The following is a 61,887-nucleotide window of genomic DNA, read 5'->3' on the forward strand; positions in this document are numbered from 1 at the left end:
TACTACCATGAACACTACCGGCCAGTAGATGGCAGTAGAGACAAAACAAATTCCAGATAATCCTTTTAAGATGCGTGGAATTTAATAAACGCAAGCTGAATTTTAGACATCTTATATATATTACTCTAGAAGAAAGACGACAGACAGTGTTTGACGGGACTCTAAAGAGCAAACAGGAATCGATTGCAATGATTCCAACTGAAAATAATGGAGAAGCAACTTGGGCTTCTTCTAGCATTTTTACATTAAACAAACACAATAACAATGTCTATAAACCCACAGAATATATTCACAAGAGTTTTAGGCACAATATACAAAGAGTTTAATGCTGTCCGTGTAGAGCCTGATCAGAGTGTCTCAAATGCATTTCTTCTGTCGTGAATGTACTGAGATTACTCATAATGCACCTGGACACAGCATATCCACACTAAAACCTTCAAAATTAATGCATTACATTAAAACATATACAGTAGTGTTCAGAATAATAGTAGGGCTATGTGACTAAAAAGATTAATCCAGGTTTTGAGTATATTTCTTATTGTTACATGGGAAACAAGGTACCAGTAGATTCAGTAGATTCTCCCAAATCCAACAAGACCAAGCATTCATGATATGCACACTCTTAAGGCTATGAAAATGGGCTATTAGTAAAAAAAAAAAAAGTAGAAAAGGGGGTGTTCACAATAATAGTAGTGTGGCATTCAGTCAGTGAGTTTGTCAATTTTGTGGAACAAACAGGTGTGAAATCAGGTGTCCCCTATTTAAGGATTAAGCCAGCACCTGTTGAACATGCTTTTCTCTTTGAAAGCCTGAGGACATTGTTCAGAAGAACAGCGTAGTTTGATTAAAAAGTTGGAGAGGGGAAAACTTATATGCAGGTGCAAAAAATTACAGGCTGTTCATCTATAATGATCTCCAATGCTTTAAAATGGACAAAAAAACCAGAGACGCATGGAAGAAAATGGAAAACAACCATCAAAATGGATAGAAGAATAACCAGAATGGCAAAGGCTCACCCACTGATCAGCTCCGGGATGATCAAAGACGGTCTGGAGTTACCTGTAAGTGCTGTGACAGTTAGAAGACACCTGTGTGACGCTAATATATTTGCAAGAATCCCCCGCAAAGTCCCTCGGTTAAATAAAAGACGTGCAGAAGAGGTTACAATTTGCCAAAGAACAAATCAACTGGCCTAAAGAGAAATGGAGGAATATTTTGTGGACTAATGAGAGTAAAATTGTTCTTTTTGGGTCCACGGGCCACAGACAGTTTGTGAGACGACCCCCAAAATCTGAATTCAAGCCACAGTTCACAGTGAAGACAGTGAAGCATGATGGTCCAAGCATCATGATATGGGCATGTTTCTCCTACTATGGTGTTGGGCCTATACGAGTATATCGCATATCAGGAATCATGGATCAGTTTGGATATGTCAAAATACTTGAAGAGGTCATGTTGCCTTATGCTGAAGAGGACATGCCCTTGAAATGGGTGTTTCAACAAGACAATAACCCCAAGCACACTAGTAAACGAGCAAAACCTTGGTTCCAAACCAACAAAATTAATGCCTCGCAGATGTGAAGAAATCATGAAAAACTGTGGTTATACAACTAAATACTAGTTTAGTGATTCACAGGATTGCTAAAAAAGCAGTTTGAACATAATAGTTTTGAGTTTGTAGCATCAACAGCAGATACTATTATTGTGAACACCCCATTTTCTACTTTTTTTTTACTAATAGCCCAATTTCATAGCCTTTCATAGAGTGTGCATATCATGAATGCTTGGTCTTGTTGGATTTGTGAGAATCTACTGAATCTACTGGTACCTTGTTTCCCATGTAACAATAAGAAATATACTCAAAACCTGGATTAACCTTTTTAGTCACATAGCACTACTATTATTCTGAACACTACTGTATCTTATATTTTCACTTTATAAAACTTCAGACGTGATGTTAATTTAAATAACTTGTCCGAAATTAGTTTGGTTAAAATTTTAACCATAAGTTAAAACTGTATGCCTCTGGATGCCTTGGGTGATATTGCCAGCGTATCAGTATGGGGTCAAATGAAATGAGCATTTTCTTTTCTGTGATCAGCTCTCCTTTGCCTGCAGAGGATAGAGCGGTTTCATCTGGAATGAGCTCTCCTCTCTTTGCACAGGACAGAACTGCACATCTATTACAAAACATTTAACAGGCAGGTACTCAACTGATTTTAGACTTCATAAATGTTTGTAATTGTTAAGCTTTGTTCACTACGCCTGCAAAAATATGTTAGCGGTCTAAAATTTATCGGCCCAAAATTTATCAGAAGATAATTATTCCGCTGATGGTTTTCAAAGTTATCTGAAAAGCTAATCCGATAATGAAAACATTAGCTTCAATAATTAGCGGAACTGTGCCAACCACTGGCTGTTTATTACAAATTAAATTTTACCTACTACTCTGTCAATAATATTTTCTGGCCATTTTTGGACCCTGCACAAACACTGCACCACTAATGAACTGATAATAAGTAGCAGCTCTGCCCTCAGGCTGGTATATGGATTTAGGGATCAGTGCTTCACACAATGCCTGAGGGAATACAGAAGAAATTCCCCTTTGCTAATCCACATGTCCCAGCTCAGCTCACTGACTGCATAAAGCATCATTAGACAGCATTACACTCCTCTCTGCTGCACAGCTCAGAGTGAAATCAGTACCTTAGCCAGTTTCAAAGTCAAGACTGGTCCCAAATCCACGCAAGCTTAGGCCCAACGAAAGCTTAGCCAACCTAAATTGTGACAAACTTAAAAGTAACTCTGTCACAGTCAGTTTAAAAAAACAAAAAAACATAAACAAGACTTTAGACCAAAACTTAGACTGCAAAGTTTTGGATGTGCATATAGTATATATTATTTTATAGTATACACTAGTGTGTGTGTTGTTAGCCTAAGCAAACTCTAAGAACAATTCTGAAGTTGATTCAATTCAATTTATCTGCATAACATGAAATTACAAGATAAATCACTCTCAATGTGCTTCACAATGGTTGATTTTCATCCACATATCAAGTTGGGTGGAAATCAGCCTAAGGACCCAGGAGGAGTAGGGAAACAGACTGGGGAACCAATGATGATCCCATATAACCTTCACCTTTGCCGAAAACAAACCCCTTCAGGGCAACTCTGGGATGAACCTACAGGCACACAGCAAGTTTAGTGGAGATTGGCTCTAGCACTTCGTCGGAGTAGAGGAACAACCAAATAAAACAAACATTTCTCAAATTATAGTTCAATTAATATTGATGTTCATACACAGCAAGTAAAGAATGACCCAAACCATTGTCATTTCAGAACTTCAAAGTACTGCAGAGACTTGTATGACTAACAACTGTCAATACTGCTCAAAAAATAGCAGCAGATCCCTGAAAAGTTGTCACAATCCAGGAAAATAGACAACAATGAGAATACACAAACACTAACAAAGGCGAGCTGTCGGAAATGGGCACTTGACTACTACAGTAGTTTGATTACAGGTCAAAGATTCCCCTCCCCCAAATTAATTATGGTCAATGCTTGTTTGTTGAGCAACATCCAACTGCAGTGTGATGACCAAGTAGTTTGTGCACTTGCCTCCAAAACAGAAGGATTCCACTTCAAGACCACCTGAGCCCATTCTCCTTGCAATGTGGTCTTATGTGAGGAAGGGCATCCAGTGTAAAACCTGTGCCAAAACAACATGTGGATCCAAATCAGATATGTTGTTGTGGCCCACAACAAAAAAAGAAAAGAGAAGCCAAAAGAAATGCCATGTAGCTTAAGTTCTACCAGAAGAATCCGATTTTTAAATATTCACTCACAACCAGTTCATTAACAACAGCTATATGTCCCCCATTAGTCATCAGCTCCTAAACAATAGCAAATGCACACATTCATTAAAATGTCAAAGTTCTCATTCATCTCTCCCCGTTTACAAATCGCTGACAAGACTTTCCTTCCTCCACCCCACCACTACCAGTTGGTCCCTACCCACTGCTTGGGTGTAGTGTCTGCCCCTGCCTTTCCAACAGCAGCATTTATCATCATCATCTCTTCTCTTTTCCATGATAGGCACCTATGACAAAGACTACTACACAAAAGACAATTCTAACATTCTGTACATTATCTTAATGTGTTAAAATTATCAACTTTAACTTGCCTCTAGTCTTTCTGATAGAACTTACTTCACTGAGCAATATCCATGATCCTGCCTATCTCTTATGGTATAGTCTTCGGTCCTGGAACAATCTCTTTTGTAGTTTCTTTAAGGTTAATAGTGCAGCAGATATCAGGATATTTACAAAGGATTCCTGCAAATGGTGATAGAAGCACCAAATTCGTCACAAATGCACCTTAGACATTACTCTTTATCATTATTTATTTATTATCAAACGTTCTTGCCGCTATTGTTTCTATATGACAACGTCCACACATGGACGAGTCACATTCAGCTCGTTGGACCTTTAGTTATTGATCCGTTCAGATATTGTCAATGTTCGTGCAAGACTTTGGACTTGGGAGGTTGGGCGAAGTTGGACAAACCCCTTTAGCCCCCACCCTCAAATGAGACTACGGTACCCAATTCTTCATAAAATTTAATCTGCGTTTGTTGATTTTTATCTGATCATTAGCAGGCAATGGCAAAAGGGCAGATCTCACTGGAAACAGCTTTGGGTCAAAGGAGTGTAGTTTTTGTGGCAAATGTGGTTCCAGGACCATTTTTTATTCATGTTTTCCTGTATTTCACTGATTTACATTTTACCTGTACTGTGCTGACTGTTAAATATGTGGATGCTGAAAGAAATTAAACTGACTACATGAAAAAATTATCCCTGACGCTTGTCCTGCTGTGTCACATCTGTCAAAGCAATCAGCACAGGGAACCCTTCCTTCTTCCAAACTCAACCAATGTCAGAAACAGTAGTCCTCGAAGCTGCAAATCTGATTTGTTGGAGAAACATAACAACAAAGCTAACCCCAAAACAGCTACAGAGAAGAAAATCCCAACTATTTGGTGAATAAGCAACAGCTACCACCGTGCTTTATGATCTATACCCTTCTACAACCACTTTGCTTTTCCACTAAGGTCAGGTCAAACCACATGTTGGACTACACAGTGCTGCTTTTTACATCACATCCATCACCCTACAGAACTGCCTGAGTCCTAATTGGTACACACCCGTGAATTCCAGTGGTCTGTTCCATTCTTCTAAAAATAGCCAAATAGCTATTTCAATTTATTTTCATTTATATAGCGCCAATCACAACAAAGTCGCCTCAAGATTCAAAGATTCAAGATTCAAAGAAATTTATTGTCATATGCACAATATAGAACATGAACATGTTCCCTGCACAATGAAATGTGTCTACTGCATTTAACCCAATCCTAATTGCCAGTAGGAGCAGAAGTCGCCATTAGGCGCCCGGGGACCAGCTCCAGATGTACATCCCTGCCTTGGTCAACAGCAGGGCTGAGCAAACCAACACCGACCCATAACAAACAACACACACACAACACACAACACATGGGCCGGCCCGGTACATAAAACATATATATGAAAGCAAAACACGAGGGAAAAGGAGAAAAAAAAAAAAAACCCTCATAGCTGCTGCATTACACAGCAGCAATGAGGAAAAAAAATCCCCATCAGCACAGAAAAACAATAATCACAGAGACAAAAAACAAAGACACAGGACGACAACCGAGATTTGAAAGGACCAGTTTATCAGAACACTCCGGAGGCAGCCTGTTTGGCGCCGTCAACGGCCTTGTCCGACAATCCTGGGGGGGGAGGGAGCAGCCCTGCGCAGTCTAAGCAGCCCTGAACAGTTCTAACAGAGCTGGAGAAGCTGAGGGGAGGGGGGAAGACCAGGGAGCGAGGCTTAAGTGTTGATCTTCTGAGGAGGTTTTTATCACAGCGACCTTGAAGTGCAGCTGTATTTGGGGAAGCCAAATGAACAGCCAGATTAGCAGACGCCTGAAAGATTCCACAGTTCTGAGAACAGAGTGGCTCTCAATGCATCTGAATGTAGAATGTGGTCTTCACAGACGGTCATAGCGGGTTTCCAGGGCCGCAATCCTGCTCGAGATGTTTTCCAACGCGCGGTTAACCCCCGCCGACTGCGCAGCCACTGCCTTCCCAATCGAATCAATCATGTAGGGCAGCCTGGAAGGACCAATCAAAGCTGCTTCCACTTTCTTGATTTTCCAGTAAACCAGCAAAGTGCCCGCTCCACACATCAGAAAGCCGGTCACCACCAAGCCGAATATGTACACATCTTCGACGTCCTCCACAGAAAGCATGTAAAGGCACATGACCTGCCGTCTCCTCCACGAGTCCATCACGTAACCCATCACATGCGTCCCGGCAGGACAGGTCGGGTCCTCCGCCCCCGAATGTCTTGTAGAGAAAATAGTGTCAATTGCGTTCAGAGACCACTTTAACAGATCCATTTTTGTCGTTTTCCAGAAGAGCAAAGCTGCAGCCTCACAGACAACACGCCACAGAAGCAGGAGAGATAAGGAGGGAGGGAGAAGAGAAAAGTGCGTCCGTCTCGGTCGAGTGCAAGCTGGCAAAAAAAAAAAAAAAAAGGCGCTTCACACAAGTAAGGTCAGTAACTAAGTAAGTTGTCCCCTTCACCTCATCCATTTATTGGTCAGGTGTGTGAGCATGTGCTGGTCCCAAACATCGCCACATCCACACCATGGCCAGGATGGCAACTACCCAGGCTGAAAACTGATACATTCCCACCTCTTGAAAATAACCATTTATCTAGATAAGCTAGGGTCCCCAAGACTGATGCACCCGAGTGTGGGATCATGCTTCGAAAACCAAAATGAGGACATTTATTGTTCCCTTACAATGCAAGTAGAATGGCCATCTGGGCTTCCCAGAGTAACAACTTGTTTAACACAAAGCATTACAAAGGGTACCAAAGACATCATTTGGTTTTGAATGTGAAGCACACACATGAATAACATTACAAAATTTAAAGAATTTTACGACTTGTAGAGGGCAACCATGAAAACTAAACACACACAAATCTTACCATCCACACACTTTAGGAGAGTTCATTTGGACTTGTAGGTCACCTGTACAAAAAGCTCTTCCGTGTAAAACAGACATTGACATGTACGTACATAACACTGTCAGAATATCAGCAAGGCAACGTGAGCTTTCCAACAAGTCACTATCACTAATACAGAAAAACATACCCCGGTTCTAATGTTTCTGTGTAGGCTCTCAGTTGTCCAGGTGGTTTCCATAGTAGAGAAGCTTGAATCTTCGACTGGACTAGGTTGCTTGACGCGATGATGTTTCGCTTCAAATCGCAGAAGCTTCCTCAGCTAAAATTCTTCCTCTGGTAGTCTGACTTCTGTCTTGACTCTTGTAGAGAAGAATGAAACAGAAGCCACAAAAGCTGCAGTTTTAAACCTAACCAGTCCCCTCCTACCGAGAGGCCGACTGCTATAGGCTGGTGACTAAACAATAGCTCTAATTAGCGCCTATTGTGCTCTAGTAAGCACCCTCCTAATGACAGGGCAGCTGTCCCTCCTAATGATGGTACGGAAGCCTCTCCTGATGGCTCCCTTGACGACTCTCCTGATGATGTGAATGACTCATTACCATGAGCAAAAGACTGAAACTGCTTTGACCTGAGTACCCCATTGTAAACTTGGGACAAAGCGTGTCTCAGATCCCCTCCCCGGTTAAGGCTGGGTTTCAACCGTTTCACATAGAATGCCTCTTTGACCCCTCTCTCAAACCATTTCTTCTCTCTGGCTAAGATTTTAACTTCCTTGTCCTCAAACGTGTGGTTAGTGTCTTTAAGGTGGAGATGAACTGCAGACTGAGGTCCATTTGCACCCTCTCTGCGGTGCTGGTATAGCCTTTTGTGTAAAGGTTGCTTAGTCTCACCTATGTAGTGTTCATTACAGTTTTCCTGACATCTGATAGAATACACTACATTGCTCTGTTTGTAACTAGGGATCCTGTCCTTAGGGTGAACTAATTTCTGTCTCAAGGTGTTAACATGTTTAAAGTAAACTGGGATTTTGTGCTGTCTGAAGATCCTCTCGTAGTTTTTCCCCTACTCCTGCTAAATAAGGGAGAGACACTCTTCTTCTTGTCTCCGTCTCCTGTCTATCGGGTCTCTTTGTTTTCTGGGACTTCTGCGCTTCGTCCAGGGACCATCGTGAGTACCCACATACTGTGAGGGCTTTCCGTACAAGTTGTTGTTCTTTAGCCCTTCCCTCTGCAGTTGTGGGCACCTGTAGGGCTCTGTGTTGAAGAGTCCTGATCACCCCGAGCTTGTGTTCAAGGGGGTGGTTTGAGCCAAAGCGCAGATATTGGTCAGTGTGAGTGGGTTTTCTGTAAACCCCTGTCTGGAGCTGCCTGTTCTCTCCAATTGTAACATCACAGTCCAAGAAGGCTAAATGGTTGTTTCTGGCATCCTCAAGTGTGAACTTGATATTGGAATCCACCGAGTTGATGTGTTCTGTAAAGTCCTCAACCTCCTGTTGCTTGATTTTAACCCATGTGTCATCGACATATCTGAAACAGTGACTGGGAGAGATGCCCGTGAAAGACGTCAAGGCTGTCTTCTCCACTCGCTTCATGTACAGATTGGCCACAATGGGGGATACCGGAGACCCCATCGCACAACCATGGATCTGCCTGTAGTAATTCACCCTAAACAGGAAAAACGTGGTGTTAAGACAGATCTCCAAGAGCTGGCAGATGTGGTCTGGTGTGAGTTTGGTCCTTTCAAGTAGAGACACATCCTCCAGCAGTCTCTGCCTCACAGCTGAGATGGCCGCAGCGGTGGGGATGCAGGTGAACAACGATGTCACATCAAATGACACCATAGTTTCATCTGCCTCCAGCTGCAGGTCCTTGATCTTGTTCACAAAATCTTGTGTGTTCTCCACATGGTGGTCTGAGTTACCCACTAGAGGAGCCAAAATCCACTTGAGGTGCTTGGCCAAATTGTATGTGATGGAATCTGTGCTACATATAATAGGCCTCACTGGTTCAGATATGTCGATGACACATGGGTTAAAATCAAGCAACAGGAGGTTGAGGACTTTACAGAACACATCAACTCGGTGGATTCCAATATCAAGTTCACACGTGAGGATGCCAGAAACAACCATTTAGCCTTCTTGGACTGAGATGTTACGATTGGAGAGAATAGGGAGCTCCAGACAGGGGTTTACAGAAAACCCACTCACACTGACCAATATCTGCTCTTTGACTCAAACCAGCCCCTTGAACACAAGCTCGGGGTGATCAGGACTCTTCAACACAGAGCCCTACTGGTGCCCACAACTGCAGAGGGAAGGGCTAAAGAACAACAACTTGTACGGAAAGCCCTCACAGTATGTGGGTACCCACGATGGTACATGGACAAAGTGCAGAAGTCCCAGAAAACAAAGAGATCAGATAGACAGGAGACGGAGACAAGAAGAAGAGGAGTGTCTCTCCCTTATTTAGCAGGAGTAGTGGAAAAACTACAGAGGATCTTCAGACAGCACAAAATCCCAGTTTACTTTAAACCTGTTAACACCTTGAGACAGAAATTAGTTCACCCTAAGGACAGGATCACTAGTTACAAACAGAGCAATGTAGTGTATTCTATCAGATGTCAGGAAAACTGTAATGAACACTACATAGGTGAGACTAAGCAACCTTTACACAAAAGGCTATACCAGCACCGCAGAGAGGGCACAAATGGACCACAGTCTGCAGTTCATCTCCACCTTAAAGACACTAACCACACATTTGAGGACAAGGAAGTTAAAATCTTAGCCAGAGAGAAGAAATGGTTTGAGAGAGGGGTCAAAGAGGCATTCTATGTGAAACGGTTGAAACCCAGCCTTAACCGGGGAGGGGGTCTGAGACACGCTTTGTCCCCTGTTTACAATGGGGTACTCAGGTCAAAGCAGTTTCAGTCTTTTGTTCATGGTAATGAGTCATTCACATCATCAGGAGAGTCGTCAAGGGAGCCATCAGGAGAGGCTTCCGTAACATCATTAGGAGGGACAGCTGCCCTGTCATTAGGAGGGTGCTTACTAGAGCACAATAGGTGCTAATTAAAGCTATTGTTTAGTAACCAGCCTATAGCAGTCGGCCTCTTGGTAGGAGGGGACTGGTTAGGTTTAAAACTCCAGCTTTTGTGGCTTCTGATTTATTCTTCTCTACAAGAGTCAAGACAGAAGTCAGACTACCAGAGCAAGAATTTTAGCTTCTGCGATTGGAATCGAAACGTCCTCGCGTCAAGCAACCCAGTCCAGTCGAAGATTCAAGCTTCTCTACCCCGGTTCTAATGTTATTAAACTTCCTTTGCTGTTTCACAAAAGGTACTGCAGAATCCATTAATCCCCTCCAAATGGATCAGGCAGAACCTACCAAGGCCTGCAGGAAATGAAGTCCAAAGCCCTTTGTGTTATTTTCACACCACAGCTATGGATGAGGCTGTAATCTGATGTGTTATCAGGCAACAACACGCATCACTTTTACAACACAAAGAAATGTGTGCAAATACTGCAATTTCTAATACAAATAAGAAGAAGAACAAAGGCTGAACAAATGCAGCAGCTTTTTTATTTCCAGCTGCAGGCGTTATAAAAATGTCATGTGCAACAATACATTTTCAGTGAAGGGAAACATAGGAGACAGACACACACACACAAGTTCTTCAAGCGCAATATGGAGTTTACCTTCTCAGCCAGCTACCCAAAACATGCCTTTAAACCATCTCAACATTCATTATGTCAGTCATCATGAGTATACGGTCAGTTCCACAAGTAATTGACCAGTGACCATTTCTGTCATTTTGCCTCTGTATGCTACCGTAATAGAGTTGAAAGAAAATAATTAAGATGTGCTTGCAGACTACTGCCTTAGCCATTTAACAATTGCGGCCATTTTTTTTAAACACAATCTGTAAGTAACTGGAGAAACTAAATAAGGATTACTGTTGGAACTGCAGAAGCCAATCACAGAGTTTTCGTGGGTGTCTTGTTGCCTTCCCTCACTAGTCTCTTACTTTACAAATTGAAACACTAGTGCTTAAAGTTGTATGGCTTTTGTTTTTTAAAAGATTTAACTCACTAAAAGAATTTTCTTTGGCACCACTAATTTTATTCCTTAGCATTTAAATACGAGATTCATAATACGATATTGCTAATATGATCAAAATTTAAGCTGTCTGGAAGCAATTTTGAATTTACACCCCTGATGGGTCAGATGCCATGACATACATTTGGTAGCGACATCATAGTTCATGTGAGGGCTTCCCCACGATCTGCATAAGTGATGCTGGGAATGCCAAAGTGACTGTCAATCAGAGTAAAGAAAGGCAGTGTGATTTTATTCGCTCGAACAGAATAAAACCAAGATGGTGGAAAACGCTTTATTTCTCTATAAATCTAATGTCCCTCATATATTTTGGAAATGTTAATGAGAGATAAACGCTTGTAAATATAAAAATGCTGTTTTTGTAACCAGATAACACCTTCTGTAGTCATTTACAAGACATAGTCTTCAGAATAATAGTAGTGCTATGTGACTAAAAAGATTAATCCAGGTTTGAGTATATTTCTTATTGTTACATGGGAAAAAGGTACCAGTAGATTCAGGAGATTCTCACAAATCCAACAAGACAAGCATTCATGATATGCACACTCTTAAGGCTACGAAATTGGGCTACTAGTAAAAAAAACAAAAAAGTAGATAAGGGGGTGTTCACAATAATAGTAATGTGGCATTCGGTCAGTGAGTTCGTCAATTTTGTGGAACAAACAGGTGTGACTCAGGTGTCCCCTATGTAAGGATGAAGCCAGCACCTGTTGAACATGCTTTTCCTGCCACTCAAAAAACTTGCTTCTGCCCCTTTGGTGCCTCTTTTGAATTGTTTGAGTGACGTCAAGGCTTGGTTGGCCAACAACTTTTTAAGTCTTAGGATAAAACAGAGGTCATTTTACTTGGAAAGATTGACCCCCTCTTGGACCTGGGCCCTCTTAAACAGTACATGAAACAGTCTGTCACCAACCTCAGCATCATTATTGACAAAGATTTTAAATTTGACAAGCAGGTAAACGCCGTTGTCAAATCTGGATTTTATCATTTGCGTCTTTTATCCAAAGTTAAACCTTTTTTATCTTTCAATACCTTTGAACAAGTCGTGCATTTTTTTATTGTTTGTTTTTAACAATTGTTTTTTTTTTAAAGCTTTGAATGGACTGGCCCCAACGTACATTTCGGGCCTCATCCGAATTTATCAGCCTCCCCGTGTTTTGCGGTCTGAGGGCCAGTTCCAGCTTGTGGTGCCTGTGATGAGACTTAAAACCAGGGGAGACAGGGCTTTTTCTGTGGTGGGCCCTCAGCTGTAGAATGATTTGCCCCTTAATATTCGAACAGCACCCACTGTAGAGTGTTTTAAGTCTCGTCTAAAGACCCATTTTTATGCTTTGGCTTTTAGCACCGCGTGAGTGTGTGGTCCTCTGTGTGTTTTTTTTGTTGTTGTTGTTCTACAGCACTTTGGAAACTGTGTTTGTGAAATGTGCTATATAAATAAAGGGTATGGTATGGTATGCTTTTCTCTTTGAAAGCCAGAGGAAAATGGGACATTCAAGACATTGTTCAGAAGAACAGCGTAGTTTGATTAAAAAGTTGATTGGAGAGGGGAAAACTTATACGCAGGTGATTTAAAATGGACAAAAAACAGAGACGCGTGGAAGAAAATGGAAAACAGCCATCAAAATGGATAGAAGAATAACCAGAATGGCAAAGGCTCACCCACTGATCAGCTCCAGGATGATCAAAGACAGTCTGGAGTTACCTGTAAATGCTGTGACAGTTAGAAGACGCGTGTGTGAAGCTAATTTATTCGCAAGAATCCCCCGCAAAGTCCCTCTGTTAAATAAAAGACATGTGCAGAAGAGGTTACAATTTGCCAAAGAACACATCAACTGGCCTAAGGAGAAATGGAGGAATATTTTGTGGACTGATGAGAGTAAAATTGTTCTTTTTGGGTCCAAGGGCCGACAGTTTGTGAGACGACCCCCAAACTCTGAATTCAAGCCACAGTTCACAGTGAAGACAGTGAAGCATGGTGGTGCAAGCATCATGATATGGGCATGTTTCTCCTACTATGGTGCTGTGCCTATATATCGCATACCAGGTATCATGGATCAGTTTGGATATGTCAAAATACTTGAAGAGGTCATGTTGCCTTATGCTGAAGAGGACATGCCCTTGAAATGGGTGTTTCAACAAGACAATGACCCCAAGCACACTAGTAAACGAGCAACATCTTGGTTCCAAACCAACAAAATTAATGCCTCGCAGATGTGAAGAAATCATGAAAAACTGTGGTTATACAACTAAATACTAGTTTAGTGGTTCACAGGATTGCTAAAAAAGCAGTTTGAACATAATAGTTTTGAGTTTGTAGCGTCAACAGTAGATGCTACTATTATTAAGAAAAACCCCCTTTTCTAGTTTTTTTTTTTTTACTAATAGCCCAATTTCATAGCCTTAAGAGTGTGCATATCATGAATGCTTGGTCTTGTTGGATTTGTGAGAATCTACTGGTACCTTGTTTCCCATATAACAATAAGAAATATACTAAACTATAATATACAACTATAATAATATACAAAACCTGGATTAATCTTTTTAGTCACATAGCACTACTATTATTCTGAACACTACTGTATTATAGATATTAGCATGCACATCCCAGGAAATTTGAAAGGCCGTACAGCTTGAGTTGAGTTATACCCACTGGTCTCACAAAACGCAGTTCTTCCAATGGGAAAGATATAATTACTTGTAACAAACTGTTATGATTTGCTTGTCCCATTTAAGTAAAGTTTTGCAGGTCTGGTTGACAGAACTAGATTAAGTTTAGCATTTCGGTTGTTAGAGTGTTCTTGCAGTCATTTTTTTTGAGAACTGCCTACTTCAGATAGATTTACTATACAATTTGTATTTCTTAATGACTGATATCAGTGAAGTCCAACTCATATTCTGTAACTTGGAAACGCTAGTGTAGTCATCATCTAACTTGTCAAAAGAAAACTAGCTGTAAAAGTGGTGAAATGTATTAACAATAGTCCTAAGATTCAGTTGTCCAATTACTTACTAAACAAACAGCTGTAATTCCTAAATGGTTAATAGGATTTTTAAAGTTAAAGCTGCAAGTCTACACTACAAGCATATCCTGACCGTTTCATTTCATCAACAGTGTTGTTGTACAGAGACTAAGCTGTATAAAATTAACTTTTTAAACAGCACCAACCTCGTCAAAATGTTGAATGCAAAGTTGTTAGTTAAAAAACAAATTAAAACAGCATATATACCATATACTGACTGTAAATTATGAAATTAGATAAAAATAAAAATTCTGAAAAGAAACAGTATTTCATGCCCCCCGCCCTATTTAAACATCTCTCATTGACAGAGACATTTCTCAACAATGATGTGTTGAGAGGTTTGAAAACATGCTTGAGCAAAGACACTAAAAGTTGAGTGTCTAAATTTCACTGTATGTTTTTTCTATGTATGGTTTAGTAAAATTACAGAGTTTAACATTCAAGACATTTATATATGCAAAAAAAGGAAAAAAAGCCCTGCAAACATTCTTCGGCAGTTTTTCATCACATTAAAAATGACGATACATGTAGAACAATACAGAAAATACAAAATACAGACAGTAAAGGTTTATGATTTTCTAACTAAAAATAAGAAATAATGAAAAAAACTGAAAAAGCATATCCATAACTCAGTTGGCTCAGAAACACATTAAAAATATACAGGCACTTCTTTTTCTGCAAAAGGTAAGTCATTTTTAAAGCTGCCAAAAAAAAAAAAAAAAAAATTACAAAAATTAACACTATGACTGCTTCACCTTTTAACGTGTTAACTCGGCTCTTATGATTATTCTTCTGCACACTTGCAGCCTCTGTGTATCTGTGACAAAGCATGATCAATTGCCATATGGAAATACAATTCAGTGTCTTCACAAACTGTTAAACATGTTTTTTGCATATTGGGTGAAAATGCAGGTCACAATTTTGATTATTCACATGCAACTGATAAATCAGACTTTCTGTGCAAGTACATTAAAATTAAAAGTTGTAATATGAGCCTCTTCCACTGTATTTAAAAAGTGGTTGGCTTAATTTTGGGGTCGATTACAATATGAAACAAAGGTCAATCACACAATTGATTTGATTGACTGATTTTTTTTTGGTACAACTATAGGCATTCCACATATCGTACATTAGCTGCGGCCTTAGTAGCCAGAAGACCTAGGCTTTGGGTATCAGTAACATGCTTTCTTTAAAAGACCGAATGATTATGTTGTGGAGACGCTGAAGTGGACATACGTATTTTTAATATATTTAATATATTTTTAATATATTTTTAATAGACCTCGTATTTTTAATAGAACGTATTTTCCAGAGTATAAGTGGCACATGACCCCCCGGTCCCAAAAAAACCCCCCCCAAAAAAAAGCTTCTTGAAGAGGAAACAAAACATGTTCTGCCAGAGTAAAAGTTGCACTGGAGTATCCCACCTTTTTTCTGTATTATTAGCGCTTTGAGATTTTTGTGCACTGTTATAGTGTACCTTTCAATATTGGCACTTCTTTACTACTGGAATTTATTTTGTTTAGTTTGTTGATTCTTGGGAAAAACCTACAAAAACAGTTGTGATTATTATTAATAATGAAGAATGTATGTTTTTTTGGTGTATGTGTGTGTGTGTATATATATATATATATATATATATATATGAAAATAAAAGATGCACCCAAGTATAAGTCGCAGAACCTCCCAAACTGGAGAGACAGAGTGAGAGAGACATTCATATTCGTATACACGATATAAAAAAAAAAAACATTAACAAATCAGCAAGAAATATTAAAATTTTGGCTATTTCACTGGCTGCACATTTATTATTTTAAACTGTTAATCTGAAATGGTATGTGTTCTTGAAAAAGTATGAAAATGAAAACGCACTATAGCGTGACAATTTATTTGTTGAGGGGCTGGTCTACCAAAGTTATAACCTTAAAAACAAGAAAAAAAAAGCTAATTAAAAAACATACATACATACATACATACGATAGATACATACATATATATATATATATATAAAGGCAGGGGTGGTGGTCAAGTGGTTAATGCGCTTGGTTTCAGTTCAGAAGGTTCTGGGTTCAAATCCCACCCCTGCCACATTTCTCCATGTAATGTGGAGTTGCATCAGGAAGGGCATCCGGCGTAAAACCTGTGTCAATTCAACATGCAGATCTACTTGGATTTGCTATATATATATACACAACAAATATAAACGCAACACTTTTGGTTTTGCTCCCATTTTGTATGAGATGAACTCTAAGATCTAAAACTTTTTGCACATACACAATATCACCATTTCCCTCAAATATTGTTCACAAACCAATCTAAATCTGCGATAGTGAGCACTTCTCCTTTGCTGAGATAATCCATCCCACCTCACAGGTGTGCCATATCAAGATGCTGATTAGACACCATGATTAGTGCACAGGTGTGCCTTAGACTGCCCACAATAAAAGGCCACTCTGAAAGGTGCAGTTTTATCACACAGCCCAATGCCACAGATGTCGCAAGATTTGAGGGAGTGTGCAATTGGCATGCTGACAGCAGGAATGTCAACCAGAGCTGTTGCTCGTGTATTGAATGTTCATTTCCCCACCATAAGCCGTCTCCAAAGGCGTTTCAGAGAATTTGGCAGTACATCCAACCAGCCTCACAACCGCAGAACACGTGTAACCACACCAGCCCAGGACCTCCACATCCAGCATGTTCACCTCCAAGATCGTCTGAGACCAGCCACTCGGACAGCTGCTGAAACAATCGGTTTGCATAACCAAAGAATTTCTGCACAAACTGTCAGAAACCGTCTCAGGAAAGCTCATCTGCATGCTTGTCGTCCTCATTGGGGTCTCGACCTGACTCCAGTTCGTCATCGTAACCGACTTGAGTGGGCAAATGCTCACATTCGCTGGCGTTTGGCACGTTGGAGAGGTGTTCTCTTCACGGATGAATCCCGGTTCACACTGTCCAGGGCAGATGGCAGACAGCGTGTGTGGCTTCGTGTGGGTGAGCGGTTTTCTGATGTCAATGTTGTGGATCGAGTGGCCCATGGTGGCGGTGGAGTTATGGTATGGGCAGGCGTCTGTTATGGACGAAGAACACAGGTGTATTTTATTGATGGCATTTTGAATGCACAGAGATACCGTGACGAGATCCTGAGGCCCATTGTTGTGCCATACATCCAAGAACATCACCTCACGTTGCAGCAGGATAATGCACGTCCCCATGTTGCAAGGATCTGTACACAATTCTTGGAAGCTGAAAATGTCCCAGTTCTTGCATGGCCGGCATACTCACCGGACATGTCACCCATTGAGCATGTTTGGGATGCTCTGGACTGGCATATATGACAGCGTGTACCAGTTCCTGCCAATATCCAGCAACTTCGCACAGCCATTGAAGAGGAGTGGACCAACATTCCACAGGCCACAATTGACAACCTGATCAACTCTATGCGAAGGAGATGTGCTGCACTGCATGAGGCAAATGGTGGTCACACCAGATACTGACTGGTATCCCCCCCCCCCAATAAAACAAAACCGCACCTTTCAGAGTGGCCTTTTATTGTGGACAGTCTAAGGCACACCTGTGCACTAATCATGGTGTCTAATCAGCATCTTGATATGGCACACCGGTGAGGTGGGATGGATTATCTCAGCAAAGGAGAAGTGCTCACTATCACAGATTTAGACTGGTTTGTGAACAATATTTGAGGGAAAGTGTTGCGTTTATATTTTTGTGGAGTGTATATATATATATATATATATATATGTTTACTAAAATTTAATTTTTGACTAAAATTGCCTTCTCAAGGTATGGTACAGGACATACATATGATCCAGGTCAGAATTATTATTAAGTACATAATTTCCAGGTTAAAGGAAAAAAAAAAAAAAAACCTAAATTAACCAATTTTGTTTGAATGTTTATAAAAATGTCCAAAGTTACTGAAAAACAAAATTCTTATGTACATACAGCAAGACAGAAAATGCTAATTTAGTCTTACAACAAATGATCAAGAAGGAATTCAACCTACTAGTCAAACCTGAGAAAGCAGTGGGGCTTCCCTGATCTAAAGAAGGATGTCAGAGGCTACTCACAGTCACATCTAATAGCCTGGCCGACAAGAATTTTCTTTCATCAGCACATCAAATCTAGGGTTGCATCTCAGATGTACCTTCTGGCAAATTGTAGCTCACCTTTCTTTTTAAGAAAATCCTCCTCTGTACCACTTCATCATGAAGCTGTATAACTGTGAATACAAAACGCAAAACATGCGCTTTGCACAATTTCTCCAATCAGACAGAGAAGCCTGTAACAACTTCTGGGTTGTCTTGGTGGCTTTCCTCACTCTTCTCCTTGCACAGGTAACTTTTGAGAACTGTCTACTCCATACAGATTTAGCATAGAGTGCCATACGATTTGTATTTCTTCGTAATTGATGTAAATAAAGTCCAAGACATGTTCAGTGACTTGAAAACGTTCATGTATCCATCCCCTGACTTGACTGAAGAAAACTGGCTATAAAACTGATTTAACTGTATTATACCAAAGCATTCGATTACTTATGCAACCCATCATCTTGGCTTTTATATTTTTTTTAATGAATTTATATCAAGTTTGTAGAGATTTGCTTTCAGTTTGAGTTTAAAAAAGATATTTTTAGAAATTTATTTTTTTTGTATTTGAAATGGTATAAACAGATTAAAATGTGTGAAATACCAAGTCTTCCAATACTTTTGGAGGGCACTGCAGTGGCAAATGTTCATACGGACATACTGAGCTCGACTGCATCTTCCTTATTTAGGTGGGCAGAGGATAATAAACAGAGCCATGATAAAGAATGTTATCTTTAAAATTAGATCCACATGATGTATGACATGGACAGGATTACTTGTAAACCCTGAGGAAAATGTGAGTTATATATTTATTTGAAACACTGGTGAATCAAATAAATACTTATCTGTGAAGTTTACCGTACTTTACAGAGTATAAGTCATATATATATATATATATCTCCAGAGTATAAATCGCACCTTTTTAGTTGTAGTTGTAATTTAGTTGTAGTTGTAGTTGGAAATCCCTTTTCAACACAGCGTTTCGATGTGTGGACACTATAGCCTGTGCTGGCACTTAAAACAAGGACTTTTAAATTCCACAAATAACAAAGATGGACACATAAACGTGTGTTGACAACATTAAGTCATTCATTCATTTTCAAAACTCACTACTCCAATTAAGGGTATATGGGGTGGTGTGGGATGTCATCCCAGTGATTACTGGGTGAAAGGCAGGGTACACCTTCGACACCCCGCCAGTCTATCATATAGCCAACATATATGTAGACACAAAAACGCATTCATACGCGCACTCAAAGCTATGGTCATTTTAGAGTCTTCAATTCACTCAACCAGCATGTCTTCGAAAGTGGGAGGGAGCCAGGTTACTAGGAGGGAACCCATGCAAACATGGAGAGAACATGCAAACTCCAGATGGAATGAACCAGGTCGGAAGCAAACCTGGGAGCTTCTCCCTGTGAGGTATGAACAGTATGAACCACGAAGCCACTGTCCTGCCAAGGGGACAATATACTGGATGTTACTTGCTGTGGTTTGAACAGAATAAATTATGAGATGGACAGTAGACTGAAAAGTAGACTGAAAGCTCTGTGAACAGCATAGCTTGTGGCACATAGCATAAGGACTGTTAAATTCCAAACATAAGCAACATGGAGAAATAAACATGCATTGGACAACATACTGGATGTTATTTAACACAGATTGGACAAAATAAATAGTCAGATTGACACAGATTGCTGCCCCACAACATTGGAAATGCAATTAAAACATAAATCCAGTTAATTTAATCAGTGCTTTAATTTGGGATTTTTGTGCATTGGTGTAATGCACTTTTAACACTGGCATTTATTCTTTGATTACCGAATTTATGATGATTACTGTTTTGACTAATGGAAAAGTCCTATAGTTATTATCATCATCATCATCATTATTATGGAATGCGTGATTTTTTGGTATGAAAGTCACACTGATGTACAAGCCACAGGACCTCCCAAACTAGTTTTAAAAAAAGCAGCAACTTATACTTCAGAAAATACAGTACCTTTGTTTTAAAATCAACATTCAAGAACAGCCAATACTGAAAGACATTTACTGAATATAGCAGAACATATGCAAATATCTGCTTTATTTATAACAAAATGTCATATTTCCACATGGGCATATCAGGTTGAATATTGCCACTGTTACTTTTCTCGATAAACTACCTAGAATCTGTTGCAAACTACAGTGCATCTTCCACAGATTCAACATGCAATCTAACACTTCAAATAACAGCAAAAAAAAGAAAAAGAAATGTAAACATACATTCATAAATGCTCGCGCGCGCACACACAGACACACGTATGTAGGGGAAAAAAATAACATTCCCAACAGAAATAATGCACTCAGAATTCATGGAATTCAAGCAATAATGTCCACTGCCACAAAAGACTACTAATAAACACAAGACTGGTGATTTGAAGGCATAGACGTTAAACAACTTCGTAATTCCAACTGCACTACAAACTGTGTGCAAAGCTGAGCGATATTCTGAAGGCTACATGGGTATAACACTGTTATTGGAACTCCACATTCGTAAGTGTAAAAAAAAGAAGCAAGTTTAATAATGGATAACAGAACATCTGGCAGTATGAGCCAACAGTAGGTAGAACCACTCTGATCTGCTTAATCTGTTGGACTATAAAATCTACATAGCTGCAGTTGGTGTTATAAGGTTCATTATTCTCATTTTCAAGAAAAAAAGCACATAAATCCATTAGTATGTAGGGTTTTTTTGTTGGTTTGCTTGTTTTTACAAAAGATGAATTTGAAATTGGGAAAATCAATCATACAAAAATTTGAATAAATGGTCTATTAGAAAAATACCCTTGGCAACACAAACTCTGTATTGTAATGGATTTTTGATTGCTTTTTAATTCTTATTATTATTAATAATATTTTGAGTAACTGTGGTCCTCAGTAATGGGCACATTTGGAATTTCTCTCATTTTCTCCACACCTATTAGCAGGACTTTGTTTTTAGATGTATGCATCACAAGGCAGCTCTGTAACTACAGCAAACAGTGTCTATATGTGAAATTTAGATAAAATAGGACATGGAATGTCAGTGGGGAGAACCCTTCAAACACAGTATTTTCCCATGGAAAATGTGTTGTTTTTTTTTATCAAAATGGTTATCTATAAGAATCCACTGGATTATCACTGAAGATTTAAGACATCTTATTTGCTTACATATCCTCTCACAGGCGTGATATTCCAACTCTCGTAATGCTTATATCATTTCAAATGCTCTACACAGTTCTATGCAGGATGTGAAATTAACACCTGGTGTTTACTGTCCTGTTTATTTCAACCACTTTGGTACTTGAAACTTCTGGTTGATCGATAAAAATGCTACACTAGCCAGAGAAGATTAGAAAACCCAAAGCCAGTGTGGCAAGCAGCCAAAAAAGTTCTACCGTGATTGTGTAAATCGCCAACAACAACCCATAGTACAACCAAAAGAACATAAACCCCAAAGAGTTATTGGTGACACAAAAGCCTGTTGATTTCAAACAGGCTGGTGTCAATGGGCCTAGAGCCCACTGAGGTCTACAATGGCTTTGATGAAGATGGTATCGTCACGTATGTAGGAGTTTTTAGAGTCCAGCTTGGAGAGCGGACAGAAGAGCGGGCAGCCACTGGCAATGTTCATGTCACTGACAGGCCTCTGGAAAGACGAGGAGGAGATGTCGGGCCGGAAGGCATCGATTATGTGCTCCCTGTTGTTCTGGTCAAGCAGCATTAGGGTGACCTGGGCACAGATGTTAAGATTCTAGCCTTTACCTCTGCTGGCGGGCCAAAAGTGAAGCGCAACCACTGATGCAACAGGGCAAGTGGCGTGTGACGTGATGAAATAAAAACACAAAATGACGTGATAGTGTTTTGATGCACCATTTTCCAAATGGATCACAAAAAACAAACTCAAATAAAAATGGTTCAAGCCATCACAAAAACAAATAAAACTACAATGATGTGCTTCTTATGGATTTCAAGGTGATCTGTGATTTATGATCAAACTAGGAAATAGCCTGCAGGGGAGATGCCATAGTGGACAAAAAAAATAGTAATTTTGAACATCCACAGTAAACATAAATACATCAAACAAAATAAAAAAAATTTTGCATGTCTCCAATTCTGATGCCAACTTATGCTGTTGTTACACACCAGAAGATGTATTTTCGGTAAGGTTTTATTAAAGGTACAGTGTGGGATTTAGTGTCATCTAGTGGTGAGGTTTTAGACTGCATTATGCCATCACCAGTCACTATTTCATTTCCCTTCACTTTTTTTGCTTCTTTGGCAATGGTTATTCATACTGTTGCCTTCTCTTGTAGTAAGCAATATGCATCGTCCTTGTTATCCTGCACTAGCAAATGGTAGACAATGTAAAGGGGAGCAACCACCGATTCCTCTCCCCGATTCTTCAGTCATCTGGCCGTGCTGTAAATTGTGCAAGGCACAATATGTCTCTTTTAGGGTACTCTACCAAATGGCTGGTGGAACATGGCGGCCTCCATGAGGCAGTATACAGTAAACTTATGAAAACACATCAATTTGTTGTTGCAAGTACTGCAATTACACTCAAATGAACACAAGGTTGTGAATGTGATATTCCATTTCTATTAACATTGATTTTCACAGGTGGACATGCACCTAAGATGAAAATTTCAGACCCCTCCATGATTTCTAAGTGGGAGAACTTGCAAAACCGCAGGGTGTTCAAATACTTATTTTCCTCACTGTAACTCTTTCAAAAAGGATTGGATTTCTTTCATATTTGAGAGCATTATGTAGGAAGCTATCCTTTATCTGACAAAGTTTGATCCAGATCTGAGACGGGCTTTGTGGCCATTTAAATTTAACATTGAAAAGCCCATTTAATGTATATTTTATATTATATCAATCAAACGTGCCCCTTACACTCAAATTTGAAAGTGAGGTGCAGACTGTCACTCACTATCGCCTGACAGTTTGATCAGCATCTGATCCGGAGTGTGGATTTTGTGGACATTTGAATTTAATATTGAAAACCCCATTTGATGTACATTTTGCATTATATCTCAATAAAAGGTGCCTCATTCACTCATTTGTGACAATGAGGTAAAACTGGCACTCTCAGTGAAAAGACTAAGTTTGATTCCTATCTGATCTGTATTGCGGATTTAGCAGATATTTGATTTTAACATTGAAAAGCCCTTTTGATCTATATTTTGTATTATATTTTAGCTTATGAAAAGCCACTTCTAACAGGACTTTGACCTTGAAGATTTTTTTTCTAAGGTATAAATTTGTGGAATTGGAAGCTAGTGTTGGCGGAGGTTTGCACTCTACAAGCACGGTGCTCTAGTCTTCATACACATTTCTAAAGAATATTCTTTCCCAACCATCTGCCAAAAAGAGGATGCACTCTCAAGGTCTTGAGAGACTGTCTGTCTTGCCCCTTTGTTTTTTTCTTAATTATTCAAAAATAAGGTTTTCCCTGAAACCTGGTGCAGAATGGATAAAGATTTTAAGCTTGATAAACAAATCAGTGCTGTTGTGAAGGCAAGTTTCTTTCATCTGAGGCAGCTAGCTAAGATTAAGTCCTCACTTTCAAGGCATCACTTGGAGATTTTAATCCATGCTTTTGTTATGACTCGGCTGGATTATTGTAATGCACTGTATGCTGGTATTAGCCAGGCCTCACTTGCACGGCTGCAGCTGGTCCAGAATGCCGCAGCCCGTCTTTTGACTGGATCCCAGAGGTATGACCATGTTTCGCCCATTCTTTTTTCCCTTCACTGGCTGCCTGTTCGCTATCGTATTGATTTTAAAATTTTGTTTGTTTGTTTTTAAATGTCTTAATGATCTTGCTCCACGGTATCTGTCTGACCTGCTCGTGTCTTATTCCTCATCACGTTCTCTTAGGTCACGAGATCAAGCTTTGCTTGTCGTTCCTCAGACAAAGCTCAAACGTAAAGGTGATAGAGCTTTTTCTGTTGTTGGTCAAAATTGTGGAATGACCTACCTCTCTGTATCAGGCAGGCGGAGTCACCTCTAGTTTTTAAACCTCGTCTTAAAACATACTTGTTTTCTATGGCTTTTGACTAGAGAGTTGATGATTTTATTGTTTTTAAAAACTTTTATTGTTGCCAATCCATTTATTTATTTACTGATTGATTTATTTTATGTCATTGTACAGCGCTTTGGTCAACTTTGTTGTTTTTAAATGTGCTCTATAAATAAACTGGATTGGACTGGATTGAAACCTGGTCAAAATGTTGATCCCAGTCTGGAATAGAAAGAGTCAAATTTTGGAGTGGACCTGCTAAATTTTAAAAGAATTATTAAAAACTGCAGCATAAGAACGGTTACTAGAATAGATTTGAACAAAATGTTTGTGCCTGGCCTTGCGTATGTGTTTATATAGTTAAAACAATACCACTGCAATCACACTTCACATGTAAAATGTATTTATTAATTTTGGCCCCATCTTGATAAGAGTGTAGAAAAACAAGAAGTAGGCCTATACCAACCCTGAGACCTGGTGCCAGTGCGTATCGCTGGATACTGTTGGGTGAAGCAGATGAAAGTCCACAACTACCCCTGAATGGGCTACCAGTCAGGTACAGGCTATTCCCCAGCCAAGGCCGGTACCCATTTACAGCTGGGTGAACTGAGACAATGCAGATGAAGTGTGTTGTCCAAGAGACAGCATGACCAGGAATGGAACCCAGGTCAACATACTGGTAGTCCTAGTTGCCCAACCTACCTGCTTTGAAATAAGGGAGGGGGCTCCACCTTAACTGTAAATAACATTTCAAGCTATTCCTGGCCTTTCTTGTTTTCCTCTTGCGGTTCAAATACTACTAACTAATGAGTGTTACCTTCTGATTAAATGGCCACTTGAGAAGTGCGTCGCTGTGCCCTCTCATCACCACAAAGAACAGAGACAAGTGGGTGCCACGGCCTGTCCCATCACCATTCAGGTAGATCCTCAAGCACATCTTGTAGCCGTATTTACTGGTATAAAAGGCTAGAAAACATAATACACCGACAGAGTTATGTGTGAGGGCGGGCGTTGTTTTTGAGGATGCACAAGCAAATTTCGTTGTGCTGGTTGACTGTGCAATGACAACAAAGGTGATTCTGAACTCTGATTCAGAGTGCCATCATGTCTATGTTCACTGCAAGGATTGGGTTACCCACAATCACATAGAGGTCTTTTCATCATCTTCAGTATTACACAGATATTAATCGTGTGAAGCTGTTACCAGGAGAAAACATAGCAGGGGCACGGCCAGCCACAGCATCCTGCCTCTTCTTGGTGAAATCAGAAATCTTCCAAACAAAGACACCATCGTACGTGGCTGCAGACATCTCCCGCATTTTCCCCTCCATCTCCACGATGGACAGGTCCCTCAAGCTCACAGTCCTTTCCAGCTGACGAACCTGTAGCAAATATGGTGATAAAAAGAGAGTTGAACTGTCCCGCCATCACATCACAGGTTTAAAGTAGTACACCCTTCGACTGAGGTCATCACAACTGCATGTGGCAAAGTACAGCACATAGTCTTCTTCTTCGTCTTTCGGCTGTTCCCGTTAGGGGTCGCCACAGCAGATCAATCGTTTCCATCTCACCCTGTCCTCTGTATCTTCCTCTGTCACACCAACCACCTGCATGTCCTCTCTCAGCACATCCATGAACCTCCTCTTTGGTCTCCCTCTTCTCCTCCTGCCTGGTGGCTCCATCCTCAGCATCCTTCTCCCTATATACTCTGGGTCCCTCCTCTGCACATGTCCAAACAATCTCAATCTCACCTCTCTGACTTTGTCTCCAAACCGTCCCACCTGAGTTGTCCCTCTGATATGTTCATTCCTAATCTTGTCCATTCTTGTCACTCCCAAAGAGAATCTCAACATCTTCAGCTCTGCCACCTCCAGCTCTGCCTCCTGTTTTTTTGTTAGTGCCACTGTCTCTAAACCATACAACATAGCTGGTCTCACTACTGTTTTGTACACTTTCCCCTTCACTCTTGCGGATATTCTTCGGTCACAAATCACTCCTGCCACCTTTCTCCACCCACTCCACCCTGCCTGCACTCTCTTCTTCACCTCTCTACCACACTCTCCATTACTTTGAACAGTTGACCCCAAATATTTAAACTCATCTACTTTCACCACTTCTACTCCTTGTAACAGCACTATTCCACTGGGCTCCCTCTCATTCACACACATGTACTCAGTCTTGCTTCTACTGACTTTCATTCCCCTTCTCTCCAAAGCATATCTCCACTTCTCCAGACTAGACTCAACTTGCTCTCTACTCTCACTACAGATCACAATGTCATCTGCAAACATCATAGTCCATAGGGACTCCTGTCTGATCTCATCTGTCAACCTGTCCATCACCACTGCAAACAAGAAAGGACTCAGAGCTGATCCTTGGTGTAATCCCACCTCCACCTTGAATGAGTCTGTCATTCCGACGGCACATCTCACCGCTGTCACACTATTCTTGTACATGTCCTGTACTACCCTAACATACTTCTCTGCCACTCCAGACTTCCTCATACAATGCCACAACTCTTCTCTTGGCACCCTATCGTAAGCTTTTTCTACGTCCACAAATACACAATGTAACTCTTTCTGTCCTTCTCTTTCTCTTTCTCCCTCCTTTGCTTTTGCCACTTCTCGCCTTATGCCGCATCTCCTTGTACTCCTGTCTACTTTCTTCATCTCTCCGACTATCCCAAAATGTTTTCGCCAACCTCTTTCTCCTTATGCTTTCCTGGACCTCTTCATTCCACCACCAAGTCTCCTTGTCTTCCTTCCACTGTCCAGATGTCATACCCAGTACTGCCCTAGCTGTCTCCCTCACCACATCTGCAGTACTCTTCCAATTGTCCAAAATTGCTTCCCCTCCAAATAGTGCTTCTCTTACCTGCTCGCTAAATTTCACACAACAGTCTTCCTCCTTCAGCTTCCACCATCTGATCCTTTGTTGAGCTCTCACTCTCTTCTTCTTCACCTCTAAAGTCATCCTACAAACAACCATCCTATGCTGTCTAGTGACACTCTCTCCTGCTACCACCTTACAGTCTGTGATTTCTTTTAGCTTGCATCTCCTATAAAGAATGTAGTCCACCTGTGTGCACCTTCCTCCACTTTTATATGTTACCCTGTGCTCCTCCCTTTTCTTAAAGTAGGTATTCACCACAGCCATTTCCATCCTTTTTGCAAAATCAACTACCATCTGTCCTTCCCCATTCCTATCCTTGATACCATATCTATTTGAAGAGTTTCAGTCAGGTTTTAGAATTCATCATAGTACAGAAACAGCATTAGTGAAGGTTACAAATGATCTTCTTATGGCCTCAGACAGTGGACTCATCTCTGTGCTTGTTCTGTTAGACCTCAGTGCTGCTTTTGATATTGTTGACGATAAATTTTATTACAGAGATTAGAGCATGCCATAGGTATTAAAGGCACTGCGCCGCGGTGGTTTGAATCATATTTATCTAATAGATTACAATTTGTTCATGTAAATGGGGAATCTTCTTCACAGACTAAGGTTAATTATGGAGTACCACAAGGTTCTGTGCTAGGACCAATTTTATTCACTTTATACATGCTTCCCTTAGGCAGTATTATTAGACGGCATTGCTTAAATTTTCATTGTTATGCAGATGATACCCAGCTTTATCTATCCATGAAGCCAGAGGACACACACTAATTAGCTAAACTGCAGGATTGTCTTACAGACATAAAGACATGGATGACCTCTAATTTCCTGCTTTTAAACTCAGATAAAACTGAAGTTATTGTACTTGGCCCCACAAATCTTAGAAACATGGTGTCTAACCAGATCCTTACTCTGGATGGCATTACCCTGACCTCTAGTAATACTGTGAGAAATCTTGGAGTCATTTGTGATCAGGATATGTCATTCAATGCGCATATTAAACAAATATGTAGGACTGCTTTTTTGCATTTACGCAATATCTCTAAAATTAGAAAGGTCTTGTCTCAGAGTGATGCTGAAAAACTAATTCATGCATTTATTTCCTCTAGGCTGGACTATTGTAATTCATTATTATCAGGTTGTCCTAAAAGTTCCCTGAAAAGCCTTCAGTTAATTCAAAATGCTGCAGCTAGAGTACTAACGGGGACTAGAAGGAGAGAGCATATCTCACCCATATTGGCCTCTCTTCATTGGCTTCCTGTTAATTCTAGAATAGAATTTAAAATTCTTCTTCTTACTTATAAGGTTTTGAATAATCAGGTCCCATCTTATCTTATCTTATGTTGTGATTTGGCGCTATATAAATAAAATTGATTGAAATTGATTGATATCTACCCATTACTTCCTCATCACCTCTGTTCCCTTCACCAACATGCCCACTGAAGTCTGCTCCTATCACCACTCTTTCATGTTTGGGCACACTCTCCACCACCTCATCTAACACACTCCAGAAATCTTCTTTCTCCTTCATCTCACAACGTACCTGTGGGGCATATGCACTGATGATATTCATCATCACCCCTTCAATTTCCAACTTCACACTCATCACTCTGTCAGACACTCGCTTAACCTCCAACACACTTTTAACATACTCTTCCTTTAAAATGACCCCAACACCATTTCTCTTTCTGTCCTCACCATGGTACAACAACTTGTACCCACCACCGATGCTCCTGCTCTTACTTCCCTTCCACTTGGTCTCTTGCACACACAATATGTCTACCTTTCTCCTCTCCATCATATCAGCCAGCTCTCTCCCTTTACCAGTCATACTACCAACATTCAAAGTCCCCACTCTCATTTCCACCCTTCTAGTTTTCTTCTTCTCCCACTGTTCGTGGCAACGTTTTCCTCCTCTTCTTCGCCGTCGTCTTCGCCCAACAGTAGCCCAATTTCCACCGGCACCCTGTTGGGCAATAGCACAGGTGGCGGACGTTGTTAACCCGGGCCGCGACCGATCCGGTATGGGAATTCGATTCTGAATCTGCATAGTTGGGTTGGCTTGTTTTACGCCGGATGCCCTTCCTGACGCAACCCTCCTCATTTATCCGGGCTTGGGACCGGCACTCAGAATGTACTGGCTGCACACCCCATGTGGCTGAGTTAAAGTACAGCACATAGTACTGTGCTTAACTTTCAGCAGATTAAGTGCCATCATATAAAAATAATGTGTGCCTTAATAAAATGTGATGCAACACTTCAAAATAATGCTGCAATTATCCACCATGAAGCTATCAAACTGGAATGAATGCACATCTTCATGTGGTGTGCTATCATTGTGTGAAGTCTCACTGAAATCCAAACAGTAGTTTAGGAGTTGCACTTACATGAAACAATTCCATCTAGCTAAATTAGGGAATAATCGTGTTGTGTCTGATGATTTGCGGACGTTCATGCAGGATTTTACGGTCGCAAATTGAGTTTTACACTTTTATACTACTACTTATTATAATAATAACAATAATAATTTAAGCAACTAAAATGTTTGTCAGTATTATTCTGGGGCTACGTTTTACGACAGTTCAGCACTGAGTTTAACTGATGAGCCAATATATGTTTAGCATTTGTAATGTGACTTGGTCATTTTAAAAGTAGCTCGCAAGCCGAAAACATATGGGCACCCCTGCTCTAGACCATTAATATGTATTATATATGTTGTGGTGATGCACACCTAATACCTGCAACACCGGGAAACCTCCACAGATTGGACTATTCATCTATAGGTGTACTTATGGTGCATTCAAATGAACCCTTTGACAAAATGTTGATTTCCTCTTTACTTATTGTGACTTCTGTTTCGGGAATAACCCTGTTGTGTCTGATGATTTGCAGACGTTCATGCTGGATTTTCCGGTCGCAAAATGAGTTTTCCCAGCGACGCGTGAGAGCAGCTGGTAAAACAGATTATTACCACCATAAGACATGCCGGTTTAATATGACTTCCACTGAAACCCCAGTCCTCTGAATGTTTTGTGCTGACACTCCCACACCATGCCTGGGGATTAGTCTCTCCCCACAAACAGCGTCACTTCAAACGGAAAAAAGGTGTACTGTTTTGTTTTGGGCTGCAATCACCAAAGCAGTCAGTGCTTTGGTGAAAAAATGCCGGCTTTTTTCGGTTCCCAGCAGAGAAGGGAAGACAAGGCAAATGGGAGAGATCGTGTCAGTAAGTGTTAGCCTACACACCTAACCAGAGTAGCTGCGTTCTCACGCCTGCACAACCGCCTTGACACGTTTGAGCTCCGGGTCATAAACAAACCGTCCACTTTCCACCACATACTCACTTTTCAAGTTCCTACTTCACCAGACTGTGAATTCCTCAAATTATATTGGATACTGGTTCTATTGGACTACTATTGGATTAACCATGGAATTGATCATCTGGTCTCTGAACGCTATTGACACCATCTTTTCTACAAGAAGGTCAGGACCGGGGGATCCCACCTGCCCAGATGGAACGTATCCTGCGGGCTATGTTCTCGACTCCTGGGGGTCTTGGCGTATTGCATGCTTGGTGCCTTTCTCTGTTGAGGATATCGAGGATTTATTCATATTTGGTCTTATGGTAGCAGGGCTGGTATTTTCTGGCTTATGTGCTGCCCTGATCTATCGGAAAATTGGCAAGACGGCGGTATCAAGAACCATGGCTCCTCGCTTGTCCGTCATGATTAACGAGGTGGGCAAGGCGTTGCATTCTCAGACTGCGATGACTCTTGAACTCAGACACAAATTGGATGACATCTTGCAGCAGATGGAGCAGATTGGGATTTGGTTGTTCAAGTGGAACTGTAAAAAGTGTTTTTCACTGCTCAAACCACAACACGGCAGGCTTATCAGCCTGAAGGACAAATTGCCCGACTGTTTTTCCTCCAGAAGAATGTCTTCGGGACTTGGTGATTATTTGGCTGTTTTCTTATCTCAACTCACAAAGACAAACTGTTTCACAGGACTGAAGCATGTTCCACTCCCTCTCTCTCTCCCCCACCCACCCCCCATTACACACACCCCACTCCAGCTTCTGCTCACGTCACCCATTTCCCTTCTGTGGGAGTGGCGCAGTTTTAGCTGCTGCTGGTCCCCCCCCCCCCCAAGCAGTCAGAGTTGCTGCGTGACCTTCACCCACTTGCCTCAATTCGGATAACGGACTTCTTCAAATTTAGTACACATAAACAATGTCAAATGTGTATGCGCTATCCTTAATTCTGATGTGTGCCATTATTACGGTAAACAAGTAATAATTGTGGACTAATTACTGTCTGAGGTAACTGGAGTGTAAACATAATTTCTCCACTGTGAGAGCAATAAAGTATATCTCATCTCATGTATACTCAAGAAATGTATCCTTTAGCTTCTTCTTAAAGTTTCTGCCTGCTCAGTGGTGACGAGCAGCAGTTTACCCTCAAGTTCATTGTGCCTCATAACATTAATTAGCCCATGAGCTTCTGCTTACAGTAAAGGTATTTGCATTAAAAACAAAAAAATCACTGATTAAATTAATTTTGCTTCTTGATGCATGATGCAGTAGTACCATGTCTCAAAAATGAATGTGACTTGTATATGTTTTTTCCTCTTCATGATGCATTTTTGGACAGATGTGACAAATGCTTGTGCAACATATAGTCTGAAAAATACAGTATTCCTTTCAAGTCATTAGCTCTCTTTGAATTCTATTGTCTGAATATCACTTTTCAATTGAGACAAAATTTGATCTTATCCACTGCCACAGGAAGTAATTTCTCACCTTGTTGTTGAGAATTTCAATCTTATCTTGATCCAGTCGGTGTTGACGGTTATAAGCCTCCATGGTGGTGCAGGAGCGTTCTATCTCTCGGTTTAGGACACAAACTATATTTTCAAAGGTGTTCACTTTAAGCTCCAGTTCCTGGCAGCGCCGACTTAGTTCAGCTACCTTGGTCTTTTCGCTCTGCAGCTGCAGCTCTAAGGCGGCACCCACTGTGCTGGGCAGCGGGGTAAAAGAGGTGGCCAGAGTTGGGGCACAAGCACCTTGCATGGGAGCTGAAACACCACCCAGCTGGGTCAACTTCAGCTCCAAGTCCTTGAGGCATTGATGGAGCTCCTGCAGCTTTTGGCTGGCCACCTCCAAGGTCTGCGGCTGTAGGCTCTCCAAGCTAACCTTGATGCCCATGATGAAATGCAGCAGCAGGTTGAGGTGTTCATATGAGCATTGCCGCTCATGGTCGTGGATCTTCTCTTTTTCCACCTAGGACATCAAACCAACAAATTAATCTTAACAAAAAAAAATAAAAAATACTGGCATCTTCCATTACATCCACAGAGAAGTGACATTTAAATGGTTCATTTATGAAACTGTAAAAAAAAACCTGATCACCGATTGAAAAGTCAAGTGGCCAATCGTTTTTTTTCAAAAGAGGAGTGTCTAAGGAGTATTTCTGCCGAATTTGATGCTGTTATCACAATTTGCATGATTGTTTCACTTATCTGCTGCGCTAGTATTCACAGCCTTTGCCATGAAGCTCAAAATTGAGCTCCGATACATCTCGTTTCCACTGATCATCCTTGACATGTTTCTACAGTTTAATTCAGTGGGTTTCAAACTGTGAGGCACGCACCCCCTGAAGGGTGCCAGAGTTCTTCAGGGAAGGGCGCAAGTGATGAGTATCAAGAACTGGTTCTTTTCGAGATTTGTTAAAGAAATGATTCGATCCACCGTCATCAATAGCCTTTTTGCTTAACGATTCCCTTGTCGGTACTTCAGAGCGGCCGTTGTTTTTGAGGTTGTTTGTGGAGAAAATAATAATTTCTCTACATTGATTGCAGACCCTGCAGCAGCTGTTCTTGAAGCAAGGAAACAGTGCTCCGACCCACTGCTTCGTTGGCTCATTGCTTTGCTGCTTTTCAGAAGCTTCTTAACCCCTCTCAAAGCCATTTAAAAATATCAATCATGAGTAACTTTTGTGCAGATAAAAGTCACTAACTGGGTCTGTTACAGGCAAGAAACGAGAATCATTCAACGTTGTGTTCGCACAGCTACAAACACTCCGCCGCTCTCTGCCGAATTAAAAACTTCAAAGCGAATCACAGTTTTAAATCAAATGACACCTCTTTCCAAACGTTGTAAGACAGACAAGAAACTACAACACACTAAAACATTTTTTTCCCTCCCAAAATGAGACATCCTGCGTTCTTTATGAATTACATTGATGTTAACTTGCAGCGCAGCCGGCTGCAAGAGCTCAGCTCAGAGGTATGGAGTGACATTCATGCCATTAATGTCTGAAAGGAAATGCTTTTGAGAAAAACTACAGATTTTGTTTATTTTTATTTTTGTCCAGAGATCAAGGATCCAGGGACCAATTTCATATTTGTTTACTTTAAGACTCAATAAAATGTTATTGATATAGAAAACCAGTAAATGCAGTTCCTTAAAAATGCACAAATACATTAAAAATGTGTTTAAGATGTGTAAAATCATAAAACAAAAAACACAAAGATGTTGAAATTGTGTGTATTGTGTCAGTGTGTGTGTGTGTGGGGGGGGGTGTGTGTGTTGGGGGGGCAGCTATTCATTTGTTCTCTGAGGGGGAGCTCACTGTCCCAAACTTTGAAAACCCCTGGCTTAACTGAAGTCCACCTGGGGTAAATTCCGTAGATTGGACATGATTTGGAAAGCCACACACTTGTCTACATATAAGGTCCCACAGTTGACAGTGCATGTCAGAGCACAAACCAAGCATGAAGTCAGAGGAATTGTCTGTGGACCTCTGAGACAGATTGTCTCGAGTCACAAATCTGGGGAAGGGCACAGAAACATTTCTGCTGCTTTGAAGGTCCCAATGAGGACAGTGGCCTCCATCATCTATAAATACAACCCCTGGCAAAAATTATGGAATCACCGGCCTCGGAGGATGTTCATTCAGTTGTTTAATTTTGTAGAAAAAAGCAGATCACAGACATGACACAAAACTAAAGTCATTTCAAATGGCAACTTTCTGGCTTTAAGAAACACTATAAGAAATCAGGAAAAAAAATTGTGGCAGTCAGTAATGGTTACTTTTTTAGACCAAGCAGAGGGAAAAAAATATGGACTCACTCAATTCTGAAGAATAAATTATGGACTCACCCTGTAAATTTTCATCCCCAAAACTAACACCTGCATCAAATCAGATCTACTCATTAGTCTGCATCTAAAAAGGAGTGATCACACCTTGGAGAGCTGTTGCACCAAGTGGACTGACATGAATCATGGCTCCAACACAAGAAATGTCAAATGAAACAAAGGAGAGGATTATCAAACTCTTAAAAGAGGGTAAATCATCACGCAATGTTGCAAAAGATGTTGGTTGTTCACAGTCAGCTGTGTCTAAACTCTGGACCAAATACAAAAAACATGGGAAGGTTGTTAAAGGCAAACATACTGGTAGACCAAGGAAGACATCAAAGCGTCAAGACAGAAAACTTAAAGCAATATGTCTCAAAAATCGAAAATGCACAACAAAACAAATGAGGAACGAATGGGAGGAAACTGGAGTCAGCGTCTGTGACCGAACTCTAAGAAACCACCTAAAGGAAATGGGATTTACATACAGAAAAGCTAAACGAAAGCCATCATTAACACCTAAACAGAAAAAAACAAGGTTACAATGGGCTAAGGAAAAGCAACTGTGGACTGTGGATGACTGGATGAAAGTCATATTCAGTGATGAATCTCGAATCTGCACTGGGCAAGGTGATGATGCTGGAACTTTTGTTTGGTGCCGTTCCAATGAGATTTATAAAGATGACTGCCTGAAGAGAACATGTAAATTTCCACAGTCATTGATGATATGGGGCTGCATGTCAGGTAAAGGCACTGGGGAGATGGCTGTCATTACATCATCAATAAATGCACAAGTTTACGTTGATATTTTGGACACTTTTCTTATCCCATCAATTGAAAGGATGTTTGGGGATGATGAAATCATTTTTCAAGATGATAATGCATCTTGCCATAGAGCAAAAACTGTGAAAACATTCCTTGCAAAAAGATACATAGGGTCAATGTCATGGCCTGCAAATAGTCCAGATCTTAATCCAACTGAAAATCTTTGGTGGAAGTTGAAGAAAATGGTCCATGACAAGGCTCCAACCTGCAAAGCTGATCTGGCAACAGCAATCAGAGAAAGTTGGAGCCAGATTGATGAAGAGTACTGTTTGTCACTCATTAAGTCCATGCCTCAGAGACTGCAAGCTGTTATAAAAGCCAGAGGTGGTGCAACAAAATACTAGTGATGTGTTGGAGCGTTCTTTTGTTTTTCATGATTCCATAATTTTTTCCTCAGAATTGAGTGATTCCATATTTTTTTCCCTCTGCTTGGTCTAAAAAAGTAACCGTTACTGACTGCCACAATTTTTTTTCCTGATTTCTTATAGTGTTTCTTAAAGCCAGAAAGTTGCCATTTGAAATGACTTTAGTTTTGTGTCATGTCTGTGATCTGCTTTTTTTCTACAAAATTAAACAAATGAATGAACATCCTCCAAGGTCGGTGATTCCATAATTATTGCCAGGGGTTGTAGAAGAAGTTCAGATCCACCAGGACTCTTCCTAAAGCTGGTCACCTGTCTAAACTGAGCGACTGGGGGAGAAGGGTCTTAGTCAGGGAGGTAACCAAGAACCTGATGGACACTCTGTCAGAGCTCCAGCATTCCTCTGTGGGGAGAGGAGAACCTTGCAGAAGGACAACCATTTCTGCAGCAATCCATCAATCAGGCCTGTGTGGTAGAGTGGCCAGACAGAAGCCACTCCTTAGTAAAAGGCACATGGCAGCCCACCTGGAGTTTGCCAAAGGCACCTGAAGGACTCTGAGACCATGAGAAACAAAATTCTCTGGTGTGATGAGACAAAGATTGAACTCTATGGCATGAATGTCAGGTGTCAAGTTTGGAGAAAACCAGGCACCATCCCTACAGTGAAGCATGATGGTGGCAGCATCATGCTGTGGGGATGTTTTTCAGCAGCAGGAACTGGGAGACTAGCAGTGTTGTATAAAGTACTGGAAAATCACACTTAAGTAAAAGTACAGATACCCATTAAAAAAATGACTTTGGTAGAAGTTCAAGTAACCGATTGAAATGCTACTCAAGTAAAAGTCTTAAAGTATCTAGTATTTATTGTACTTAAGTATGACAAGTAATGTACAACTAAATGTACTCAACTATTGAAAGTAAAAGTACAAGTAAATGTCAATCACAAACGGACTGATTTTTTTTAATAAAAGTTTATCTAGGCTTGTAAATGACTGGTAGTATTAGTCAAAATACTGAAAATTGTGCACATCACACAAAAACACTTCAGAAACAAGGTTTCAAAACCTAAACGAGAGTAGGCTACTCACTAGGTGTTCACAGGAAACAGTTATTTATTTCTATATTTATTTATTTATTTTCATTGTTACATGGTTTTATCTTTTCTGTTGTGTTTTGTTTCATTAGGTTCTTTTTGTCTCGTTCTCTAAAATTGTATTGCAACATTATTAGTCTATTATTATTGACTATTACTGTCTATTATGTAGACTATTATTGTTGTTGCTATAATATATGAATAAAAATACATTTAAAAAATTACAATTTGACTCTTTTACGACAACGAACACAACTCAACACAAACGTGCTGATGCGAACAGCTTTAACATTGAAAACGCCATAGACATGCTAACGCGTTAGCATCGGTCCCGTTTTTAAGTTATAAAATACATCTATCAACTGTTTCAGAAGACCATAACAGGTCGGTTTAACAAAAATATTAAAAATATTACTCACAGACATATGCTCTTCGGGATTTTAGCAGGAAAAATTAGGATAAAGCGAAATAAAATCCACGAATCGTAGATCGAAGCACTGCTTCGACCTGTGAATCACTGCTTCGATTGGTTCAAGGTTCAAAGCAAAGCCGCTCTGCAGAAAAGTTGATTACAGACCCGCTGCAGGTCTGTAATCAATGCAGAGAAATGATCAATTTCCTGACAAACACCCCCCAAGTGCGCAACTGCAAAAAAGCCTACCGGATATGCCTCAATGACAAATCGGCCTGACTTCATTGCAGTCACTAGTAATCAGTGGCGTCTCTGGGCGAAAACACAACTTTTTTCGTGTGTGCACGCGCGTGCGTGTGTTTTTGTAACGAGTAACGGCATGGCGAATAGAAAATGTATCGGAGTAGAAGTATGCAATTAAGGTCGGAAATGTAGTGAAGTAAAAGTGAAAGTAAGCTGAATTAAAAAAACTCAAGTAAAGTACAAAGTCTCCCAAAACGTACTTAAGTACAGTAGTGAAGTATTTTTACTTCGTTACTATACAACACTGGAGACTAGTCAGGATTGAGGGAGACATCTGTAGCTGGAACGTTCCAGCTACAGAGAGCATGCAAACCTATGTAAATAGTTATTGTAGTTGATAAAACGTTCTTGCCGCTATTGTTTCTGTATGACAATGCTGCTTTTCATCCCACACATGGACGAGTCACGTTTAGCTCATCGGATCTTTAATTATTGATCTGTTCAGATATCGTCAATGTTCGTGCAAGACGTCGGACTTGGGAGGTTGGAAAAAGTTGGACGACAATCAAACAGAACGCTGATGGTACGGGAATTATGCAAATGATGAGGAACTGTCAAGACAGAAAGCAAAACAGATTACAGATGAATTGAAGTGGTGGATTCGTTCACATTTTTCAACAGTTTGAAAATTCTGATGAAGCACCAGCTACAGGAACGAAGCTGGACAACGGTTAAACAATGTCTCCGAAAGGCAACATAAGTCCAGATTTCTTGTTTCATTTTGGCTTTGGTGTCCTTCATTAGTGCCGTATGACAGAGGCTTTAAGAAAAAAATGTGAGTTAAAGTATGAGTAATTGGGTTTTACAATCATTTTAATATTACATGATCATCTGCAACTGTGTTTGTGTGGTATTCTACTGGTCAGTACACTTACAAAGAAATTATTATTATTATTATATAAAAAGTATAGTTCACATATTCACTTTTGTTGGAACTGATTTCGTGTTGACATGCCAATTAAAAAGGGGGTGGAGGGGAATGAAACACTACTATTATAACTCTGGGGTGCCTGCAACTTTTGCACAGTACTGTACAACAATATGTATCAGAATCAGAATACTTTATTAATCCCAGGTGGGAAATTGCATACACTGATCAAACAAAAACTGGGGCAATTTCTATGCAGTTCATATATAATTTCACTGGGTTTCTACGTGTTCTCAATGATTCTAGTAATTACATTCACAAGTGTTAGACATGTAGATGTAAATTATGACAAAAATGGTTACTTACAGATGTATCGCAGCCAACAACATGAAATCTGCATGGTGCTTTAAATTTACTGCAGAACTTAATATGGTCCACATACTGCAAAAGGAAAAAAAAATGACAGAAGCTGACGTATAAAACACCTCAGAGTTTGGCAGATGGTGACTGCGACCAACCTGTGCTAAAAGTGTCACAACAACTCACTTTGAAAAGAAAAGATTTTGCAAAATACCTTTTCCCTGGGAATCTTTTTTTTGGCACAGCCTTCGCAAATCATTGGGTACTTTGGACAGATTTCATCATGGGCCTAGAAATGAAACCAGGACTGGGTCATTAGGAGAGTATGAGGGCACTGGGCAAGAAAATATGATGAAGCATCATGTATTACAATTTGTTTTCCCTCTTATTCAACAGATTTAGCTTATAGTATAGGGAAAGCAGCTTTCACTGTAATGCTGCGTTTACACATAGGCAGGGCACGTTACAAATGTCATTCTTGGCACATTCCTGACATTCTTAACGTGACTTAACTCATCTGAATAAGTTTCTTAACAATGCGTGTTGGTGCGTGATATTCGTGATTTTCGTGGAGCATGTTTTTGGCTGTCAAGAAATCTTCCACGAATGTCACGCACCACCCTCATTTCGCCTCATGTCGTAGAGGTCGCAACAAATTAGAGGTCATCCATGTCTTTATGTCTGTAAGACAATCCTGCAGTTTAGCTAATTGGTGTGTGTCCTCTGGCTTCATGGATAGATAAAGCTGGGTATCATCTGCGTAATAATGAAAATTTAAGCAATGCCGTCTAATAATACTGCCTAAGGGAAGCATGTATAAAGTGAATAAAATTGGTCCTAGCACAGAACCTTGTGGAACTCCATAATTAACCTTAGTCTGTGAAGACGATTCCCCATTTACATGAACAAATTGTAATCTATTAGATAAATATGATTCAAACCACAGCAGCGCAGTGCCTTTAATACCTATGGCATGCTCTAATCTCTGTAATAAAATTTTATGGTCAACAGTATCAAAAGCAGCACTGAGGTCTAACAGAACAAGCACAGAGATGAGTCCACTGTCTGAGGCCATAAGAAGATCATTTGTAACCTTCACTAATGCTGTTTCTGTACTATGATGAATTCTAAAACCTGACAAACTCTTCAAATAGACCATTCCTCTGCAGATGATCAGTTAGCTGTTTTACAACTACCCTTTCAAGAATTTTTGAGAGAAAAGGAAGGTTGGAGATTGGCCTATAATTAGCTAAGATAGCTGGGTCAAGTGATGGCTTTTTAAGTAATGGTTTAATTACTGCCACCTTAAAAGCCTGTGGTACATAGCCAACTAATAACGATAGATTGATCATATTTAAGATCGAAGCATTAAATAATGGTAGGGCTTCCTTGAGCAGCCTGGTAGGAATGGGGTCTAATAGACATGTTGATGGTTTGGATGAAGTAACTAATGAAAATAACTCAGACAGAACAATCGGAGAGAAAGAGTCTAACCAAATACCGGCATCACTGAAAGCAGCCAAAGATAACGATACGTCTTTGGGATGATTATGAGTAATTTTTTCTCTAATAGTTAAAATTTTATTAGCAAAGAAAGTCATGAAGTCATTACTAGTTAAAGTTAAAGGAATACTCGGCTCAATAGAGCTCTGACTCTTCGTAAGCCTGGCTACAGTGCTGAAAAGAAACCTGGGGTTGTTCTTATTTTCTTCAATTAGTGATGAGTAGTAAGATGTCCTAGCTTTACGGAGGGCTTTTTTATAGAGCAACAGACTCTTTTCCCAGGCTAAGTGAAGATCTTCTAAATTAGTGAGACGCCATTACGGGTTATCTGCTTTAAGCTGCGAGTTTGTGAGTTATACCAGAGTCAGGCACTTCTGATTTAAAGCTCTCTTTTTCAGAGGAGCTACAGCATCCAAAGTTGTCTTCAATGAGGATGTAAAACTATTGACGAGATACTCTATCTCACTTACAGAGTTTAGGTAGCTACTCTGCACTGTGTTGGTATATGGCATTAGAGAACATAAAGAAGGAATCATATCCTTAAACCTAGTTACAGTGCTTTCTGAAAGACTTCTAGTCTAATAAAACTTATTCCCCACTGCTGGGTAGTCCATCAGAGTAAATGTAAATGTTATTAAGAAATGATCAGACAGAAGGGAGTTTTCAGGGAATACTGTTAAGTTTTCAATTTCCATACCATAAGTCAGAACAAGATCTAAGATATAATTAAAGTGGTGGGTGGACTCATTTACATTTTGAGCAAAGCCAACTGAGTCTAATAATAGATTAAATGCAGTGTTGAGGCTGTCATTCTCAGTATCTGTGTGGATGTTAAAATCGCCCACTATAATTATCTTATCTGAGCTAAGCACCAAGTCAGACAAAAGGTCTGAAAATTCACTGAGAAACTCACAGTAACGACCAGGTGGACGATAGATAATAACAAATAAAACTGGTTTTTGGAACTTCCAATTTGGATGGACAAGACTAAGAGTCAAGCTTTCAAATGAATTAAAGCTCTGTCTGGGTTTTTGATTAATTAACAAGCTGGAATGGAAGATTGCTGCTAATCCTCCACCTCGGCCCGTGCTACGAGCATTCTGGCAGTTAGTGTGACTCAGGGGTGTTGACTCATTTAAACTAACATATTCATCCTGCTGTAACCAGGTTTCTGTAAGGCAGAATAAATCAATATGTTGATCAATTATTATATCATTTACTAACAGGGACTTTTTATGCTTAAATAGATTTTTGCTGGTTATTGGTGGTCTGGGAGCAGGCACCGTCTCTACGGGGATGGGGTAATGAGGGGATGGCAGGGGGAGAGAAGCTGCAGAGAGGTGTGTAAGACTACAACTCTGCTTCCTGGTCCCAACCCTGGACAGTCACGGTTTGGAGGATTTAAGAAAATTGGCCAGATTTCTAGAAATGAGAGCTGCTCCATCCAAAGTGGGATGGATGCCGTCTCTCCTAACAAGACCAGGTTTTCCCCAGAAGCTTTGCCAATTATCTATGAAGCCCACCTCATTTTTTGGACACCACTCAGACAGCCAGCAATTCAAAGAGAACATGCGGCTAAACATGTCACTCCCGGTCCGATTGGGGAGGGGCCCAGAGAAAACTACAGAGTCCGACATTGTTTTTGCAAAGTTACACACCGATTCAATGTTAATTTTAGTGACCTCCGATTGGCGTAACCGGGTGTCATTACTGCCGACGTGAATTACAAGGTTAAAGGTGACATTCATTGAGCAAGATCAAAGCTTTGGCCCATTGGAAATATAAAGGGGACATTTTTTAAAGGCTTTTAACTCTTGTCAGATGACTGGCCAATGGTTTGGTTACTATCTGACATCAATGGGAAGCCATAAGTAGGTTTTGGAAATATGACACTGGATTTGACCTTGACTTACTGTCAAAGGACCTGATTTACAAGGAATACTCTCACCTTGATGTTCTTTAAAAGAAAGGGTTCTTTGCAGTACTTGCAGTTGAGGGTCCTCTCTGGACATTCTCGCTCATTGTGGCGTTCCTGTTCGTTGGCCCTCATCAGCTCTTTACAGGAAGGACAGAGGATAATCGTGAAGTCGCAGCAGTCTTCATGGCTGGCCTGATGGTAACAACAGCTACGTCATCACAGAGCTTTACTGCGTCCGACAAAGATCCTCTTACCAGCATGCCACAAAACTCAATGATGGAAGGTTTGAATAGAAATACAGGCACACTACACATGCAGAGGTTAGATGATGAAAATAAAGCACTGATTACACAGGGAGATGATGCGAAGGAAAAAAAAAATGAATCAGACTTGTCGTCAATATACAGATATTTCAATGGGAGATCTTTCCCATAAAATGACTAAAGCTGATTAGCCATATAAATGCCTTTATCATTATGAAAACAGTTCATCCAGAAGAACCCTGAAAGTGCTTTTTATATTTAAATTTATTTGCATGGAATTTTCAAAAAAAGGCCACACCACCTCTAAGTTAAAACACAATCAAATGAAAGTAAACATTACATTCAGGTATACTGTAGACAATTGGCAGTTTTTGGGCTATGTATCGAAACAAAACTGAAGATTGTGAATGTGCAAACTGCCCGTCTCCACAAAGTAGACACATTAACTGTCTCAATAAATCAGTGTCTGGTGGGAATTTCTCACATATGAATGTGCACCTCAAATTCTTTGACAGTTCCCGTCCACGTGCAGCCTTCATTTGGACATACAGCTGCCAAGGCCTCCACTTCTCTTCGAGCCGCGTTGTCCGGAAAAGCCTGGATGGAGAAACAGGGCATGTTGTGGGCGGCTGTCTAGTTGGCGTCTTCAATTACAGTGTTGCAGATTTTGTTACGACAGTAAAAGATTTATGTGCTGCATCGTTTTACTCAGGAGATCAACTTTTCTCTCGTAGCTTTAATTCCTTTTCTCAGCAGTCTCCATTCTGGGGACATGAGTTTCTCCATCTACTGTCCAGACTGTCAAGAATTATACAGCAGTCAGAAGGTATAAGTCAGTGACGCGTTGCGTTCATTGCACTGAAGTAAAAGTACTAAAAAAAAAAACAAAAAAAAAACAAACAGTTTTCAGAACTACTAGAAGTCGCGGCAAAATTTTATTGTTCCTGCATTCATGGTAAATGCCCATCAGATGGAGATATCGCTCCATTTCAAGGAACCTTGAGTAAAGACTTCTGTGGCACACGACAACCAACCTGTTGCTTATATTAATTGCTAAGTCACACTAGAGCAGGGATGCCCAAGTTCGGTCCTCGAGATCTACCTTCCAAACACTCTTAGTTGTCTCCCTGCTGCAACACACCTGAATCCAATGAAAGGCTCATTAAAAGCCTACTAACGAGTCTTTAATTGGGCCCTGCACTAGAGTATTAGACAGATCTGTTAAAAAATTTGTCATGAAGATGGGGGAAAATAAAACAAAAACAAAACATACAAGCCCCAGCAGACTGTAAGTCACACTGTTAAATGTTTTACATTATTATTCTATGCTTGGTTCCGCAAGGGTGGTGGCCAAGTGATTGGTACACTTGACTTCAGTGCGGAGGTTCGCGGTTTGAACCCCACCCCTGTCACATCTCTCCATATAATGTGGAGTTACGTCAGGAAGTGCATTAGCTTGCACCAAATTAACATGCAGATCCTCACCGGATCTGCTGTGGTGACCCCGAGTGAAAACAAGGGAGCAGATGAAGGGACATACTTTCTGTTTTTATTTATGAAAATATATATTTATAGAGTTCAATGAATAAACCCTCTGGTTTCCTCAGGATTCAAACGTTATATTATTCAAACTGGCAGTATTAATGAATTATATATCCTGATAAATATTAATATCAGTTAAAATGAGGGGAAAAATGTGATTACTGTATTTTCCAGAGCAATGCATGTTTTGTTTGTTTTTACTAGTTTATAGGCCCTGCGAATTATACTCTACTGCAACTTACATACAGAAAAAAAATCATTTGTTATTAATAGTAATTATAACGATTTATATAGGACTTTCACAGGAATCAAAGCACTATAAACCAAATAAACAAATCATAAAAGAATAAATACCATTAAAGGGTCCCTGCCACGCTATGACGTTTTTACATATTCTTGAAAATAAAAAAAGCTTTTTCCACGTTGTCTTTGTTTTTTTTTTTACCATAAAATTACACTGAACAAGTATTTAGATGTTTCGTTACCCATCTGAGAATCTGAATTTACCGCCTCCGAGTTGACCTATTTTTTTGCTGCGACGGATGTGACGTCATTTGGGTAAATGTGTCACAGAGCGACTCTGTTTACCAATACGGCAGACACGTACAGCGAAGGCATAGTGCGCGATTATAGCGAAGATTTAAGTGACATATCGATTGTTTTTGAAGAAGAAGAGGAAGTTTCTGATGAAGAGATTAACGGCGTAAATAATGAGCGGCTCCAAACCGCATATGTTCCAGCTGAACGCAACAGAAAGAGGATGAAGCGCAGCTGTCAGCTGACAGCAGCAGCGCTGAGGAGGACGATATAAGCTGCTGAATGGTTTGTTCACTCATCACCTTTTCTTATAAATGATAATTTATTCCTGGCAGTGTGTTTGTGTATGCAAAAAATATTTCAGCAGCACAGCGTGCTTAAATTCAGGAGTTTGTTCTAAAATCACTGAAAATAAAGTTTCTGTACATTCTGTATATATTTAATCATTTATAAGTCAGTTTCTTGTGATTGCTAATTCTTCACTTTTTATTCAAAGCAAATGATTGCAAATCTTTATCTGAAAAGCTGTGGACACACATGGATGGGGGAAAAAGATTTATAAATAAAAGAAAATTTTACTTCTATATCTGTTGTCAAATTTTATCAGGCATAATATTGTAGAAAAATGTTTATGCTAAATGGAGACTTACCTGTCTAAAATACACATACAGAACATCTGTAATCAAATTGTATCACATCTTTGTATCATTGCATCACATCACATACTTTGAATGAACATAAGTCTGAACAAAAAACAGGCTGTTCAGTTTACATGCATATGTATATTTGGAAAACACAAAAATCTTAATGTTCTGTTTTTTTCAGGTGCCCATGTGAACACAGTCAGCTGATGCCACTCGTGAGTGAGTTTCGCTGTTGCAGGGAAATTTCTGCAGTCTTGGTGGAGATGCAACATGGTGGCGAAAATCCTCAATGTGTCACACAGCTGGCTAGTTTCTCGATTGTGTGTTTGGATGCAGATGTCCTCAGAGTGTCACACTATACATGATGTTCCACAGTACGAGTAAGCACATGAAATAGTTAGAAAGTTGCATTTCAAGGATTCAAAAGAATTTTATTGTCATATGCACTGTTGTGTGGACCGCTGAAGAGGAGATACCGCTGGCCCACCACCACCAGAGGGCGTCCTGCTTGAAGTGCGGGCTTCAAGCACGAGAGGGCGTAGGAGCAACAGAGTGACAGCTGTCACTCGTCAACAGCACCAGCTGTCACTCATTCTACCATCACCATAGAAGCCAGATTGCAACTCCACCTCCCCTCCGAGAAATCAGCTACCACTCAGGTAACATTCTCTGCAGTAATTTTGTTATATCTAAACATTGTTCTGTGTGCAGCCGTCATCCTGTGGATACAGTCTGTAGCTGGATTGGCGGATAGTGGGAGTTGCGACGTCTTCGCCTCTCACTCCTTCCAGGGAAGTGACTGACAGGAGCTGCACGGGTGTTTTCTGTTTCTGGAGGAAGAGGTTCTCCCTCCCGGAGGAACTGAGTACGGAGAGATTACTGGGTGTGTATCCACACACCCACCATTAACTGTTTCTGTTTCTGCCAGCAGTACCAGGTCCGACAACTGGAGACGGTGGCCACCTGGGACCCAGGACTTGGCAGCTCCGGTGTTCTTCAGATCCGTTGGCGGTGGAAGCCGTGTGGGATCCGGCTCTTCTCTGGACAGACGTCTTCTATCCTCAAGCCTGCCCACACGTCACCTTGTGTATGATTGACTGTACTCCTCCAATTAGGAGCAGAAGTCCCCATTAGGCGCCTGGGGATCAGCTCCAGATGTACATCCCTGCCTTGGTCAACAGCAGGGCTGAGCAAACCAAGACCGACCCATAACAAACGACACACACATAACACACAACACACATAAGCCGGCCCGGTACATAAACACATATAGAAAGCACACACGAAGTAAGGAAGAGAAAAAAAACCCTCATAGCCACTGCGTTACACAGCAGCAATGAGGAAAAAAAAAACTCTATCAGCACAGAAAAACAATGATCACACAGACAAACAAAGACGCAGGACGACAACCGAGATTTGAAAGTCCAGTTTATCAGAACACTCCGGAGGCAGCCTATTAGGCGCCATCAACGACCTTGTCCGACAATCCTGGAAGGGGGAGGGGCTCAGCCCTGAGCAGTCCACTGTCCACAGTCAACGTCAGAGCTGGAGAAGCTGAGGGGAGGGGGATGACCAGGGAGCGAGGCTTAAGTGTTGATCTTCTTGAGGAGGTTTTTTATCGCAGCGGCCTTGAAGTGCAGCTGTGTTTGGGGAAGCCAAATAAATATCCAGATTAGCAGACGCCTGAAAGATTCCACAGTTCTGAGAACAGAGTGGCTCTCAATACATCTGAATGTAGGATGTGGTCATTACTGACGGTCAAAGCGGTTTTCCAGAGCTGCAATCCTGCCCGAGATGGTTTCCAGCATGCGGTTAACGCCCGCCGACTGCGCAGTCACTGCCTTCCCAATCAAATCAATCATGTGGGGCAGCCTGGACGGCCAAATTATTGCTGCTTCCACCTTTTTAATTTTCCGGTAAACCAGCACCATGCCCGCTCCACACAGCAGAAAGCCGATCACCACCAAGAAAAATATATACACATCTTCAACGTCCTCCATAGACAGCGTGTAAAGGCATGGTTTACATGGTTTATAGAAAAAAGTAAAAATATTCAAATACAAAAAGAATGAACTGTTGTTTTGAACATCAATCCATGCTATTTTTTGTTGCAGAAAGTATCATCATATCGCATATCGGCAATTTGTGTGGTTGTGCTGGTGACACTTGGGAAGGCACAGAAGGGTGCCACTACCAGCTTGTGTTCGATCCAAAATAAGGAGTACTTTTCCATCACCATCAGCCGACCACACTGGCTTCCAGTTTCCTCCTCTGGAGTGAGGAGTTGGGCTCATCGGTGGTACCTGGTCCGCTTGGCAGCATCAGCCTCAGCTTTGTCCGTTCACGTTGGCTGCTCAGTGGAGGAGGATCATTAGTGGGGATTTCTGGTCAGTTTGGTGTTTTGCAGATCTGAAGAACCTCTTTTGCTGTCGCTCATATAGACTGAATAAAATGTTTTTTAACAAATTGTAAAACATTTCTCATTTGAATGAAACAATGTGAAACTTCATTTTCCACATATCACATGTTGGATATGTGGCTAACTTTCTCACTGTCAATCCTCCTCTTTTCCACTAAGGAAAGTATATTCTGAACCATGGTCTCTCTTGCTTTGTCTGCTTTTGTCTCCCTGCATTTTCATTCAAATGAAGGGTTGTCACCAAACTCCTAAAACAGAAGTTAAAACAACATTAATAAAAACATCCCTGCCTCCCAATCCTCTCTGCACCCGACCCCCATGGCCCCCTGTGCAGGTGGTGAACCCACAGGAGAGCGGGCCCACGTCGCTCTTTCGGGCTGAGCCCAGCTGGGCCCCATGGGCTAAGGCCCGACCACCAGGCGCTCGCGCGCGAGCCCCAACCCCAGGCCTGGCTCCAGGGTGGGGCCCCGGCTCCGCCATACCGGGCGACATCTCGGTCGTTGATTTTTTGCTGGTCATGGAGGTTATGAACTGACCTTAGTCTGACCTGTCACCTAGGACCTGTTTGCCTTGGGAGACCCAACAGAGAGCACAAAACCCCCGGCAAGATAGCTCCTAGGATCATCCGGGTACTCAAACTGTCCAGGTGGCGGTCGAGGGTGGGTGGCCCGGTGGCCCGGTCCATGCTCACAGCCAATGGCTGTTGGGACGTGTAATGTCAACTCGCTAGGGGGGAAAGAGCCTGAGCTTGTGCGGGAGGTTGAGAGATACCGACTAGAGATAGTCGGGCTCACCTCCACGCACAGATTGGGCTCTGGTACCTAACTCCTGGAGAGGGGCTGGACGCTTCATTTTTCTGGCGTTGCCCACGAGGAGAGGCGGAAAGCTGGGGTCACATTGCTTATTGCTCCCCAGCTCAGTCGCCGTGTGTTGGAGTTCATTCCGGTGAACGAGAGGGTCGCGTCCCTACGCCTTCGGGTCAGGGACAGGTCTCTCACCATTGTCTCGGCCTACGGGCCAAGCAGCAGTGCAGAGTATCCGACCTTCCTGGAGTCCCTGCGAGGGGTACTAGATAGCCCTCCGCCTGGGGACTCCACTGTTCTCCTGGGGGATTTCAACGCCCACGTGGGCGGCGACAGTGAGACCTGGAGGGGGGTGATCGGGAAGCACGGCCTCCCCGATCTGAACCCGAGTGGTGTTCAGTTGTTGGACTTCTGTGCTAGTCACAGTTTGTCCATCACGAACACCATGTTCGAGCACAAGGGTGTCCATAAGTGCACGTGGCACCAGGACACCCTGAGCCGGAGGTCGATGATCGACTTTGTAGTCATATCATCTGACCTTCGGCCACGTGTCTTGGAAACTCGGGTGAAGAGAGGGGCAGAGCTGTCGATCGATCACCACCTGGTGGTGAGTTGGATCCGCTGGGAGGGGAGGAAGCCGGTCAGACCTGGCAGGCCCAAACGTATCGTGAGGGTCTGCTAGGAACGACTGGCAGAACCCTCTGTCAGTGAGGTCTTCAATTCCCACCTCCGGGAGAGCTTCTCCCAGATCCTGGGGGAGGTTGGAGACATGGAGTCTGAGTGGACCATGTTTTCAACCTCCACTGTTGATGCGGCCGCTCATAGCTGTGGTCGCAAGGTCTCTGGTGCCTGTCGCGGCGGCAATTCCCAAACCCGGTGGTGGACACCGGAAGTAAGGGATGCCATCAAGCTGAAGAAGGAGTCCTACTTATCTTTGTTGGTAAGTGGGACCCCAGAAGCAGCTGACAGGTACTGGCAGGCCAGGCGTGCCGCAGCCCGTGCGGTCGCAGAGGCAAAAACTCGGGTCTGGGAGGAGTTCGGGGAGGCTATGGAGGAGGACTATCGGTTGGCCTCGAAGAGATTCTGGCAAACCGTCCGACGCCTCAGGAGGCGGAAGCAGCTCTCCACCAGCACTGTTTACGGTGCGGGTGGGGAGCTGTTGACCCTGACTGGGGATGTTGTCGGGCGGTGGAAGGAGTACTTCAAGGACCTCCGCAATCCCATCCTCACGTCTTCCGAAGAGGAAGCAGAGACTGGGGACTCAGAGGCGGACTCATCCTTACCCAGGCCGAAGTCACCGAGGTGGTTAGAAAGCTCCTCGGTGGCAAGGCTCCTGGGGTGGATGAAATCCGTCCTGAGTACCTTAAGTCTCTGGATGTTGTGGGACTGTCTTGGCTGACACGCCTCTGCAACATCGCGTGGCAATCGGTGACAGTGCCTCTGGATTGGCAGACCGGGGTGGTGGTCCCTCTGTTTAAGAAGGGGGACCGGAGGGTGTGTTCCAACTATAGGGGGATCACACTCCTCAGCCTCCCCAGTAAGGTCTATTCCAGAGTACTGGAGAGGAGAATTCGACCAATGGTCGAACCTCGGATTCAGGAGGTGCAGTGTGGTTTTCGTCCTGGTCACGGCACACTGAACCAGCTCTACACGCTCCATCGGCTGCTCGAGGGTTCATGGGAGTTCGCCCAACCAGTCCACATGTGTTTTGTGGATCTGGAGAAGGCGTTCGACCGTGTCCCTCGGGGCACCCTGTGGGGAGTGCTCCGGGAGTACGGGGTCCAGGGTCCTTTGCTAAGGGCTATCCGGTCCCTGTACGACCGCAGCAGGAGCTTGGTTCGCATTGCCGGTAGTAAGTCAAACCTGTTTCCAGTGCACGTTGGCCTCCGCCAGGGCTGCCCTTTGTCACCGGTTCTGTTCATTATTTTTATGGACAGAATTTCTAGGCGCAGCCAGGGTGTAGAGGGGTCTGGTTTGGGAACCACAGAATCTCGTCTCTGCTGTTTGTAGACGATGTGGTTCTGTTGGCTTTGTCAAATCAGGACCTTCAGCGTGCACTGGGGCGGTTTGCAGCCGAGTGTGAAGCGTCCGGGATGAAAATCAGCACCTCCAAATCCGAGGCCATGGTTCTCGACCGGAAAAAGGCGCTTTGCCCTCTTCAGGTCGGTGGAGTGTCCTTGCCTCAAGTGGAGGAGTTTAAGTATCTTGGGGTCTTGTTCACGAGTGAGGGACGGATGGAGCGTGAGATCGATAGATGGATCCGTGCAGCATCTGCAGTGATGCAGTCGCTGTATCGGACCGTCGTGGTGAAGAGAGAGCTGAGTAGGGGGGCAAAGCTCTCGATTTACCAATCGATCTACGTTCCAATCCTCACCTATGGTCATGAGATTTGGCTCATGACCGAAAGAACGAGATCGCGAGTACAAGCGGCCGAGATGAGTTTCCTCCGCAGGGTGGCTGGGCGCTCCCTTAGAGATAGGGTGAGGAGCTCGGTCACTCGGGAGGAGCTCGGAGTCGAGCCGCTGCTGAGGTGGCTCGGGCATCTTTTCCGGATGCCCCCTGGACGCCTCGCTGGAGAGGTGTTCCGGGCACGTCCCATTGGGAGGAGGCCCCGGGGAAGACCCAGGACACGCTGGAGGGACTACATCTCTCGGCTGGCTTGGGAACGCCTTGGGGTTCCCCCGGAGGAGCTGGGGGAGGTGTGTGTGGATCGGGAGGTCTGGGCCGCTTTGCTTGAGCTGCTGCCCCCGCGACCCGACTCCGGATAAAGTGGAAGAAAATGGCTGGATGGATAATAAAAACATTGCTTATATACATTAAAAAAATGCTGTTTGAAAGTTAGGTTGTTACTGAGATAACATAGACAACTTACCTGCAAAGCTGACCCTGATATGAGAAGGAGACTCAATCACTAGTGGCATCGGCTGACTGTGTTCACAGGAGCACCTGAAAAAAAAACAGAACATTGACATTTTTGTGTTTTCCAAATATACATATGCATGTAAACTAAACATGCTGTTTTTTGTTCAGACTTATGTTCATTCAAAGTAGATTAGATGTGATACAATTTATGATTATAGATGTTCTGTATGTGTATTTCAGACAGGAAAGTCTCCATTTAGCATAAACATTTTTCTACATTATGCCTGATAAAATTTGACAACAGATATAAATTTTTCTTTTATTTAAAAATCTTTTCCCCCATCCATGTGGGTCTACAGCTTTTCAGATAAAGATTTGCAATCATTTGCTTTGAATAAAATGTGAAGAATTAACAATCACAAGAAACTGACTTAAAAATATAAATGATTAAATATATACAGAATGTACAGAAACTTTATTTTCAGTGATTTTAGAACAAACTCCTGAATTTAAGCACGCTGTGCTGCTCAAATATTTTTTTCATACACAAACACACCGTGCCAGGAATAAATGATCATTTATAAGAAACGGTGGAGTGAACAAACCATTGTGTGTCATCCTCCACAGCGCTGCTGCTGTCAGCTGACAGCTGCACTTCATCCTCTTTCTGTCGCATTCGGCTGGAACATATGCGGTTTGGAGCCGCTCATTATTTACACCGTTAATATCTTCATCAGAAACTTCCTCATCTTCTTCAAAAACAAATCGATATGTCACTTAAATCTTCGCTATAATCGCACACTATGCCTTCCCTGTCCATATCTGCCGTATTGGTAAACACATTTACTCGAATGACGTCACATCTGTCGCAGCGAAAAAGTAGGTCAACTCGGAGGGGGAAAATTCAAATTCTCAGATGGGTAACGAAACGTCTAAATACTTGTTCAGTGTAATTTTATGGTAAAAAAAAAACAAAAACAAAGACAACATGTTGAAAAAGCTTTTTTTATTCTACAAGAATATGTAAAAACGTCATAGCATGGCAGGGACACTTTAATAAAATGTACACTACAACAATACAAAAAAATCCCAAATTAAAGGGCTCATAACACAGAAAAAGGTGGGACTTTTCGTAGGTACAACTGACATGTTTTTTTTCCCTCTTCAAGGGGCATTTTTTTGACAGGTGTGACTTGCACTCTGGAAATACAGTACTGTATTTTTTCACAATTTCCCTCAGCCCTCACTTTAGCTTACTAATGAGCCTCTAAATCTCACAATACAGTAGCCCCAGGACTTCAAAGACTTGGACCTTTGTTATATCAACATGAACAATCACTTCTGTCCAGCAACTTTATGATTTCATAGGATTTTCCCAGGATTCTCTCGATCTCAAAGGCTGAGAACCCAGAGACATGACTGTCACTACCGAGACAAGTAAATCTCTCTAAATGTTTGACACTTTCACCGCATACTAACATAGTCCCAATAGCCACTTCCTGGAAGTCACTTAAGTCTAGATCTTTAGTCTTGATCCAGAACAATCACAAACCAAAACATTCCAACTCCGCACACAGCTTCTGAAATGCAGCAATCAAGGCATCAAGTGACATAGCAAAGATCACAGCATCATCAGCAAAGTAAAAGCAACTGATTATTTAAATCAGTTTAAAAATAGATTCAGCATTGTTGCAATCACAGAATCTTGGCTTAAAGATGACCTCATGGCTGATGTTCAAATGGAGGGATATGAGCTGTATTTTGTAAACAGAAGAGCTAAAAAAGGTGGAGGTATTGCTTTGTACACAAAAACAGATCTGACATGTACAATTGTAGAAGAAATGACAATTATAGATGATGTCATAGAAATTGTAACAGTGGAAATTGTACATGAAACATCTAAGAATATCCTAATCAGTTGCGTATACAGAGCACCAGACTCTTGCGTTGTGAAATTTACAGATAAAATAATAGAATTATTCCATCAAATCAAAAACAAGATGCTTTTTATGTGTGGAGACTTTAACATTAATATAGAAAGCTCCAGTTGCCAAAGAACAAGTGATTTTGTGAATTCAATGTATAGTTTGGGTTTATTCCCCTTGATAACAAAACCAACCAGAATTACATCGCAAAGTGCAACTGTATATAATATATATATATATATATATATATATATATATACATATACAATATATTCACAAATAGAACAGATGAAATTATTAAGAATGGGATCTTGATGACAGATCTTAGTGATCATTTACCAGTTTTTTCAATATTTAAATACAAAAATTGGTACAAGAAAAATAAATTTTAAAAGAGATAAGTCAGTAAAAGCCTTAGAGGCATTAAATTATGACCTTAAAAATCAAAATTGGGAAGAAGTTTATGTCGGCGATGTTAATGTAGCATATAATTCATTTATGAAAATACTGATGAAATCGTATAATAAAAACTGTAAATTAAAAAAATTAGTAAGAAAAGAGTAAATAAACCATGGCTGACTAAGGGAATAAAAAACGCTTGTGTAAAGAAAAACTATTTATATAGGTGCTTTTTAAAAATGCAAACAAAGGAAACAGAACACAGATACAAAAAATATAAAAATAAACTACTGACAATAATTAGGAAACAAAAAAAAAAGATTATTATAGTGAACAATTAAATAAGAGTAAAGATAATACAAAGGCAACATGGGGAATTATAAATAGTGTGATTAAAAGTGATGGAGCGAAATCAACGTTTCCAAATTACTTTGTCAAGGAAAATAAAGAGATATATGACATAAAAGAAGTTGCAAATTAGTTTAATGATTATTTTTCAAATGTGGGATCAAGTGGGAAATGAACTAATAGTAGAAGATAAATTAAATACACTTGTAAATACGGTCAATAGTATTTTCCTTGACAATGTGGAAAAAGATGAAATAAGAAATATTGTAAAAAACTGTGTAAGCAAAAGATCAACTGACTATGAAGATTTAGACATGATGACTGTAAAAAGTATAATAGAAACTGTTATTGAACCATTCACTTACATTTGTAATCTGTCTCTGTCAACAGGAATTTTCCCCAGACGAAATGAAAATTGCCAAGGTAGTCCCATTATATAAAAATGGAGACAAACATAATTTTTCAAATTACAGGCCAGTGTCATTGCTTCCACAGTTTTCTAAAATTATGGAAAAAGTTTTTGTGACAAGGTTGGACAAATTCATTGAGAAACACATTTTAAATAATGCTCAGTATGGATTCAGAACAAAACATTCGACAGCTATGGCAATTATGGAATTAACAGAGAAAATATCAACAACAATAGATAATAAGGATTATTTTGTAAGTATTTTTATCGACCTGAAAAAAGCTTTTGATGTTATCGACCACTCAAGATTGCTTCACAAGTTACAACAATATGGAATTAGAGGTATTGCACATCAGTGGGTAAAAAGTTACTTAGAAAATAGAAAACAGTTTGTTCAGATAAATAATACTAAATCAGAATTGCGTAACATTATTTATGGAGTACCACAAGGGTCGGTACTTGGACCCAAACTGTCTATTTTGTATATCAATGACTTTGTTAATGTATCTCAAGTACTTGGCAGCATATTATTTGCTGATGATACAACATTATTTTACTCTGGATCAGATATACAGGAAGTAGTACAAGTGATAAATACAGAGTTGGAAAAAGTTAAACATTGGTTTGATATAAACAGATTGTCACTAAATCTTAATAAGACAAATTTCATATTGTTTAATGACAGAGTGGAAAAAAATTATGTGTCATTAAAAATAGATGGAATGGACATACAAAGGGTAAAAGAAACAAAATTTCTAGGAGTCATGATTGATGAAGATCTTACGTGGAAGTCACACATAAATTACACAAAAGGAAAAATAGCGAAAGCCATTGCTGTTTTGCATAAAGTAAAATTTTCGTTGAATAGTTATGGTTTATTAACATTGTACAATTCATTGATTGTCCCATATTTAACTTATTGTGTAGACATCTGGGGATCAACATGTAAAACTTATACACAACCATTATTTATTCTGCAGAAAAGATCCATCTAATCCATTATTCATTAAGTATAGGGTACTTAAATTTCATGATTTAGTTGATTTGAAAATATTACAAAGAATACACCAAGCTAATAAAAATACCTTACCAATAAACATTCAAAATATGTTTGAAAAAAGAGTAAGTAGTTATAATTTGAAAGGAATAGAAGTCTTTAAAAAAAAAACCAAGATTCAGAACCAAAGTAAAGGAACAGAGTATTGCAGTGAATGGTGTAAAATTATGGAACAACCTCAACAAAGAAATCAAAGAATCAAGGTCGCTTAAATTATTTAAAAAACGTATTAAACTAGATGTATTAAGTAAGTATGAAACTATGAAATAAGTCAGTGGGTTGTGACAAAGTCTAAAATGTAATCTGTTAATAATGTCTAAAATGTTTTAAGTCTAAAATGTAACCTGTTAAAAATGTAATCTTTTAAATAATGGCTAAAATTATGAAATAAGTCAGTGGTATGTGACAAAGTCAAAAAATGTAATCTGTTAAATAATGTTGAATAATGATGCTTAAAATTGAGATTGTATTGTAAAAAGGGGCAGAAAATATAAGACTTGTTCTTCCCTCTGCTCCTTTTCATTCATTGTCTTGTAATATTCATTTCTGCTTTTCTGTTTTTCTTTTAAATGAATGAAATAAATGTTGAAGAAAAAAAAAAAAAGTTAAACCATTCCTTGTCATCAAAGCCGCTGGTTTCCATAACCCTAACAAACAACCAGTCTATGCAGGCACTGAACAAAGTAGGAGCCAGAACAGATCCCTCACAGTACCCATGTATTGACCAGCTATGATGTCCAGCAACTTGTTGGGGATTCCACAATTCTCAAGATGTCCAAAAAGGCAGCCCAGAGACAAATGAGAGCAGCTAAAAGAAATTAACTGACATTCATAGGAAGGAAAAACTCCAATCAATCAAAAGGAAATAAAAAATGGCAACACAACTCTGAACTCTGGATCTTCTCAAGTTCATTTTGTTATATTTGAATTGTTTTTACAGTCTCAGTGTTTATTTCATTTGGGGGAAAAAGCCATTATCAAGACATCTTCTTCAATATGTTAAAAATGTACTTACACCACCTTGCTTGAGAATAGAAGTGGGCTCCTCAAACAGGTCTTCTTTGATACAGGCACTGCATTCCTGTGGGCCACAACTTAAAAGGAGACAAAATTTATTTTTTTTAAAGTACACATTCATAGTTGTATATATTGATAACCTGCTCTAATTGATTTCATGACTAGAACAAAGTAGATGTTGCAGCCATTTTTTAATATAAAATTAATTAAAAACAGAAATTAGGGAAAGACCTAGATCCATCTTTTGAGGAGAGGAAGTGGTCTGATGTAACTGAGGCAATAGGGAAAACTTTTCTGTGTAACAGGTTGATGAATAGTCAGTGTAGGATTCTGCACAGATTGCAACACAGGCCCCTCTCCCTCAACAACTTCCACAGAGCATCTGAGCACAGTCTAGAGGGGAGCTTTGATAGGATAGGCCTTTTTAACATTACCTCCCAGCAAACACAGTGGAACTAGAAAAGGGAAGCTGTACAGTGTTCTGGCAACCCCTTGGTGCCCCTGTGTACACCAAGCGCTCTTCAACAGATCTGTCTATTCCTACCTTGTACAGTGAGTTTCCTGATTTTGCGACATCAAGTCTCAAATGTATAATGTGTCTACAGGCAGTCTTTTTTTAAGGGTCTGTGACCTGCTCATATACACACACACACGACCCTTTACACCTTTAAAACTGCACTCTTCTGGATGATCTAACCCAAGGGTGGGCAATCATGTGCCATGAAGAGCTGAGATACTGCAGGTTTTCCTTACTACCAATCACCTCAGCAGGTGATTTCATTGACAATCAGGTGTTTATGTTCAGGGGAGATCCTCATCAGCAACTCACCAGCTGATGTGATTGGTTGCAAGGAAAACCTGTAGTGTCTCGAGCCTTGCTGCCCACCCCTGATCTAACCCGTCATTTTACAACAACATCACATTATTGGTAAATGGAAATGGTAAATGGACTGCATTTATATAGCGGTTTTTCATCTGCATCAGACGCTCAAAGCGCTTTACAAATAATTGTAAAAAATAATTACAAATAATACCTCACATTCACCCCGATGTCAGGGTGCTGCCACACAAGGCGCGCACTACAGACCGGGAGCAACTAGGGAATTACTGACCTTGCCCAAGGGCCCTTTATGATTTTCCAGTCAGGCTGGAATTTGAACCAAGGATCCTCTTGTCTCAAGCCCAACATATTAACCACTAGACCATCACCTCATCATTAATCAGTTCATTACTCATTAATTATTTCATCCTGTTTGTTCTCTTTATGGACTCAGTCGGGTCCATATGTATTTGGACAGGGCAGCGGACAAGACACACTTTTTGTAATTTTGCACCTGTAGACCAACACAATGTTGCTAAAATGAAACAATCAAGATATGCATATAGTGTTGATTACCTCTGCAAACAAAGTTGGACATTATGTTATCACCCATTTGTTTGTTTGTGAACAGCCTGGAGCCTTTAAAAAGCCCATTCAATGTACATTTTGCATTACATTTCAATCAAAAGTGCCTCAGTCACTCATTTGTGACAATGAGGTGCAAGCTGGCACACTCAATCAATGGACTAAGTTTGATCCGCATATAATCTGTATTGCAGATTTAGCGAATATTTGGTTCTTTTTAACATTGAAAAGCTCTTTTGATCTATATTTTTTTTGCATTATATTTTAGCCTATGAAAAGCCACTTCTAACATGACTTTGACCTTAAATTTTTTCCAAGGTAAAAATGTGTGGAATGGGAAACTAGTGTTGGCAAATGATTGTTTATTCATTGTTTATTCAGTGAAATACAAGCTGTCATAAAAATAACACTGAAACCCATATGTTTGTAAATATTATCGCCAACTGATATATCGGTTGGGCTCTATTGGTTTCCCAATTTAAATTTACCATTGTTTTATTTAACCATACCCTTTAATTTTCAGAAAATTAGCCAAAACAAATTACCAACAATAAAACTTTTTTCTGTATATTTAACATTTAGCCAGTCATACCTACCTTGACAGATACAAGGAGAAAGTTGGTTATCTCATGTAATCAATCTTCAAAAATAATTTTAAATAAATAAACAAATAAAATAACTTTCCAACCTATGAGAGACCAACCTTCCAGCCTTCAGGGAATGTGAATGTTTCATCCCTAATGTAAGTAAGTAAGTAAGTAATAAGTAAAACGGATCATTTTTGCCAAATACAGGACAGAAAAGTCACGCCAGACTCCGTTAAAACAAACGCTAAAATTAATACAGACAATGACATTCTCGGAGCCGATTATAAGGTGTCCAACAGTTACTTTTGTATTCACCTAAATTAAGCAGTGTTGCATCGGAACCCAGTTTTATGTTACACACTGTCAAATGTTTGGAAATCTACAAGCCTTGTTCAGCTGAGGTCTCAGTTTAATGTCACATCACCAAAAATCTCAGTTCAGTAGAATTACCTACTTTCTGACAAATTACATGTACGCCGATCTTTAAAGTGACACTTCACCAACGGGGTGCACTCTTGAGTTTTCTTTTAGCTGTGGATATATTAATATATAGCGGCGCGCTGTTAAATTTGAACTTCTGTAAAGGAAGGTTGGTACGGAGCTAGCATGCTAACAGCCACGACACTACACTCACCTCACAATTTTGTTGAAACAAAACGAACAAAAGCGGTGACCGCACTGGGCTTGCAAGGGCCTCCTCAGAATTTTCTGGCACGAATTGCACAAATGCTTGTCTTCTAGTTTGTTGGCCAGAATTTTCATTGGGAATCCCGGTTTGTTGCCTTCCAGGGAAGATGGTGGAGACGGCTCCTGTGCGGCCATTATTCCCCTTCAACAATGATGCTCAGCGGGGTGTGTTCAAGAACGCAAACACAGCCGGACGTGTTTTTAGTGACATTTGTCTACAACGGCGAATTATATGCACAGTTATGTAATTTATTACTGTTTATGTTAGCAACTGTCGGGTCTTCCTGACGAAGCAGAGGCGCTAAAACAAACACAACCCGACGCTTTAGATTCATTGAAACTGATTAAATCTACCACTAGGTGACGCAATGCCAAGAAGAGCGCGTCTGTAAGCAAAGCGCGAGCAGAAATGGGCTGCACTTGATTGGTCTTCTTCTTCTTCTTCTTCTTCTTATGGATTTCCGGCAGGCTGCGCGCCAGTCAGCGCATTGCTGCCTTTCACTGGCAGACCATGACTACTGCACTCTACTCACAGACTGCTGCAAGCCAGAGCTAAACACAAAATCCATCAGGGCTTTGTAGACCTCTTGCTGATGTGCAGACGGATCAAGCAGCACTATAATAGAAACAGACTCAAACCCAAGATCAAAAAGATGTGAGAAAAGAACTCTACTCTGCTCAGAAAATCTTTTACACTCCATCAGAACATGAGGGATAGTCTCCTTCTTTGTGCAGGTTTCACAAAATCCATTGTGGTGTTTACCGATTAGACATAGGTCAGCCGCCAGTCCACAGTGTCCCAACATCAGTCTTGTTAACAGTACTTGCTCCCTTCTGTTATTCCCCTGGGTTGGGTAGTCACCAAAAACAGACTTCTGCACACTATAAAAATGTCTACCCTTATTTCCATTGTCCCAATCCTTCTGCCATTGAGCCCACACTACTTTTTTAATCATGGCTTTATGTTCAGAGCTGCTATGAGCCACCTCAAGATCTACAGTGTCATGTCTTAAAGCATTCTTTGCAACCTGATCCACAATTTCATTACCCCTAACCCCCACATGTGCCGGGACCCACATGAAGCACACAGCTGACCCTCCCTTCTCCACTCTGAGCAAAGCAGTCAGCACCTCAACCACCAGATCAGGCCTACACCGGGAAGAGGCCGACTCCAAGGACTGCAATACAGCAGCTGAGTCAGAGCAGATGACAACCCTCTCCGGTCTCACTTCTTCCACCCATTCAAGAGCCCACACCATAGCCAGAATTTCAGCTGTAAATACTCCTACTCCATCAGGAAGTCGTCTGCCAAGACTCAGAGACAGAGCAGGAATAAAAATCCCAAATCCCCCTCTCCGGCTAGTGGGGTCAACGGACCCATCAGTAAACAATTGCAGATACCCATCCCAACTGTTCTGCATAGCCTCCCTCACCACAGTTACAGGACATATTCCCCCCTCCCCTTTAAGGCGATCTTTCACAGTCCAGTCCACTTCCACTTGAGGGAGTAGCCAAGTAGGAACCGCTGGCCAGACAACTACTGGAGCTGTATCCCTCTGACTGAGCTCTGGCAACTCACCCTTCATTTCTAAGATACACTTGATTGGTCCAACAGAAATTTGTCAAGTTAATGACAGTCAACAATACGCAGGAAAGCTTTATCTTCAATATAAAAGGAAAGTGTTTTGGTTTCATTTTCAAAACATTTGTTTTTGTTTGTTTGTTCATAAGGATTTTAGAGATCATGGGTACACAGTTCACACTATGAGGGTGCAGATGTTTTTTTTTTTTTCATAAAAGTCAGCTAATATTTCAAAAATATTAGCTGTTTGATCTCATAGTGAAAACAAATTGGATTAAAAAATACTGTGAGATTTTTTTTTTTAAGTATTAATGACTGGTTTAACTGAACTTCACTTGGGAATCTTGTATTCATCCCTATACTTGTTTGAAAGCCAAGAGGCTGTAAAAGTGACAACTTAATTGTTTTATATTAAAGATAGTGTGTGCTTATGTACTCTATTATTTTGGATTTTTGCATCCACCAAGGACGTAAGAAAATCATCTGATCTATTTATTTATTTATCTTTTAGCAATATTACGTCAAAACTACTGCACAAATTTTGACGAAATTTTCACCAAAGATCAGTATTAGGCCATGGAAGATTCCATTCAATTTTGGACTTGATTTCACTTTATATAGGCTTTGAAGGATTACGTGAAACTACTTCACGGATTCTCACCAAATTTGCACCCCAGACAGATATTAGGGCATGGAAGACTCCACTGAATTTTGGAAGTGATCTGGATCCGGATTGGCGGATGTCAGAAATCTCAGATTGCGCTTGTTTCTCCTTGTATATTCTTATTTTGATCAGATTTTGTTGGATGGATCTGCTTTCACTTTGAGATTAAAGAACATAATTTTTCTGCCAGATAAGCGGTCAAAAATAACTGAATGAATATCCCATAGATGCATCTGCCACCTGCTAGGTGGCTAGTGGATGCTATCTTTATGATGGATTAGAAACAGGTGTGGAAAAGACAGATACCCTTCTTGTTTGAACTTGTCCTACATACTTTAGTTTTTAAGCCGTTTCTGTTTAATTAATTGTTAAGCATTTGTACTTGAAGGTCTGTTTTGGATTTGTTTGGATCACTTTTTAGCCCATTTCACACCGGGGTCACGGTAGAGTTGCATATTGCGGCGTACTGACTACGCCAAGTTAAAGGCCCTTTCACCGGGCTTGCATAGAGTTGCGTTGCGATCCATATGGAGTACGCTGGAAAAAATGCGCAGCTTTGGCATAGTCTCTGTGTAGGCTGTGTGATTGCATGCGATTGCGTTCTTAGTCTTGCTTTCAGTTGCTTACTGCCACGTGTGTAGCCCTTGCCTCTATTTTCTGCCTCTTTTTCTGTCAACTTTTTTTTACATTATGGAAATGCACTCCGTTGTCAAA

At 40.8% G+C, this 61,887-nt stretch overlaps 1 protein-coding gene across 2 annotated transcripts; it reads right to left on the minus strand.

Annotated features, from left to right (window-relative positions):
* Positions 1 to 19,607: 19,607 nt before the first annotated feature.
* Positions 19,608 to 59,252, minus strand: traf2a (Tnf receptor-associated factor 2a). Of its 2 annotated transcripts, none has more exons than XM_034171007.1 (10): positions 58,875 to 59,252; positions 56,247 to 56,325; positions 42,785 to 42,883; positions 42,054 to 42,215; positions 38,817 to 38,891; positions 38,609 to 38,683; positions 32,043 to 32,522; positions 25,551 to 25,728; positions 25,164 to 25,312; positions 19,608 to 22,048 (listed from the first exon to the last, which is right to left on the minus strand). In XM_034171007.1, exons 1-10 carry the CDS (start codon positions 59,060 to 59,062, stop codon positions 21,830 to 21,832), a joined length of 1,704 nt encoding a protein of 567 aa, XP_034026898.1. In that variant the 5' UTR covers positions 59,063 to 59,252; the 3' UTR covers positions 19,608 to 21,829. The 2 variants fall into 2 exon arrangements, with proteins under 2 accessions (XP_034026898.1, XP_034026899.1); XM_034171008.1 differs by having other exon boundaries at positions 42,054 to 42,212; positions 42,782 to 42,883.
* Between the last annotated feature and the right edge of the window lie 2,635 nt (positions 59,253 to 61,887).

The sequence above is a fragment of the Thalassophryne amazonica genome, chromosome 5 (assembly GCF_902500255.1).
Source record: "Thalassophryne amazonica chromosome 5, fThaAma1.1, whole genome shotgun sequence".
NCBI classification, from domain to species: domain Eukaryota; kingdom Metazoa; phylum Chordata; class Actinopteri; order Batrachoidiformes; family Batrachoididae; genus Thalassophryne; species Thalassophryne amazonica.

Coding starts and splice junctions, on each gene's coding strand:
- traf2a (XM_034171007.1), bottom strand. CDS start 59,062: ATGGCCGCACAGGAGCCGTCTCCACCATCTTCCCTGGAAGGCAACAAA. Junction 42,884..56,246: donor CTATTCTCAAGCAAGGTGGT/GTAAGTACATTT, acceptor TTCTCCATCCAG/GCTTTTCCGGACAACGCGGC. Junction 42,216..42,784: donor GAACTGTCAAAGAATTTGAG/GTGCACATTCAT, acceptor TGTTACCATCAG/GCCAGCCATGAAGACTGCTG.